Here is a 72,089-nt window from a genome sequence, read left to right on the forward strand (position 1 = left end):
TTAGAGTTTGCCAAACGACTAGAAGCCTTCTAAAAAAGCCTTCACAGTTCTGGAACAACATCCTATGGACAGATGAGACCAAGATCAACTTGTACCAGAGTGATGGGAAGAGAAGAGTATGGAGAAGGAAAGGAACTGCTCATGATCCTAAGCATACCACCTCATCAGTGAAGCATGTTGGTGGTAGTGTCGTGGCGTGGGCATGTATGGCTGCCAATGGAACTGGTTCTCTTGTATTTATTGATGATGTGACTGCTGACAAAAGCAGCAGGATGAATTCTGAAGTGTTTCCGTCAATATTACCTGCTCATATTCAGCCAAATGCTTCAGAACTCATTGGACGGCGCTTCACAGTGCACATGGACAATGACCTAAAGCATACTGCAAAAGCAACCAAAGAGTTTTTTAAGGGAAAGAAGTGGAATGTTATGCAATGGCCAAGTCAATTACCTGACCTGAATCCGATTGAGCATGCATTTCACTTGCTGAAGACAAAACTGAAGGGAAAATTCCCCAAGAACAAGCAGGAACTGAAGACAGTTGCAGTAGAGGCCTGGCAGAGCATCATCAGGGATGAAACCCAGCGTCTGGTGATGTCTATGCGTTCCAGACTTCAGCCTGTAATTGACTGCAAACGATTTGCAACCAAGTATTAAAAAGTGAAAGTTTAATTTATGATTATTATTATGTCCCATTACTTTTGGTCCCTTAACAAGTGGGAGGCACATATGCAAACTGTTGTAATTCAACAGTTTGCAATGTAAATACCCTCAAATTAAAGCTGACAGTCTGCAGTTAAAGCACATCTTGTTTGTTTCATTTCAAATCCGTTGTGGTGGTGTATAAAGCCAAAAATCTTAGAATTGTGTCGATGTCCCAATATTTATGGACCTGACTGTAAGTCTATTTGCGCAGACATACTGGGCGCAGACTACACGTCACCGATACTTCTAGAGAGGGCTCATCGTGGGCTTCGTCCATGACCAACCACATCAGACCCTCCAAGGGACATAATTTGCAGTTTTCTTAATTATGAAGACAAAGAAGCAGTTTTATCTAAATCCCGCAACCTAGCTGAAGTGCTATTTAAGTAAGAAAAAGTCTATATTTACCAAGACCAGGCTCCAACTACTCTTCAAAAACACAGAGCCGTCAAACCTCTCACAGATTGGCTCAAACAGCAGAGTATTGTATCGATGGACTTTTCCATTCGGCCTTTCTTTCTCTTACAATGGCTGTTGCATCACAATCCGAGCTCATACAGACCTTGGACCGGTTTACGATCTACTGGAGATCCCGCCATTGGAAATCTAATATTGGGATCTTATCCGGGACTTATCCTCCCTTCCTGAAGTTCCCAAGAGCACCCCCTTCGAGACCCAGCGGACTTCAAAACTCAACGCCAGTGTCACGGATGTTGTCGGGGAGAACACCAAAAGACAACAAGAAGGAAGGGAAAAGACACTAGGCCTCACCGATAGGGACGGAAAAGGATCACCACATATAAAACCCTGCTCCTGGCCCTAACTCCTATCCGTATGGGCACCTCTCGATGGTAAAGATGCCCATACACAGGAACCTAGAAAACCCTGGTGGCCCTCGGATGCCCTAATAGTAATGACAGGGCAGAGACAACCCGCTCCTTCCCTGGTGAAGGACCCAGCGTCTCGCTGAGGCCTAGTAAATAACAAAGGTGGGGGGGGAATACAAAACACAACAAGCGGAACACTTAACTTCTGAGGCTGATGGATTATGGACGAACAGGACTTCACCACGAACCACACTCCAGCTCTTCCAAAAACCAAATGAAGCTATCCAGAGCAAGGAGTGATGGGTAAAGTCAGACTAAATAGGGGGAGGTGAAGGTCACATGATTCACACCTGAACAGGGGATGTGGACATACCAGCAACACACAGACAAAGTGAAACCAAAAGAGGCTGTCAGATAACTAATGTGCAGATATTCTTTCAGACCTTCTTAAAGAGGACCTTTCACTAGTTTAAAAACTAACTATATCAGTGGGCAGAGCGGCGCCCAGGGGTCCCCCTGCACTTACTAGTAGTGGGAGTCCCAGGCTATGAGCTGTGCGCTACGATTGGCCAGCGCTGCAGCAAGGGACAACCCTAATACAAAAACTCCGCCCAGTACAACAGAGGGAGCTGCAGACACCGGAGCCTATACCGGGCGAACGGAGCGGCGCCCAGACATACTAGTAAGTGCAGGGGGACCCCTGGGCGCCGCTCTGCCCACTGATATAGTTAGTTTTTAGTTTTTAAACTAGTGAAAGGTCCTCTTTAAACCTGTCACCGTTGTGACAGTACCCCTCCTTCTACGGGTGACCTCCGGGCACCCAGGACCGACCTTATCAGGATGAGCTCTGTGGAATGCTCCCACCGGATGGCTAGCATTAACATCGGTCGCTGGAACCCATATCCTCTCCTCTGGTCCGTACCCTCTCCAATGAACAAGATACTGGAGGGATCTCTGGAGAATTCGGGAGTCCACAATCCTGCTTTTCTGAAATTCTAAATTGCCGTCCACCATGACAGGAGCGGGAGGCAAGGAGGACGGTTCAACAGGTTCAACACATTTCTTTAACAACGATTTATGAAATACGTTATGGATTTTCAATGCCTGAGGAAGTTCAAGACGGAAGGCTACAGGGTTAACAATGGCAGTGATCTTATATGGACCAATAAATCTTGGTCCCAACTTCCAAAAAGGTACCTTAAAGGGATACTGTCACCAAGTTTTGGGCTATAGAGCTCCGGACATGCACGGCTAGATCGCCGCTAGCATGTCCGCAATATACCGGTCCTATAGGGCTGTGTGCTTTTATTTTCTTTAAAAAAGGATTTTAGAGATATGTAAATTAGTCTTGTATGTGTCCAAGGGGCTGTATGAACCTTCCTGGAGCCCAGCCACGCCCAAATCTCCTCCTTTCATCAACGATAGATTGCCGTAATCTCGCGATGCGCGAGCTCGCGCATGCGCAGTTCTTTCCCTGAGGCTGATGCCAGCACAGGGAAGGAACACTATACCGGCACTGCGCATGCGCGAGCTCGCGCATCGCGAGATTACAGCAATCTATCGTTGATGAAAGGAGGAGATTCGGAGGACATAGGCGGTGCTGGGCTCCTTCACAGGCGGGCGTGGCTGGGCTCCAGGAAGGTTCGTACAGCCCCTTGGACACATACAAGACTAATTTACATATCTCTAAAATTCTTTTTTAAAGAAAATAAAAGCACACAGCTCTATAGGATCGGTATATTGCGGACATGCTAGCGGCGATCTAGCCGTGCATGTCCGCAGCTCTATAGCCCAAAACTTGGTGACAGAATCCCTTTAAGTTTAATGTTTCTTGTAGACAGCCACACAGAATCACCCACTCTCAGGTCCGGACTACTCATACGTCTCCTGTCAGCCGCACGCTTATACCTGTTGCCCATCTTTTCCAGATTATTTTGGATTTTCCGCCAAATAGAAGACAAAGAAGAGGAAAAATCGTTCCTCCTCAGGAATGCCGTAATTAGGAGCACCAGAAAATGTACCAAACTGTGGATGGAACCCATATGCCCCAAAAAACGGCGACTTATCAGTGGATTCCTGTCTACGGTTATTTATAGCAAACTCAGCTAACGACAAAAATGAAGACCACTGTTCCTGATTCTCTGAAACAAAACATCTCAAGTAAGTCTCCAGATTCTGATTAGTGCGCTCCGTCTGTCCATTCGACTGAGGATGAAAAGCCGAAGAGAAGGACAATTGTACACCCAGACGAGTACAGAACGCTCTCCAGAATCTGTAAACAAACTGAGTCCCTCTATCGGTCACATCAGAGGGAATGCCATGTAGTTTCATGATGTTGTAGACAAACACCTGCGCAAGAGTTTTAGCATTGGGTAGACTAGGTAATGCAATAAAGTGTACCATTTTACTAAAACGATCGACAACCACCAGAATCACGGTCTTTCCCGAACAATTTGGTAAATCCATGATAAAATCCATGGACAAATAGGTCCAAGGTCTGGACGGGATGGGCAATGGAAGCAGAGACCTGGAAGGCCGAGTATGTGTCACCTTAGCACGTGCACAGGCTGACACATAGTCCTCAATACACTTACGCAACCCCGGTCACCAGAATCTGCGAGAGATGAGATCGACAGTTGATCTGCTCCCAGGGTGCCCAGCAAGCACCGTACAGTAATGTTCCTCGAACACCTTGTGACGTAATTCGGAGGGAACAAACAATTTCCCCTAAGGACAAGAGTCCGGAGCATCCTCCTGTGTCTCCAACACCCTGGCCTCAAGATCAGGATAAATAGCGGATATAACTACCCCTTCAGATAAAAATGGGACTAGGGTCATTAGACTTAACCCCCCCCCCCCCTTCCCAGGAATGCTACGTGACAAAGCATCCGCCTTGATGTTCCTAACCGATAAGTGACGATGAATTTAATCTGGTGAAAAACAATGACCATCTGGCCTACCTTGGGTTTAGTCGCTTAGCCGACTCCAAGTAGGCCAGATTTGTGTGATCCGTAATTACCGTAATAGGATGAATTGCTCCTTCCAACCAATGCCGCCATTCCTCGAACACCAACTTAATGGCCAGCAATTCCCTATTCCCCACATCATAATTCCTTTCAGCAGTCGAGAGTTTTTTTAGAAAAAAATGCACATGGGCGCCATTTACTGGGTGAAGGACCCTGCGACAATATTGCTCCTACCCCAACCTCAACAAAAAATGGCTGAGACACGTCCGGTTGCACCAGAATAGGGGCCGAAGAAAAACATTCTTTCACAGCAGAAAAGGCCTGTTATGCCGCATCAGACCAGATAGAAATATCAGCACCCTTCCTAGTCATTTCTGTTAAAGGTTTAACCACCGATGAATAGTTCAAGATAAATTTACGGTAGTAGTTGGTAAACCCCAAAAACCGCATAAGCGCTTTCAGATTTTCGGGTCGATCCCAGTCCAACACGGCACGGACCTTCTCGGGATCCATACGAAAACCTAAGGATGAGAGCAGGTAACCCAGAAATTGCACTTCCTGTACAGCAAATACACACTTTTCCATCTTAGCATACAACTTATTCTCTCTTAGGATCTGTAACACCTGTCTCACATGATCCTTATGAGTCTCCATATTAGGAGAATAAATTAGTATGTCATCAAGGTATACAACGACAAACCTCCCCACTAGATGATGAAAGATGTCAATGACAAAGTGTTGAAAAACCGCAGGAGCATTAGTTAACCCAAAGGGCATGACCAGGTTTTCAAAATGACCCTCAGGGGTATTAAATGCGGTCTTCCACTCATCTCCCTCCTTGATCCTTACCAGATTATATGCCCCCCTCAGATCCAATTTAGAGAACACCTTGGCACCGACAATCTGACAAATCCGGAATCAAAGGAAGGGGGTAAGGATCATGGACAGTAATACGATTGAGCTCGTGGATGTCCAGACATGGTCTCTGGGTACCATCCTTTTTCTTTACAAAGAAAAATCCAGCAGCCACTGGGGACTTGGATGGTCTAATATGTCCCTTTGCCAAACTCTCAGTGATATACTCTCGCATAGCCTTTCTTTCGGGTTCTGAAAGATTATACAACCGAGATTTGGGCAATTTAGCTCCGGGAATAAGATTTACGGGACAGTCATACTCCCGATGCGGAGGCAACTCCTGATTACCACTCTCAGAGAAAACATCAGAAAATTCTGAAATGAACGAGGGTACAGTTTTAGTGGTAACCATAGAGAACGATGCATTAAGACAGTTGTCCATGCAAAAATCACTCCAATCGAGAATCTGTCTTGCTTGTCAATCGATGTTAGGGTTATGTTTGCTTAACCATGGTAAGCCCAACACCAACGGAGCAGGCAGACCCTCCAACACATAACAGGAGATAGATTCCTGATGCAAATCACCCACTCTTAAATGAATGTCATTCACTACCTGCGACAGGCATTTTTGGGCGAGAGGTGCTGAGTCAATTGCAAAGACAGAAATACTATTCTCTAATGCATTAGTAGTCAACCCGTGAATGCGTACAAACTGTCCATCAATCAAGTTAAGGCTACTTTCACACTTGCGTTCAGAGCGGGTCCGTCTGGTGTCTGCACAGACGGATCCGCTCCTATAATGCAGACGTTTGTATCCGTTCAGAACGGATCCGTCTGCATTATGGTTTATAAAAAATTCTAAGTGTGAAAGTTGTTCAGACGGATCCGTCCAGACTTTACATTGAAAGTCAATGGGGGACGGATCCGTTTGAAAATTGAGCCATATTGTGTCAACTTCAAACGGATCCGTCCCCATTGACTTACATTGTAAGTCTGGACGGATCCGTTTGCCTCCGCACGGCCAGGCGGACACCCGAACGCTGCAAGCAGCGTTCGGGTGTCCGCTTGCTGAGCGGACGGCTGAACGCTGCCAGACTGATGCATTCTGAGCGGATCTGCATCCACTCAGAATGCATTAGGGCAGTACGGATGCGTTCGGGCCGCTTGTGAGAGTCTTCAAACGGAGCTCACAAGCGGAGCCCCGAACGCTAGTGTGAAAGTATATAAACCTAAAAAGTCGTTACACAAACAACAATTGAATGCCCAGTATATAAAAGTATATTTTATTTCATAATAGTAAATAATACATAATAATAAAAATATACCAAATAACAAAAGAATAATGAATTTTAGAAAGTCAGTGGAAAAACTCCGGATGCCGCAGTCCCCCGGGCCTGTGTCTCTATAGCCCACCACAAGATGGATCACATGTAGGGCATGTATTGGATACACAATGTGGTGATGGGACAGAAAAGTAGGGAGTAGAAATATACATCCAATACGGTCATCTAGTCTGTAACCATCACCAAAATGTGTGGCCTGAGACGTATGGATCCTAATATGTCACAAATGTAGACATGGACAAAAAATATATAAATATATCATAAATTGCCCATGTAGGGTACTACAAGTAAAAGAGACCCCATGAATAGGATCAACTGAAAAGCTGTAAGCAGAGGGACTCAACCTGAAGTGTAAGATGAAAAAACACAGATCACAACATACCCTGAGACATGGTGGAGGGCAGAGACAGCAGGCACAGGACAGGCAAAGGACCCCGACGCGCGTTTCGCCTCAGCTTCGTCAGGAGACCTCCTGACGAAGCTGAGGCGAAACGCGCGTCGGGGTCCTTTGCCTGTCCTGTGCCTGCTGTCTCTGCCCTCCACCATGTCTCAGGGTATGTTGTGATCTGTGTTTTTTCATCTTACACTTCAGGTTGAGTCCCTCTGCTTACAGCTTTTCAGTTGATCCTATTCATGGGGTCTCTTTTACTTGTAGTACCCTACATGGGCAATTTATGATATATTTATATATTTTTTGTCCATGTCTACATTTGTGACATATTAGGATCCATACGTCTCAGGCCACACATTTTGGTGATGGTTACAGACTAGATGACCGTATTGGATGTATATTTCTACTCCCTACTTTTCTGTCCCATCACCACATTGTGTATCCAATACATGCCCTACATGTGATCCATCTTGTGGTGGGCTATAGAGACACAGGCCCGGGGGACTGCGGCATCCGGAGTTTTTCCACTGACTTTCTAAAATTCATTATTCTTTTGTTATTTGGTATATTTTTATTATTATGTATTATTTACTATTATGAAATAAAATATACTTTTATATACTGGGCATTCAATTGTTGTTTGTGTAACGACTTTTTAGGTTTATATAGTTGGTTTTTTTGTTTGCCCTTGACTATGAACATATAGATGAGGCCTTCTTCTTGTTTGGTTCTATGCTAGTGTGAAAGTAGCCTAACTCCTGCCCCACTGTCGATAAATGTTTCGATTTTCACAGTTTTGGACTCTAGCGCCACCTCGGCAGACAGGAGAAAATTGGTACTACCAGTAAAAGACAAAAGTAGGTTTTCTTGCTCCCCAGCCATACTACCAATAGTAATTTGGGGATTAAAAGTTTTTTTCTTTTTGTTTACACCTTGATGCTGCAAGTACGAACAAATATTCACCAAATATCCCTTCTTGCCACAACAAAAGCAGACTCCTTTCACATGACCCAAGCTTTTGCCAATAGTTCCAGGAGTAGCTCCTCCTAACTGCATAGGCTCATCACAAGGCACAACCACCCGTGTCTCTCCACCATAAGTGTCAAAGGAAGCAGTACCCTTATTGGACAGTACGTCCTGAAGGTGAGGACCCCTAGATCTCTCCCTCCGGCGTCTATCAAGACGTACAGCAAGAGACATAGCTGCTTCCAATGACTCAGGATTTTCATGAAAAGCCAATGCGTCCTGCAGTCTCTCAGAGAGACCCTGGCCAGAATTGGCTACGGAGAGCAGAATTGTTCCACTCTGTATCCGTAGCCCATCTCCTAAATTCTGAGCAATAGGTCTCCGCAGAACGTTCTCCCTGCCGCAAACCCCGTAACTTGGTCTCGGCCTGAGAGATCCGATCCGGGTCATCATAGATAAGACCCAAGGCTCTAAAGAATTCATCTACTGACCGGAGGGACGGTGATCCGGTCGGCAGAGAAAAAGCCCAAGATTGGGCGTCCTCTTTTAGCAATGAAATAATCATACCCATACGTTGACACTCATCCCCAGAAGAGTATGGACGCAGCCTAAAGTATAATTTACATGACTCCCTGAACCGGATGAAATTGTCACTACCCCCGGAAAACCTGTCCGGGAGAGCTACCTTCGGTTCAGGGCAGGCCTGGAACCCACCACCGGAACCAGCAGCCTGTGGACTCTGAATCTGCAAAACCATCGCACGGAGGTCTGCTACCTCCAAAGTCAAATTTTGCAGCTGTTTGACCAGTGCAGTCATAGCATCCATAGCTGCACAGATCAGAACAAAAAATGGCGGTATTGGCTCTGGATAATGTCACGGATGTTGTAGGGGAGAACACCAAAAGACAACAAGAAGGAAGGGAAAATACACTAGGCCTCATCGCTAGGGAAGGAAAAGGGTCACCACCTATAAAACCCTGCTCCTGGCCCTAACTCCTATCCGTATGGGCACCTCTCGATGGTAAAGATGCCCATACACAGGAACCTAGAAAACCCTGGTGGCCCTCAGATGCCCTAATAGTAATGACAGGGCAGAGACAACCCGCTCCTTCCCTGGTGAAGGACCCAGCGTCTCGCTGAGGCCTAGTAAATAACAAAGGTGGGGGGGAATACAAAACACAACAAGCGGAACACTTAACTTCTGAGGCTGATGGATTATGGACGAACAGGACTTCACCACGAACCAGCTATCCAGAGCAAGGAGTGATGGGTAAAGTCAGACTAAATAGGAGGAGGTGAAGGTCACATGATCCACACCTGAACAGGGGGTGTGGACATACCAGCAACACACAGACAAAGTGAAATCAAAAGAGGCTGTCAGATAACTAATGTGCAGATATTCTTTCAGACCTTCTCAAACCTGTCACCGGCGTGACAGCCAGAGGACGAAGGCCTCGTCCTTAACCCCAAGACGCATCGCTATGGATACCTTCTGAAGAGTCTCCCTATGTTATTCATACTTTAGACTCATTCTTCCACCAGAAATACATAATCTAAAGATTATGGGGTATTGGGACTCCTTATTGCCCATTTAAATGTTTACAGTATACAGTCCCCCTCAGATTACATGGAAATAAAGCTTTCCTCACCTACCTGGTGGTTACATCCCTTACTTCCCCATCTTCCCTTGAGTACCTCCATATATATCCCCTCTCCCGTTTCCCCTTCCAACTCACTCCTTCCCCCCCCCGTATATCCTTATCCACATCTTCGGAATACTAAGGCCTCTTTCACACGGGCGAGTTTTCCGCGCGGGTGCAATGCGTGAGTTGAACGCATTGCACCCGCACTGAATCCTGACCGCACTGAATCCTGGGCAAGCAAGTGCGGATGCGGTGCGATTTTCACGCATGGTTGCTAGGTGACGATCGGGCTGGGGACCTTATCTGTATTATTTTCCCTTATAACATGGTTATAAGGGAAAATAATAGCATTCTGAATACAGAATGCAAAGTAAAATAGTGATGGAGGGGTTAAAAAATAATAATAATTACTTACCGAGTCCACTAGATCGCGTAGTTGCGGATCTCTGTCTTCTTCTGTAATGTTGAGCTGACGGCTAAGGACCTGTGGTGACGTCACATCACATGATCCAATCACATGGTCCCTCACCATGGTGATGAACCATGTGATGAGCACAGTGACGTCATCAAAGGTCCTATTCCTGTGCAAAGCAAAGAAGAAGACAGAAGAGATGCCGGCTGCGCGATCAAGTGGATTAAGGTGAGTTAAATTATTATTATTATTTTTTTAACCCCTCCAGCCCTATTGTACTATGCATTCTGTATTCAGAATGCTATTATTTTCCCTTTTAACCATGTTATAAGGGAAAATAATACAATCTACAGAACACCTAACCCAAACCAAACATGGGTACCAAACATGCCGATTTTTCTCAAGCGCGTGCAAAACGCATTACAATGTTTTGCACTCGCACGGAAAAAATCTCGCATTTTCCCGCAACGCACCCGCATCTTATCCGGGTAAAAAACATGACGCCCGTGTGAAAGAGGCCTAAGAGTCTTTCTCTTTATTTAACCACCTCAGCCCCCATAGCTTAAACACCCTTAAAGACCAGGCCACTTTTTACACTTCTGACCTACACTACTTTCACCGTTTATTGCTCGGTCATGCAACTTACCACCTAAATGAATTATACCTCCTTTTCTTCTCACTAATAGAGCTTTCATTTGGTGGTATTTCATTGCTGCTGACATTTTTACTTTTTTTGTTATTAATCGAAATTTAACAATTTTTTTGCAAAAAAATGACATTTTTCACTTTCAGTTGTAAAATTTTGCAAAAAAAACGACATCCATATATAAATTTTTCTCTAAATTTATTGTTCTACATGTCTTTGATAAAAAAAAAAATGGTTTGGGTAAAAGTTATAGCGTTTACAAACTATGGTACAAAAATGTGAATTTCCGCTTTTTGAAGCAGCTCTGACTTTCTGAGCACCTGTCATGTTTCCTGAGGTTCTACAATGGCCAGACAGTACAAACACCCCACAAATGACCCCATTTCGGAAAGTAGACACCCTAAGGTATTCGCTGATGGGCATAGTGAGTTCATAGAACTTTTTATTTTTTGTCACAAGTTAGCGGAAAATGATGATTTTTTTTTATTTATTTTTTTCTTACAAAGTCTCATATTCCACTAACTTGTGACAAAAAATAAAAACTTCCATGAACTCACTATGCCCATCATGAATTATCTTGGGGTGTCTTCTTTCCAAAATGGGGTCACTTGTGGGGTAGTTATACTGCCCTGGCATTTTAGGGGCCCAAATGCGTGCAAAGTAGTTTGGAATTAAAATGTGTAAAAAATGGCCGGTGAAATCTGAAAGGTGCTCTTTGGAATGTGGGCCCCTTTGCCCACCTAGGCTGCAAAAAAGTGTCACACATCTGGTATCTCTGTACTCAGGAGAAGTTGGGCAATGTGTTTTGGGGTGTCATTTTACATATACCCATGCTGGGTGAGCTAAATATCTTGGTCAAATGCCAACTTTGTATAAAAAAATGGGAAAAGTTGTCTTTTGCCAAGATATTTCTCTTACCCAGCATGGGTATATGTAAAAAAGACACCCCAAAACACATTGCCCAACTTCTGCTGAGTACGGGGATACCAGATGTGTGACACTTTTTTGCAGCCTAGGTGGGCAAAGGGGCTCACATTCCAAAGTGCACCTTTCGGATTTCACAGGTCATTTACCTACTTACCACACATTAGGGCCCCTAGAATGCCAGGGCAGTATAACTACCCCACAAGTGACCCCATTTTGGAAAGAAGACACCCCAAGGTATTCCGTGAGGGGCATGGCGAGTTCCTAGAATTTTTTATTTTTTGTCACAAGTTAGCGGAAAATGATGAGTTTATTATTTTTTTTTCTTACAAAGTCTCATATTCCACTAACTTGTGACAAAAAATAAAAACTTCCATGAACTCACTATGCCCATCACGAAATACCTGGGGGTGTCTTCTTTCCAAAATGGGGTCACTTGTGGGGTAGTTATACTGCCCTGGCATTTTAGGGGCCGAATGCGTGAGAAGTAGTTTGAAATCAAAATCTGTAAAAAATGGCCGGTGAAATCTGAAAGGTGCTCTTTGGAATGTGGGCCCCTTTGCCCACCTAGGCTGCAAAAAAGTGTCACACATCTGGTATCCCCGTACTCAGGAGAAGTTGGGCAATGTGTTTTGGGGTGTCTTTTTACATATACCCATGCTGGGTGAGAGAAATATCTTGGCAAAAGACAACTTTTCCCATTTTTTTTATACAAAGTTGGCATTTGACCAAGATATTTAGCTCACCCAGCATAGGTATATGTAAAATGACACCCCAAAACACATTGCCCAACTTCTCCTGAGTACAGAGATACCAGATGTGTGACACTTTTTTGCAGCCTAGGTGGGCAAATGGGCCCACATTCCAAAGAGCACCTTTCGGATTTCACCGGCCATTTTTTACAGATTTTGATTTCAAACTACTTACCACACATTTGGGCCCCTAGAATGCCAGGGCAGTATAACTACCCCACAAGTGACACCATTTTGGAAAGAAGACACCCCCAGGTATTCGCTGATGGGCATAGTGAGTTCATGGAAGTTTTTATTTTTTGTCACAAGTTAGTGGAATATGAGACTTTATAAGAAAAAAGAAAAAATCATCATTTTCCGCTAACTTGTGACAAAAAATATAAAATTCTAGGAACTCTCCATGCACCTCACGGAATACCTTGGGGTGTCTTCTTTCCAAAATGGGGTCACTTGTGGGGTAGTTATACTGCCCTGGCATTTTCCAGGGGCCCTAATGTGTGGTAAGTAGGTAAATGACCTGTGAAATCCTAAAGGTGCTCTTTGGAATGTGGGCCCCTTTGCCCACCTAGGCTGCAAAAAAGTGTCACACATGTGGTATCGCCGTATTCAGGAGAAGTTGGGCAATGTGTTTTGGGGTGTCTTTTTACATATACTCATGCTGGGTGAGAGAAATATCTCGGCAAAAGACAACTTTTCCAATTTTTTTATACAAAGTTGGCATTTGACCAAGATATTTATCTCACCCAGCATGGGTATATGTAAAATGACACCCCAAAACACATTGCCCAACTTCTCCTGAGTACGGCGATACCAGATGTGTGACACTTTTTTGCAGCCTAGATGCGCAAAGGGGCCCACATTCCTTTTATGAGGGCATTTTTAGACATTTGGATCCCAGACTTCTTCTCACGCTTTAGGGCCCCTAGAATGCCAGGGCAGTATAAATACCCCACATGTGACCCCATTTTGGAAAGAAGACACCCCAAGGTATTCAATGAGGGGCATGGCGAGTTCATAGAAATTTATTTTTTTTGGCACAAGTTAGCGGAAATTGATTTTATTTATTTTTTTCTCACAAAGTCTCCCTTTCCGCTAACTTGGGACAAAAATTTCAATCTTTCATGGACTCAATATGCCCCTCACGGAATACCTGGGGGTGTCTTCTTTCCGAAATGGGGTCACATGTGGGGTATTTATACTGCCCTGGCATTCTAGGGGCCCTAAAGCGTGAGAAGAAGTCTGGAATATAAATGTCAAAAAAATTTTACGCATTTGGATTCCGTGAGGGGTATGGTGAGTTCATGTGAGATTTTATTTTTTGACACAAGTTAGTGGAATATGAGACTTTGTAAGAAAAAAAAAAATAATTTCGGCTAACTTGGACCAAAACAATGTCTGAATGGAGCCTGACAGGGGGGTGATCAATGACAGGGGGGTGATCAATGACAGGGGGGTGATCAGGGAGTCTATATGGGGTGATCACCCTCCTGTCATTGATCACCCCCCTATAAGGCTCCATTCAGATGTCCGTATGTGTTTTGCGGATCCGATCCATGTATCCGTGGATCCGTAAAAATCATACGGACATCTGAATGCAGCCTGACAGGGGGGTGATCAATGACAGGGGGGGGGTGATCAATGACAGGGGGGTGATCAGGGAGTCTATATGGGGTGATCACCCCCCCTGGAAGGCTCCAGGGAGACGCCTGTATGTGTTTTGCGGATCCGATCCATCTATCAGTGGATCCGTAAAAATCATGCGGACATCTGAATGGAGCTTTACAGGGGGGTGATCAATGACAGGGGGGTAATCAATGACAGGGGGGTGATCAGGGAGTCTATATGGGGTGATCACCCCCCCTGGAAGGCTCCAGGGAGACGCCTGTATGTGTTTTGCGGATCCGATCCATCTATCAGTGGATCCGTAAAAATCATGCGGACGTCTGAATGGAGCTTTACAGGGGGGTGATCAATGACAGGGGGGTAATCAATGACAGCGGGGTGATCAGGGAGTCTATATGGGGTGATCACCACAGTCATTGATCACGCCCCTGTAAGGCTCCATTCAGACGTCCGTATGCGTTTTGCGGATCCGATCCATCTATCAGTGGATCCGTAAAAATCATGCGGACGTCTGAATGGAGCTTTACAGGGGGGTGATCAATGACAGGGGGGTAATCAATGACAGGGGAGTGATCAGGGAGTCTATATGGGGTGATCACCACAGTCATTGATCACGCCCCTGTAAGGCTCCATTCAGACGTCCGTATGCGTTTTGCGGATCCGATCCATCTATCAGTGGATCCGTAAAAATCATGCGGACGTCTGAATGGAGCTTTACAGGGGGGTGATCAATGACAGGGGGGTAATCAATGACAGGGGGGTGATCAGGGAGTCTATATGGGGTGATCACCACAGTCATTGATCACGCCCCTGTAAGGCTCCATTCAGACGTCCGTATGCGTTTTGCGGATCCGATCCATCTATCAGTGGATCCGTAAAAATCATGCGGACGTCTGAATGGAGCTTTACAAGGGGGTGATCAATGACAGGGGGGTAATCAATGACAGGGGGTGATCAGGGAGTCTATATGGGGTGATCAGGGGCTAATGAGGGGTTAATAAGTGACGGGGGGGGGTGTAGTGTAGTGTAGTGGTGTTTGGTGCTACTTTACTGAGCTACCTGTGTCCTCTGGTGGTCGATCCAAACAAAAGGGACCACCAGAGGACCAGGTAGCAGGTATATTAGACGCTGTTATCAAAACAGCGTCTAATATACCTGTTAGGGGTTAAAAAAAATGACATCTCCAGCCTGCCAGCGAACGATCGCCGCTGGCAGGCTGGAGATCCACTCGCTTACCTTCCGATCCTGTGTGCGCGCGTTCACAGGAAATCTCTCGTCTCGCGAGATGACACATATATGCGTGACTCTGCGCAGGGCTACCGCCTCCGGAACGCGATCCTGCGTTAGGCGGTCCGGAGGCGGTTAAAGGGAGTCTGTCACCACATTTGGGCATATTAGACTGATCAAATAGCGTTATATGTGCCACCCAGAACTTAAAAACGGTACCTTTGTTGTATATAACGGAGTTTTCTTTTAGCCGAAAATGAACTTTTAACATTATGTAAATGAGCCCTCTCAAGTGCCCATGGCGGCGTCTCAATCCTCCGAGCCCCAGGCAGCACCTCCTCAACGGCTCATAACCCCGCCCTCCGTGTGCCTCTGCCTGCCCGTTTACTCCCCTCCTCTGTCCTTTTCCACTGCAGCTGCGCGGTCAAATTCGTAGCGGGCCTACGTTCCTAACCCAGGGCCTAATATCTTGCTTATTCACTAAGTAGAGAAGCAGTCCAATAAGGGTAACACACATATTTTCCCCCTATGCTTGTGCAGTTTCACTGCCTTTATATTTTATTTTTTATTTCTTATGTTTGTTCTGTTGTTTTCAATGTTCAAAGGTTACTCAAGCATCTTCTGGAGCGGGACACAGATGGCAAGGATCGATTCGGACAGTTCCAGCATCTCCGTCTGAAGGATGAGTGCCCTTTTTGGGACATATAATAAGTGTGTTGAATACAACATAATGTAACACCTACTGTCTCTTTTGATAAACCCAATGGCAGATTTTAGGGTAGCCTCCTATAATGTACATGGCTTTAACTCACCCTCCAAGAGACGCCAAATATTTGGGGTTCTGAAGAGAGACAGAGCTAATGTGTTGTTCCTACAAGAAACACATCTAAAACGGAATCATTTCCCTAACCTTACATACTCACATTTTTTGCAGTGGTATCATTGTGGATCTCCTTCCTCTAACACTAAGGCCTCTTTCACACTACCTTTTTTTTTTTTCATTTTGCAGGCCGTTTTTTTTGCGTTCCATATACGGTCCGTATACGGAACCATTCATTTCAATGGTTCCGCAAAAAAAAACGCAATGTACTCCGTATGCATTCCGTTTCCGTTAAAATATAGAACATGTCCTATTATTGCCCGCAAATCACGTTCCATGGCTCCATTCAAGTCAATGGATCCGTATGTCTCCAAGGCCAACAGCTCTACACCTTCATAAACGTATATTCCCCCAACTCAAAACAAATCCTATGGCTAAAAGAGGTCTTGGATGTAGCAGAACCCTTTAGGGAGGGGTAGACGCTTTTTAAGGGGACCTTAACCTGGTAATAAACCCTTTGTTAGACTCCTCATCACGCAGAGTACTTAAAGGGAATCTGTCACCTAGTTTGAGCATATTAAACTGTTAACATAGCAATGTTCAATAAAGTACCTTCATTCCAGCAAGTGTCTTCTTTCTTTTATTCAAGTTTTCATTTTGATCAAAAAGCAATTTTTCAAATATGCTAATTAAGCTTCAAGGTGCCCAGAGTGGTGTTATTCCACTCCTCTAGTGCCCAGTAACGCCCCCCTGCAGTGCCCAGCCGGCCTTTATTTCAAGCCCAGCACGCCTCCTCATAAATTAATTTACTCCCACATCGGAGCCGAACGGCGCCGCCCCCTCCGCTACGTCATGTAATTTATTAACCCCACGATCCTTGCGTCCTCCTTTCTTTCCCCAGAAATCTAGCGCAGCCGCAGTATCGCTGACTGCCTGCGCTTGTACGATACTACGGCTCCTAAGGCAACAGCGCTCTGATTAAGTCACTGGGCTCGGCGCATGCCCAGTGAAACTATGGAGGCTGTTGCCCTCAGGAGCCGGAGTATCGTACAGGCGCAGGCAGTCAGCGATACTGCAGCTGCGCGAGATTTCGGAGGGCAAGAAAGGAGGACGCAAGGATCGTGGGGTGAATAAATTACATGACGTAGCGGAGGGGGCGGCGCCGTTCGGCAAGGATGTGGGAGTAAATTTATTTATGAGGAGGCGTGCTGGGCTTGGAAGAAAGGCGGGCTGGGCACTGCAGGGGGGCGTTACTGGGCACTAGAGAAGAGGAATAACGCCCCTCTGGGCACCTTGAAGCTTAATTAGCTTATCAGAAAAATTGCTTTTTGATCTAAATGAAAACTTGAATAAAAGAAAGAAGACACATGCTGGAATGAAGGTACTTTATTGAACATTGCTATGTTAACAGTTTAATATGCTCAAACTAGGTGACAGATTCCCTTTAATATACTACACTTCGTAAAACGAAAATCTCTGCCCCTGGTCCTTCTCAGCACAGATGCTGAGAAGGCTTTCGATAGAGTTAAGTGGTCTTTTATGAAACAGGTTCTATCAACATTCAAATTTCCAGACCTTTTCATTTTTGCAATTGATGCCATGTATTCCAATGCCTCAGCTTCCATTTCAGTCAACAGTACCATTTCGGATTCTTTTAGAATTAGAAATGGTACCCGTCAGGGCTGCCCACTCTCCCCCTTCCTTTTAGTCTTGACCCTGCAGCCATTGCTGCAAATAATCAGATTAGACGGGGGGATCAGAGGTATAACATTAGGTGACCAAGAAAACAAAACTGCCGCTTTTGCGGATGATTTGCTGATTATGACTAGCAACCCAGACGTAGCCCTACCTAAGATCTACCGTCGTTTAGAGAACTACAGTTTACACTCCAACTTTAAAGTAAACCACAACAAATCTTTGATTATTAGCTCAGGCCTCTCAGTAGCCCACAAACAACGCTTAGAACAATCCTCCCCCTTTAATTGGTCCTCTTCACATCTAACTTATCTAGGGGTAAAGATTAGTGCTGACCCCAATCAACTGTGTTCCTTGAATTATACAAATTAAACATCTCAGACACTCTCACTGATTTGGACCTACCCATTTTATCTTGGTTTAGTAGGAAAAATATCCTCATGTCACTCGTGTTACCTAAATTAACATATTTACAACAAGTACTTCCCATCCCAGTACCGTCCTCCTATTATGCGGCCCTGAGGTCCCTTTTCAGAACATTTATTTGAAATAAGAAGAAAGCTCGTCTTTCCTATAAATCTATAACTTGACCCAAGAGGTTGGGTGGAATTGCCCTCCCAGATCCAGAACTTTACGGGAAAGCAGTACTTTTTTCCAGAGTGGTTGATTGGCTGAGGGCCCCGCCACATAAACCCTGGGTCCCAATGGAGCAATCGTTGCTGGGTTCCACTTTTAGAGCTTTCCTAGTGGAGAGCAGTTCCCCCTGGCCTCTTCACCCCAGTACCTCCCCCTTAATAAAAGCCACTTTCTCCGCTTGTGGCTACAAGGTACCCAATATGCAACCCCCTATCCCTCCCTACTATTACAAACTAGAGATATATTCCAATTAGCTCCTAAAGCTCTTTTCAAAAGTTTACCAACCCACATTAGAAATTCTAATATCCAGCTTTCAGATTTTTTCCAAGACACTCACATACTCACTCTCTCGGATATGAAACTCAGATTGGGAGCTAACCATTTACACTCCACTTCTTTGTTCAACAACACATTAAGCTAGGAGACCTGCATCGACCACAGGTTTGGTTTGAAAGCCTGATTAGCTCCAGTTCGTATCCCACCATAATTATATTACAACTATATAGCAGATTTCAGTATCGGACAGACATCATTCTCATATCCCCTCATAAATCGTCCAGATGTGTGAGATTTCAGGAGAACGGCTACAAAGTAATTACAAGATGGTATAGGACTCCCAACAAAACATGCATGTACTCTGTGTCCGCCTCTGACACATGCTGGAGGTGTAGGAAAGAAAGAGGATCTTACCTCCATATTTGGTGGGATTGTCCTTTACTCCTAAAATGGTGGAAACAAATATTCTAGCTATGTAACCAAATCTGTGGGGCGACGCTACAACCCTCTGTTGGAAGTGGCACTCCTAAACCTTTATCCCTATTCTTGTCGAGTCCCCAATCTAGACATTTCTTTAGGCAACTGATAAATGCGGCTAGATTCCTTATCCCGAAATACTGGTTGTCAACGGAAATTCCCTGAATCGAACAATGGACCATTAAAGTGGATCAGATTTATAGATTTGAGGAAATCTCCTCATGGGAGATGCAGAAGATCCATAGATTTACGAAACTTTGGCAAGCTTGGAGAGTCTACAGAGGACTTGGGGATGAGGTGGGGAATAGAGATTCCAATAACCCAACACTCTCTCATTAATTAACAAAACAGAGGGACGGAACCCGAAGAGTTCATGCAAACTCGTCCTTCTTCCACTCTCCAGTTGACCCGCTCCAGAAGTGACCAAGGACCAATAAGAAATAACCTTGGTTTTAAAAGTGGAGTCATCTTTTCTAATGTGATCTGTGATTTAGACGTGACCATGTTATTGTGTCTTGTTGACTACATACCTTTATGGAGGATTGTGTCACTCCTCCGCTGTTCTGTACTTTACTTTTACTTAATAAAGTGCTTGAAAATGGAAAAAAAATTATAAATAAAGCTCCTTTTATAAAAAAAATTAAAAAAGTACCAAACTAGGTCTCGTCCTTAGGCCTCATACACACAACCGTTTTTCGGGTCCGCATCCAAGCCGCAGTTTTTTCGGCTCAGGTGCGGATCCATTCTCTTCAATGGGGCTGCAAAAGATGTGGACAGCACTCCGTGTGCTGTCCGCATCCTTTGCTCCGTTCCGTGGCCCCGCAAAAAAAAAATAGCATGTCCTATTCTTATCCGTTTTGCGGACAAGAATAGGCATTTCTACAATGGGCAAATTGCGGAAGGCACACGGGCGGCTTCTGTTTTTTGCAGATCCGCAAAAAACTGAACGGTCGTGTGCATGTAGCATTAATAATTAGGCCAGTTTCACATGAGCGTGTTCAGTCCAGGAAACATGCTCCTTGTGATTTCCCGAACCAAAAACTTCTCTGACTAAATTATTGACTTATGATATTGCGATTTTCTCGGATGGTCGTTAAACTGTACTGACTGCATTATGGGAGTACAGTACAGGAGACACCTTTTTGGGCTGGAAACTACAGAGTCTTAAGTCATCAGAGGAGCAGTGTTCAATTTGGGAAATGAGGCCGTCACACCAAGGGTGTCTCCTTGACTGAATATGCTCATATGAAACTGACCATAATGCTCAGTCAGCCAGATTACACAGACCAATAATACTGCCATACAGTAACTATCAGACTATTATCAGGTACCAATTCTATACAAGCAATCTGCAGAGCAGGGCCTGGACTGGAACTACAAAGCAACCCTGGCACACAAATCCCACCGGCCAACATATATCACAGAAAAATAGTGCAGTGCAATGCACACTGCAGCACATTTTGGTTCTCTTTGCGACGCCCTTATGTAAACCATCAGTTCAAGAAATAAAACAAAAGTGGAACACAGAATGCCCAGTCATGTGGTCAGGGACATATGCTACCTCCTCAATAGCTGCTCCTGGAACCAAATCTGAGCTACGGCAGAGGAGACTAATGGAGCTGGTGGGATGTCCGGCTCTGTCAATCATGCAGCAGGTGGGCACTTCTGTGGAGACACCCCCCAGAGGTGAAGAAGTCTGGCTAATAAGACAAATCAATTCAGTGGAATTGATTTGCTTATGTCTAATGCAATTATTTAAAGTGGTTGCCCGAGCTTAACAGAATAGGGAATAAGTGGGGATGCGATCACTAGAACAGGGGTCTTTTGTCCCACCATATGAATGGAGCGTCAGGCAAAAAAGCATGCTGATGCTCCATTCACTGCTGGAGATAGCTGAAAGCTATACTTGACTATCTCTGGCAGTAAGCATTCTTGACAATCGTTCCAATCATACATGGGGACACATAACCACTGTTCTCATAATTGGTGGGGGTCCTATCATTCAGACCCTCACTGAAGGATACTTATCCCAAAGAGGGACATTACTAGGGGCACAAATAGAAGTGTTACCACTTGGAAACGAACCCGAATTTAAGAAATGTTTTTTTTACAGTATAAATCAATTTCTGAAGTTATTATGCAAAGTCTCCCGAGACTTCACAAAGTCATAACTTCGGCTTATCGGAGCTCCTGCTCCTTACAGTATTAGAACGAAGTTTTATGCGAATCGACTTCAGACGTTTCATCCGAAGTCGATTCGCTCATCCCTAGTCACGAACACCTTTGACACACTCAGATCAGGAGAGAATGTGTCTCATAGATTTATGTCCTTCTACATCGCTTAAGAAATGTGCCCCTCAGACCTCTTGGGTTCATCGCATTCATGGACTGGATTTCTATTAGAGGACGATAAAACTTTCACACTCCTTATCTATAATTGCTACAACAATTTACTGCCTCAGCTGTTTACTCCTCCACTCATACTGATCTGCTTTACATCACGTGTCTCATCTACCGCAATATTCATATGTACTTTGGTGTGTAAATATCGGAATTTTCAGATACTGGCTTAAAAGATGTCTGAGGAAGAGTCCTAAGGAGTCTCTAAAGCTTGCAATTGTGTCATCATCTTCTCAGTTAGCCATTATAAGGTATCTACGATTGAGGAATATCGTTTTTTTTATCTTCTATTTACTAGTTAACAGTACAAATACCGTACAGTGAATCACAGTGCCCCCTAACGGCAGAGTCTCAAACACTTGCATCTCCTTATAAATAGATCTATGGTAAGACCTACCTAGAGCACAAGACAACCAGCAGCTCATGGGTTAAAATCATTTGTTAAATGTTTTGTACCCATGTCAAGCCTCAACATGATTTTGAGAAGGGGATTTTCTAATTTTAGGCAAAAAGGTTACAATTTCTGTCACTATGTATTTGATTTTTCAGTAGTTACAAGGCTTCCTTGCTGAGGAGAGAAGGGCTGTAGACATCTGACAGATTCAGCACAGCCGAGGATGGAGCAGTCTACACTGTATTGTGTTATCTCTCTACAAGTGAAACAATAGGAAATATCAATAAAAACAATTGCAAGTCTCATTTGAAAATATACATGCAATAATAATAATAATTAAAAAAATGCTCAAAAGGTTTCTATAACAGTCTTCCAGGACCTATCCTTAGGCTAAGTCCTCAATATCAGATTGGTGGGGGACTGACTTCTGCCAATCAGCTATTTGAAAAGGTTGCAGCGCTTGGACAAGCACACTGCCATACACTGTATAATGGCTGTGCATGGTATTGCACCCTCATTTCATTGGAGCTGCACATAGGCCATGTGACTGTTGAAAATGATGGAAGCGGCCTAAGAAGACGACACACGGGGTGCTGGTAGTTCGACCCTCACTGATCTGATATTGATGACTCATCATGAGGATCGGTCATAGAAGCCATAGTGTTGTGTTTTCATCCGGTAAAAGTAGACCCAGTGGTAAGTGCAACCGTATGAGCAGATCCAAACCAAGAAACATGTTTAATATTAAAGGGGTTCTCCAGGAATTAAGAAAATGAAAATAGGTAAATATTTTTTTTAGTAATATATTCCCAAATACCTTTCATTAGTTATAATGGCTCGTTTTGTCTAGGAAGTAATCATCAGGAGAAATAAAATGGCCACCATCCTATTAGTCCACACTGTCCTAATCTCACAGAAGGACAAGTTACTTCAGGACACTGAGCTAAAGAGCTGCATCATCCTCCTTTCTGAACAGCCTGTCCTGTCTGTCCTCTCTGCACTTCATGTCTCCTCATGGACTCCATTCCTACAGAGATTCAGCTGAAGATTGTATCAGCTGTATTCAGGATCATAATCCCTGAAAGGAGGATGAGGCAGCTCTTTAACTCAGTGTCCTGAAGTAACTTCTCCTGCTGTGTGCTTAGGACAGGTTTGTGTGTACTAAGAGGACGGCAGCCATTTTATTTCTCCTAATGATTGCTCCCTGGACAAAAAGCCATTATAACTAATGAAATGTATTTGAGAACATATTTATAATAAAGTAATATTTAAGTATTTTCATTTTCTTAATTCCCGGAGAACCCCTTTAAAGTACAGTATTTGCACTTTATACCCCACAGATGTGGTCTCCAACCCTACATCCAGGCAGACAATAGATGGAGAAGAGCCTAGGTATGTTTGCAGTTCACTTATATGGGAGTCACAGAAAGAGCTGAGCACACTTGCTTAGCCAACTCCCCCATACAAGTGAATGGAGACAGCACCACTCCATTCATTCTTCACCTGGTTGTGGTGGAAAATGGCAGCCCCACCACCTGGGATAGGAGCGTGTCAGAGGTGAGCCCTACATCTATGGCAGGGGATTGCCAACCTGTGGCTCTCCAGCTGTTGTAAAACTACAACTCCCACCATGCCCTGCTGTAGGCAGTTTGGGAGTTGTAGTTTTGCAACAGCTGGAGAGCTTCAGTTTGGCCAGCCATGATCTATGGCATACCATGTCTAAGGGGCTGTACACATCATGTTTCTGTCCCCCGATTACCATATGTTGAAAGGGGGGGGGGGGGGGAAGAAGCAAAAGCGTAGTGCACTGTGCTTTTTCGTCCATATCTTTATTTATTTTTTTAACAATGGAACCCTATAGTGAAGGAGATCACTGTATGGCATCTGTTTAACATATAAGTCATCTTCATTAACGTGAAAAAATGTGATGTGAACTAAGATGAGAGTACCCTTTGAGAGTTTCTTAAAATACAGAATTATGTCAAATATTCCTAAATAATCTGTGAAGATTCACAGACACTGCTGCCATGATGGCGGAGGATCCACTGCTCTGTCCACATTTTCTTCTGCGCCTGGACAAACAGCTTAATAAATTTTCTTTGACATACTCTACTCAGAACACACGTGAAGAAAAATTGAGGAACAAAACTCTGCACCAACTAGCAACCATCGGCAAAAAACAGACTGCATCCGGATACAATGCCTGTGCGGTCAGGTTTTTTTTCACTAACCAAGTGACATGAATGGACCCAGTTTTGTGGTAAAAATGTATTAAAGACTCATGCAGATGACGGCACTGTGTTTTGCAGTCTGCAAATTACGGATCCGCTAAACATGGATGCTAACCATGTGCGTTCTGCAATATGCGGAACGGATCAGGCCATCCGTAATAGAAAGACAAGAATAGGACATGTTCTATTTTTTCCGCGGCCCCACAGAATGGAGCAATGTCTGCGGACAGCATATAGAGTGCTGTCCCCATCTTTTGCGGCCCTATTGAAAAATGTGGCTCGGATGTAAAACCAAACCATGTGTGCATGAGCCCTAAGGCCAAGTTCATACCACGTTATTGCCCAACGCTTAAAGGGAACCTGTCACCAAAAAAAACGATTACTAAGCTGTTAATAGTACCTTATAGTGCTGCATAGTAGTTTCCTAATGCACTTTTTCATCGTTTAGCCGCATCTAGCCTCCTTGAGAAATCGATGTTTTATTCAGCCGCTGCCCCCTGCTTCAAGTCAGGTTTGAAGTCAAAGGGGCAGCAGCCTAGGCTTCTCCAAGGCTGCTCTCCCCGCCTCCCGCCGCCTTTATTGACACGCCGGATCTCAGTGCCGGGACCAAGCTCCCAGCCCGCATGCGCAGTGAAGGGCTGCTGTAGCGCGATCCCGGCTCGTACACTCAGCCGGCTTCAGTTTCGCTACTGCGCATGCGCCCGCCAGCCTTACATACTAGCATGCGCAGTAGCGAAACTGAAGCCGGCTGAGTGTACGAGCCGGGATCGCGCTACAGCAGCCCTTTACTGCGCATGCGGGCTGGGAGAGCGGTCCCGGCACTGAGATCCGGCGTGTCAATAAAGGCGGCGGGGAGAGCAGCATTGGAGACGCCTAGGCCGCTGCCCCTTTGACTTCAAACCTGACTTGAAGCAGGGGGCAGTGGCTGAATAAAACATCGATTTCTCAAGGAGGCTAGATGCGGCTAAACGATGAAAAAGTGCATTAGGAAACTACTATGCAGCACTATAGGTACTATTAACAGCTAAGTAAGCGTTTTTTTGGTGACAGGTTCCCTTTAATGTATACATTGGGAAAAAAGGAGGCAAACACATTGGCCCTGATTTATCTTACCTTACTCCGGAATTCTGGCGTCAAAGTCGTGAAAAATAGGGCTTTTGCGACTTTTTGCACTCGCATGCGCAAAATTTTGCATTTTTACACGGCACTCACCCTAGTTTTGTAATGTGGGTGGAAAGGTGTGTGTGGTTACCCATGTTAATGAGTTACAAAAAAAAAAAAAAAAAATCACAATCTCACTCCAGGAGGACGGCAGAAGGAAAACCGGAGGAGCTTCTCTAGACAAAAGTGCTAGGTTTAAGGATAAGACAAATTTATCAAACATCATGAGACATTTGATAAATGTGGCATAAAATACTCCAACGCAGACAAACAAAACAGACTTAAAATTTTCTCCTCATGATAAATTTCCCCCCATAGTACACTAGCGATATGCCCCCATGGTCTGATATAAAAACCCTTTAATTCCAGTGTCCTACTCCACCCCCCTGAAGTCCAGCATCATCATTCGGGTAGAGTGTTCCTTTACCCCTTGTCTCATATTAACAGAATGGAGATATCCCCCCTGTAGGAAGACAAAAGCACAACTGCAATGGAACAACACTAGCGGAAACTTTCTAATATGATTTTTACCTTGGCGCTCTACCCCACCAATACGGCAGCCATCGCGCTGAGATGAGTGCAACCGTGACGCAACCAATGAGATGCCGGACCATTTAATGAAATTACAACACTCGCAATCTGCCACATCCAGCATTTATTAGAGACGACACAAAGGAGGGGAGGGGATGACCCAAGTTAGCACGCATTCTCATTAGTAGTCCATGAAACCCAGTCTAAAAACTGGACACAAAAAGAATAAAGCAGAAAAAAAAAAAAATCTGAAATGAGGAAACAAATCGACGCCTCGATGGACTTGAACTAAATGTCTATAGCGAGGAAAAGAAAATTGTAAAAAATAAACTGCAGCAATAACGTGATTGTGTGATACAGGCTTCACAGTCAGATAATGTGCCACGCTGCTCGCAAACAGGAAGAATTTAAATAGATTTTTTTTTTTCTCGACACTGGAACGTTGACAATGCAGACAGGATTATTGTTATAGCACAAACTTAGATTTCTGTTTCGAAAATGAGGGAAGGGGAAAAAAAAAATATTAGTATAATTTACAGCATCTCAAGATAAACTGGCATTATCTCGGGAAAACTTCCAGTACGTCTGAGGTCTACAAGATGTATCTAGAAAATTTACTACTGTGGAAAATGACGAGAGCATAAATTCCTTTTAAATTGGGCATGAACAATTTTCTCTTTTCTCGTTTTTTGTTTTGCTTTTTCCAATTTTTTTTTTTTGTTTTGTTTCTTAATTGCTGTAACATTGTCCTTCAGGGGGCTGCGGAAGTTTCATATTTTCTTTGGACATCATTAGACGCCGCAGTTCTTGCAGGACGACTTTGATGCTATAGGAATTCTGCCATTTTGCTAGAACAGATATGGCTCTGGGATCCACCTATTCAAAGAAAAGGAGAGAAAAAAACACAAGGGCAGAGGTCAGAACTTGAAATTCAGTCTCTTCATGCTGAGGCTTAACACCAAGGATATTTCGATTCTCTTCCGATTCCCACCGACCCCAAGCTCCAATTATGAAGAAAGAAAGAGAAATACCTGTCCGTCAGGCTGCCCTCTAGTGGTCGCTGCCACAAGCATTTTTCTTTTTTCTTTTATTTTACTCTGTATTTATTGTGCTCAGTTTTATTAGACCTAATTTACTAGTCACATACTATGGTATTTGTAGCTATTGGGTAGACAAGTTTTATGTCCAATGTACGTACACTTCTTATTTAAATACTTTCCTGTATACGGTACTTGCCAACATAAAATCTATCTATTTTATAATTATAATTTGGCTTGATTGTTGAACATATGATTAATCTCTCCTTATAAATACTAATATGACAAGAATACAATTCAAACCAGATCCAGTCCAGGTTTTGGGATATACAGCCGATCCAGTATGGGCTCTCTTTGAACTTGGGGTGTGTGTTATGAAATGTAATGTCAGGGAAAAATAAATGTGATATTAGTACTGAGAAAAGAGGGGTAATGACTACAGGATCATATTAATGATTATCCTGGCAGTATCTCGCTTGGACCTCATCACCTACAAACAAGGTGTAAACACTATCCAAGTATTCTGTGAACAAGACAGGTGTAAAGGAAAACTGGCCTAGTTGCCCATAGCAACTTTCATTTTTCAAAACTACTTTGGAAAATAAAAGTTGGAATCTGATTGGTTGCTATGGGCAACTAAGCCAGTTTTCCTTTATACCAGTTTTGATGAATCTCCCCCACTGACTGAAAGACCAGCATCATTTACTAACAAAGCCATTCAAGCAAGAGGTCCTGGCAGAACTTCACCAGTAAGGTGGGCTTGATATCTCAGTCAGACCATTCATTCTGCCCAGAGAGCCACCTGTAGTGACTCAATTAGAGCATCACACTAATCCATGCAATGCCCTTCTGTGGGATCCTTATCAAGAGAATAGAGCTGTAGTACAGTTAACCCAATTCTACAGCTACTATTATCTTGAGGATTACACTTCAGATAACACCATCCCCTCACAGCAGCAGTAAGCTGACAATAGATTGCCTATCTATACAGGAGGGCTTATCAGAAGGACAATATCTTGTATTTAATGTTCAATGACTTTACTGCCGAAATGAAAAGCAAAACATTCTAAAAAAAAAATAACAGTCAGCAGTATCTGATTGGTGGGGGTTCGATACCTGTGACTCCCACCAATCAGCTGTTTGAGAAGGCATCGACAGTAGTGCCGTGGCCTTCCCCCCTACTTACCTAGCACAGTGCCATCCATTTTACAGAAGCTTTGCTTGGTATCACTGCTCAGCCCCATTCAATTCAATGGGGATGAGCTCAGACTTGGCAATGTGACCAATGAACGTGACGTCACATGGCCTAGGGAAAGCTGACAGAAGGCCGCAGCGCCACTGTGTGCGCCAGTGCCTTCTCAAACAGCTGATCGGCAGGGATCCGGAACCCCCACCAATCAGATGCTGATGACCTGTCCAGAGGATAGGTCATCAGTAGTAAAGCCTCAGAAAACCCCTTTAAGTTTAAAAAAACATATTTCAAATCCTTGCAGGGTGGCACTTCAGTAGCCAAGGGTGTATCTCATATGTCTTTGCTACTGAGGGCTGAATCTCGGGCTGTGTCGCAGCTAGAATACAAGCCAAGCTGTTCTAAAGCCAACAATCTAAGCCAGGGATCAGCAACCTTCAGCACTCCAGCTGCTGTGAAACTACAACTCCCAGCATGCAAACTTACTCGGCTCTTTTTGTAACACCCACAGAAGTGAAAGGAGGATTCTGGGAGGTGTAGTTTCAGAACATCTGGAGTGCCTGGACGTTGCTGATCCCTGATCTAAGCACCAAAACGTGATCTACCAGTCAGGTGAATGTCAAAAAAATAAAATAAATAAATACACCCATGGCATCAGTGGGGGGGGCCGCCCTATAAGGTAATACCATAATTAGCCTATGTCAAAACTAATAAAAGGTCCTCTTTAAGTGAAATAAAATGTAAGTTTTCATTTCATGTTCCAATTAAAAAAATAAAAATAAATTCTACGAAACACTTGTGGGGTCAAACCAATCATTATACCCCTAAGTGAATTCTTAGGCTACTTTCACACTGGCGTTTCTGGGTCCGCTTGTGAGATCTGTTTCAGGGCTCTCACAATCGGCCCAAAACGGATCAGTTAAGCCCCAATGCATTCTGAATGGATAAGGATCTGTTCAGAATGCATCAATTTGGCTGCGTTTGGTGTCCGTTAATTTTTTTTAGACGGTCACTAAAACGCAGCTTGCAGCGGAGCCAAACGGAAATGTAAGTCAATGGGGACGGATCAGTTTTTCACTGACACAATATGGTGCAATTGAAAACGGATCCGTCCCCCATTGACTTTCAATGTAAGTCAAGACGGATCCGTTTTGACTTAGACTTTTTTTTAAATGAATAATGCAAACGGATCCGTTATTAACGGATACAAGCGTTTGTATTATTCATGCGGATCCGTCTGTGCGTATACAAAACGGATCTGCACAAAACGCAAGAGTGAAAGTAGCCTTAGAAGGGTTTCGTTTCCAAAATGGAGTAACTTTTTTGGGTTTTACACTGTACTGGTACTTCAGAGGCTCTGCAAATGTGAAGAAACCGAGAACCATTCCAATGAAATCTACCCTCTGAAAGCCAAATAGTGCTCCTTCCCTTTTGAACCCTACAGTATGTCAATACAGCAATTTACAACCACAAAGGGGGTGATGCTGTATTCAGGAAAAATGCATAAATTGTGGGGTGCTTTTTCTCTTTTTATCCCTTTATTTGGGGCTAAAGCAATATTTTATTGGAAGAAATTAAATTTTTATTTTCACAGCCAAGTATTCCTAAATTCTATGAAACATCTGTGGGGACAAAGCACTCACTACACTCCTTGAGGCATGTAGTTTCCAAACTGGGGGCGTGGGGGTCGGGGTTCACTGTAGGGGTACCTCAGGGTCTCCTAAAATGCGACATGGTGCCCAAAAAGTATTCCAGCAAAATCTGCCCTCCAAAAACCAATACTGTTTTTCTTCTGAGCTCTGCTGTGTGCCCATACAGCAGTTTACAACCACATACTGTATGGGGGAGCGTTTCTGTAAATTGCAGAATAAGGTTACAGGAAAAAATGGAAAATCTGCAAAAAAAAAAGTAATTTTCAAATTACCATTTTGCTTCAAGTCCTGTGGAACACCTAAAAGGGTTAACAATACACTCACCAAAAGAATTATTAGGAACACCATACTAATACGGTGTTGGACCCCCTTTTGCCTTCAGAACTGCCTTAATTCTACGTGGCATTGATTCAACAAGGTGCTGATAGCATTCTTTAGAAATGTTGGCCCATATTGATAGGATAGCATCTTGCAGTTGATGGAGATTTGAGGGATGCACATCCAGGGCACGAAGCTCCCGTTCCACCACATCCCAAAGATGCTCTATTGGGTTGAGATCTGGTGACTGTGGGGGCCATTTTAGTACAGTGAACTCATTGTCATGTTCAAGAAACCAATTTGAAATGATTGGAGCTTTGTGACATGGTGCATTATCCTGCTGGAAGTAGCCATCAGAGGATGGATACATGTTCTCATTCTGTTTACGCCAAATTCGGACTCTACCATTTGAATGTCTCAACAGAAATCGAGACTCATCAGACCAGGCAACATTTTTCCAGTCTTCAACAGTCCAATTTTGGTGAGCTCGTGCAAATTGTAGCCTCTTTTTCCTATTTGTAGTGGAGATGAGTGATACCCGGTGAGGTCTTCTGCTGTTGTAGCCCATCCGCCTCAAGGTTGTGCGTGTTGTGGCTTCACAAATACTTTGCTGCATACCTCGGTTGTAACGAGTGGTTATTTCAGTCAACGTTGCTCTTCTATCAGCTTGAATCAGTCGGCCCATTCTCCTCTGACCTCTAGCATCCACAAGGCATTTTCGCCCACAGGACTGCCGCATACTGGATGTTTTTCCCTTTTCACACCATTCTTTGTAAACCCTAGAAATGGTTGTGCGTGAAAATCCCAGTAACTGAGCAGATTGTGAAATACTCAGACCGGCCCGTCTGGCACCAACAACCATGCCACGCTCAAAATTGCTTAAATCACCTTTCTTTCCCATTCTGACATTCAGTTTGGAGTTCAGGAGATTGTCTTGACCAGGACCACACCCCTAAATGCATTGAAGCAACTGCCATGTGATTGGTTGACTAGATAATTGCATTAATGAGAAATAGAACAGGTGTTCCTAATAATTCTTTAGGTGAGTGTATATCTAAAAATCAGTTCTGAATAATTTTAAGGGTGACATTTCTAAAATAGAGTCAGATATGGGTGGTTTCTAATATACAAGTCCCTAAAAGTCACTTCAGAACTGCATTGGTCCTTAAAGTCAATTTGGGAACCTTTCTTGAACAATTGTTTCTAAACTTCTAAGGCCTCATGCACACGGCCGTTGTTTTGGTCCGCATCCAAGCCGCCATTTTGGCGGCTCGGATGCGGACCCATTCACTTCAATGGGGCCGCAAAAGATGCAGACAGCACTCCGTGTGCTGTCCGCATCCGTTGCTCCGTTCCGTGGCCCCGCTAAAAAAATATAACATGTCCTATTCTTGTCTGCGCTTTGCGGACAAGAATAGACATTTATATTAAAGGCTGTCAGTGCCGTTCCGCAAATTGCGGAACGCGCACGGACGCCATCCGTGTTTTGCGGACCGCAAAACACACCACGGTCGTGTGCATGAGGTTTAAGTCCTACAAAATAAAATGACATTTAGAAAATGATGCCAACATGAAGTATGTGGTAAAGTATATGGAGACTGTTAGTAACTATTTTGTGAGGTTTCACTATCTGTCTTAGGCTAGGCATATGGCCAGCATAGACTTCTATTATGACGGAATGCGATATGGAATGCCTCTTATAGGCTTCCGTGATGCATTCTGTCATAGAATTCATTACGGAATTCTTAGATAACCCGACCGCCGAACTTGCAAATAGCAAGTTCGTTCCACACTATTCCTGAACTATGACTGTTCCATAACAGTCTGGTGGCTTGTACAGGGCAGGAAGGAGTTAATATATGTCTGTATACATTGGTACACTTTCTCAACTGGAGGAGAGGGATTCCCATGTGCTTTGTATTTATTTTCTTATTGTTTTTATTTTATCTCTTGGGGGATCAAACAATACTTAAGGTGCATTTACATTGGGCGAGAAACCAACTGTCGGGAAGGTAGCGGTTCATCCTGACAGTCGGCACCTTGTTAAGTGGAAATGAAGCGTTGCATTTACATGCAGCGATCACCTCCACTGTATGAGGACGAGCAATCGCTAGATACTATCGCTCGTAACTATACAAACTCATTGCTCCTGGGCAGCAGATCGCTATTTAGGGCTCATTCAGACGGCCGTATGCTGTCCGCAAAAATGTGGATCCGTTTTTTTGGGGACAGTTCAGCATGTCTGCAAAAAAACGGATTGCCTTCCGTTTTTTTGCTGATTCATAGACTAAAATAGGGCCATGTCCTGATTTTCACTGACAAGTATAGGACATGTTCCATTTTTTTGCTGAGCTGTGCAATTGAAGAAAAGGGCCCCATAGAACTGAATGGGACAGCATCTAATCCGCAAAAAAAAAAAAAGAGATCCGTATTTTTGAGCACAGCATACGGCCCTCTGAATGAGCCCTTAGACAGCACAATCTGCTGCCCGGGAACGATGATTGAGGTGTCCGCACCAGCGAACATCTCAGCCGATGAACAAGCTGTGATTTGCAGCACCTTTAGACGGGCAGAGTATCGGGAACGACCGTCCGTAAGAAGGTTCGCTCCCAATAATTGGCCAGATATTTGGGCTGTGTAAATCTAGCTTAATTCTTGTCATTTACTATTACAGCAGAGTGACTAGCGCAGGAAGCCGCCATTAACAATGTTTGAAATCTGCCTTTGACGACAATGAGGCAGCGGATCAATATAAGGGAGGAACGCTGCTGCTTATGAGCAGAACCAGTGACACAGGCACAGATAACCAGAGACAGACAATTAGATTTATGCTGCACCTACGACTTCCTGTCTCTACAGAAATCATTAGTGTAAAGGAGTGTGAGCATTATTCAATGTAATATAAGCTTAGTATTGCAAGTCGTTTCCTTGGTATGATGTCCATTTCCACCACTGAGGGGCCCTATTCACATACGGTTCCTCTGCTTTGATGACAAAGGTTTCTGGTCAGGGCTCTCTTCTCATTTGGTGCTACAGTTCATATATCACACGGATCCACACACTGACAGCAGGGCATGTTGTCACAAGAACAATGGAGCAGAGAAATTGTAATCAGGGAGTAGATCCTCTAAATTCTCCTCTATAAAACGAACAATGCCCATATGTGATAAAGCAGAAGTGAAATGTACTACTCACCACACCATTAGAATTATTCACGCCATTCATATTAATTTTTGTTACAAATTTGACGAACGGAGGAGATTCTGGGTATTTAGGGCCACACTCTACTTTAAGGCTGTATATCCTGTTTTCATAAATTGTCTGGAGAAAAAAAAAAAGAAGCAAAAAAACAAAACTAAGTCACAAGAAGCATGACAGAACACTGGTTAAAAAAAAAAAAAAAAAAAAAAAAAACTTATGCAAGACATCAAAAGAGGGCGGAGGAGTCCGCATATTTACAGCACATTGCAAACTCCTTTATACTTTGCGACCCTGACAGAGGACTTAGCAGACAAGGTTCACACCATGTCCTCCAAAAATACATGGATGCAACTGTGCAGCAACTATATGATTACAAATCAGGGTATACCCTTGGCATCCCGGATAGGTCATCAATATCATATCAGCGGGGGTCCGACTCTTGTTTTAAGAGGCCGCTGCAGTCTCTTCACAGCGCGTACATTGCATCTGAACCTCATTCACTTCAATGGCACTGAGCTGCGCCTAGACCATGTGACCAATGTACAGGGACATCATTGGCCTATAAAGAGGCCTAAGTGCTCACACAGCGCTGCAGCCTCTTCGACCAGCTGATCAGCGGTGGTCCCGGGAGTAGGACTTCTGCTGATCTGGTACTGAGGATAGGCCATCAATATTACATTTCCAGAAAATCTCTTTAACTTAAAGAGGACCTTTGATTGATTTTTTATTTTTTATTTAATTAAGTACCTTTCTTTGCTGGGAGCTGATGCTGCCACCCTGCCTGTGTTTTTCAAATATCGCTCCTACGCCCCACTGTGCCCCCACCCAGTATGTTAATACTGAGCATCAGTACAGGGAGGAGGAGACGCCAGGGCGTACAAGCGATATAAAAAAAATAAAAAAATAAAAATAAAAAAAAAACAACAACAACACAGGCATCAGCATCAGCTCCCAGCAAAGAAAGGTATTTAATTGAACTTAAAAAATATATATAAAAAAATAAATAAAAAAAATCAATGAAAGGTCCTCTTTAAAGGGCTTGAGCAGCGGCATACTATTAAAGGGGTTTTACTCCTTTTTATTACTGATAATCTATCCTTTGGATAGATCATCAACATCTGATCGGTGGGGGTCAGAAACCCCCTTCTATCAGCTATCTGAGAAGCCAGCGGCGCTCGCAGCAGTACTGCGTCCTTCTCGCTGTTTCCCGCAGGCCCAGTGATGTCATGGCTATAATCACTGGCCTAGGCGCAGCTCAGCCCAGTTCACGTCAATGGGTCTGTGCCGCACCCAGGCGATTGATAATAGTCCTGATGTCACTGGCCTGCGGCAGGGGTTCTGGGTGTTGGACCCCTGCTAATCAGTAATACAAATGTGTAGATCCCCTTTAATAACCTTGCCTCAGTACTTTAATCATCCTGTACTGATGCACAGTTCCCTAACCCTGTGTTATCCAGAGCCGCCGTCACAATTACGCTGGTTATGCAATGTGAGCAGAGCACTTTAGGAGCTCAGAGGACAGCCACAGAAATAAGGCAATAGGTCATATAACTGACAGCAGACTGGAAATATCCTGCTGTCTGTTTCCAAGAGTAACCAGCGGAGGTAAACATATAGATCAGAAAAAAGTTCTCAAGATAATAACCTGTAAATCCAGTTTACACACGCAATGTTTAGCTACGGTTCTGTTCACTGCAGGTTTGTCTATACATCAGACACACAGAGCCTTCAGAAAGTATTCAGACCCTTTAACTTTTTTCACATTTTATTATCTGCACTCAATACCCAATTTTGAGAAAGTGAAAAAAATTATATATGTAATAATAATAAAATTTTAGCCAATTTATTAAAAAGGAATTCTGACCCTTTGCTATGACACTTGTAATTTCTCTTCATCATCGTTGAGATGTTTCTACTTCCTGATTGGAGTCACATGTGGTAAACTCAGTGGATTGGACGCGATTTGGAAAGACACAGCCCTGTCTATATAAGGTCTCATAAGTGACGACTCAGATCATAGCAAAAACTAAGCCATGAGGAGGAAAGGACTGCCTGTAGAGCCCAGAGTCAGGATTATGTGGAAGCACATTTCTGCTGCACTGACAGTTCCCAAGAGCTCAGGGGCCTCTATAATTATTAAATGGTAGATGTTTGGAACAACCAGCTGGCTGCCTCACTATACTAAGTAATCGGGGGAGATGGGCCTTGGTAAGAGGTGACCAAGAAAGCAATGGTCACTCTGGCTGAGCTCCAAAGATCCTGTTTGCAGATGGGTGAAACTTCTAGAAAGTCAATCACCACTGCAGCACTCCACCAATCTGGGCTTTGTGGCAGAGTGGCCAGAAGGAAGCCTCTCCTCAGTAAAAGGGCTCATGTACACGACCGTAAGTATTTTGCGGTCCTCAAATAATACGGATGACATCCGTGTGCATTCCGTATTTTGCGGGAACGGAACAGCTGGCCCTTCATAGAACAGTACTATTCTTGTCCGTAATGCGGATAATAATACGACATGTTCTATTTTTTTGCGGAACAGAAATACAGACATACGGAAACGGAATGCACACGGAGTAACTTCCATTATTTTTTGCGGACCCACTGAAGTGAATGGTTCCGCATAAAGGTCTGCAAAAAAAAAAAAAAAAAACGGAATGGACACGGAAAGAAAATACGTTCGTGTGTTTGAGCCCAAAGACACATGAAAGTTTGCAAAAACTCAAACCGGGAGGAACAAGAGTCTCTGGTCTGATCAAACCAAGATTGTGCTTTTTATCATCAATTTAAGCATCACGTTTGGAGGAAACGAGACAATGCTCAAAACCATTCCTACAGTGAAGTATGGTGGTGACAGCATCATGATGTGGGGGTATTTTTCTGTAGCTGGGACAAGGAGACCGGTCAGAGTTGAGCGAAAGCTTAATGGAACAAAGTATGGAGATATTCTTAATGAAAACCTGATCCAGAGTGCTCTGGACCTCAGACCGGGTCAAAAGTTCACCTGACCCTGAGGGACATATCTTGAACTCGACTTGAGCCCAATTGAACCTCTCTGGAGAAACCTGTTAACAGCTGTCCACTGATGGCCCCATCAAACCTGAAAGAGCTTGAGAAGATCTGCAGAGATTCCCCAAATCGAGGTGTGCAAAAGTTGTGGCATCATACCCAAGAAGACTGGAGGCTGTACCCTCTGCCAAAGGGGCTTCAACTAAGTCCTGGGTAAAGGGTGTGAATACTTTTGTCAATGCAAGATTATAGTTTTTCCTTTTCAATAAATTAGCAAATATTTTGAACACTCTGTTTTCACTTTGTCATTATGGGGTATTGAGTGCAGAATGATGGGGGAAAAACTTGAACTTTGTTTATTTTAGCACAAGGTCGCAACATAAAATGTGAAAAAAAGAGAGAGGAGCTGAAGACTTTCCAAATGTACTGTATAACATACCGATAGGCTGATGAATGGTGTCAGACGTGAACTTTCTGAGAAGATGAAGCTGTGTAATGGTATAGTGCTGCACAGTATGTGAGGGGGGAGGCATTTATCAAGATGTTCCATACACCAATCTAGTTTGCCCTGGAGCAAGATGTGCCTAATTTAGTAAGAGGAACATGCCTCTCGATAAATTAGGCACATCTGTGGACCTCCATATGCCTGAAAGTCTAATCTATGCCAGCTATAATGTGGACTCTCTTCTGGTGTACATTACAGTGAATCTGACGAGCCGCAGGAGGGCCATGCCTCCTTCTGTAAATCTGCGCCCACTTTTGAAAATTGGCGAGTGTGATGTAAAATCCCAAAAAGACACAATTTTATTGCACAAATGATGCTCATGCAAAAACGTGTGCCTTTTGATGCCACATTTCAGGGATGACAGACTGAAAAATATGTTGGGCTCTATCCAGAGCCCAGCACACTGATGCATTACGGTACTGTACATGCTCCACGTTGTCATACAGCACCCATAAACTTCCATTAAGCCACTTTGTACATGTGCATTACATATTATAGAGCTAGTCTTCCCTAAAAACACTGCCAAGAGGGAACATGTGCCGTTATACATCAGAGGCGACCATCACAGCACATATGACAGGGGGAAGCTGTAATACTTACTCTAGGTGGTCCAATAATCATACCAGTCCATCTTGTGAGTGTCATGTCTTCATCATCTACCAGACCCCAGCTAACCGTCCCATCACCAACTCCTTTCTGACCTTCTTCAAGTTCTTCCAAAAGCCGAAAATTACGAGGAACTTTGACGCCTAAAATGAGAAACAAGAGATGAGAATGCCGTCCTCTGGTCACTGACCTGATCTCTGCCACTTTACAGTCAAAGTATGTGCATGTTATGAGAACAGGGGGGTCAAGTACTATATGATGGCTCATGTAATATCCATGATATTCTGCTGGAGGAATCACTGTGTACATACATTATTTCACCTGTACTGATCCTGAGTTACATCCTGTTTATACTCCAGAGCTGCACTCACTATTCTGCTGGTGATGTCACTGTGTACATACATTACTCATTCTGTAAAGATTCTGAGTTATATCCGGTTTTAGAACCAGGCGCTGAAATCTACCAGCATTCTCTGCACAGAGCTCCCTAAGGTGATCTGCATTCTGGGAAGTGTGGTCTTTACACCTGGAACCGTACAGTCATCATGAAAATGAACTCCTCTCCCCAGCATTATAGGAGCTCAGCTATGCTGTGAGGGGAGGGGTATCTTTCCACAAGCTTGGTAACCATTTCAAATAACCAGAAGAATTGTGATTGCAGCTATAGAGTATAATACAGTATATAATTTAGAATTAGTACAGGATAGGCCAGTGGTGGCGAACCTATGGCACGGGTGCCAGAGGTGGCACTCAGAGCCCTCCCTGTGGGCACCCACATACTGGAATAAGTCTATGGTGTACCAATATGCCTTAGACTTTTCCTGCCATTCATCAGCGCAGGGCGCACTATGAACAGCGCAGGCAGCGCACTGAATGTAGGCAGGGTATTATAGCTAAACGATAAAGTACATGGAAGATACACTTTACTGGACTGTAGTATTCAGGGTGAATTACTGAGTCGGCACTTTGCGATAAATAAGTGGGTTTTGGGTTGCAGTTTGGGCACTCGGTCTGTAAAAGGTTCGCCATCACTGGGATAGGCAATGTATGTACACAGTGACTCCACCAGCAGAATAGTGAGTGCTGCTCTGGAGTATAATACATGATGTAACTCAGAATTAGTACAGGATAAGTAGTGCATGTACACAGGGTCTCTACAAGCAGAATAGTGAGTGAAGCTCTGGAGTATAATACAGGATGTAGCGTAATATGGCAAGTTACGGATGGGGGTGCATACTGACATGTGCCACCAGAACTTCTACACTTGGGCAGAGTGGAGAAAGAGTAGCTGCCAGTCCAAAGAGTATTGATTGCTAAGCCAGTGGTTCATATTTGGGGACTGTCAGGACATGTCTCTTGGCCGATGTATTCTGACGGTCTGGTATGAAGAAATTTCAAAAACTGAGGAAGCTGCAGAACTTGCAAATCCCTAATATTATAAGAAATAAGTACCTGCCGGTTCTATTCCTTCATTCTGCAGGGCCGGTAACAGACCTCGTAGAGGATGAAATCTACACGTATAACATCATATCAATGTAATGGAACCTCATAGGGAAGGAAGAGACAAACCACAAAATGCGGAAGTGAAACAAGAATAACTGAAGTAGAAAGTGATAACGGAGTAAGAGGAGGTGTCTGCACAGGGTCAGGTATGATGCCCCGGGAGCTTCATGGCGAGCAGATCTCATGCCCCCCCCCCTCTACAGCACAATCAGTATATCCGCCCCTGAACTGATTACCAGGATACAGAATGTAGAAGCAGAATTTAAAGGAGCTCTAAGGGTTAACGCACACTTTCAGGATTTATGTGCGGACAATTCGCACTGAAATCTGCAGGGAATTTACATGCGGATTTGGTGCAGATTTTCCACGTGCAGATTTTACTTTCCCCATTGAAGTGAATGGAGAAAATCCAGTCAGGAAAGATTAAATAAATTGACACGCACCATAGGTCAAAATCCGCATCTTGTGCAGGACAATTTAAAATTCTCATAGAATACAATCTACATGATCTACGGTGTGGATTTTCCGCACGCAATCCTGATCGTGTGCATTTAGCCTGAAGCTTATCAGTACAGCTGCTCATCCGCTTCATAAAACAAATCTGTTACTATTTCTATTCTGAATCATTTTCCAACTTCTGGCATGCAGCCTGCAGTGTAAAGAATGGTGGATTTCATGGCTAAAACTTCATCCATGCACCTTATGTGTATATCAGGATGTCTGGTATACAGATGAGTGTACAAATCACTGAAACACCCTACATAATGTCTAACTGCAGAGATATCCTACGCTTACATGCAGCCCGGTCAGGAATGTTGTATGTTTGCAATTCACTTTCCACATCAAGGTCCACACATCACGGCTGTGACGTAAGACATTGATGGCAATCTGACAAAGAGCCGAGCACAGCCGGAAGTGGTGTGATGGAGACTTATGGACTAAAGTCGGTGGAGGGACTGGTGAAGATTGCGATAAGCTGAAGCACCCCACCTACTTTTAGTATACCATAGATAGCCCGACTGTAAGGAACTTCCACCACTATGGGGCACGTGCAAGGAACCCCAGGGACTACAGCACTGAACCTGCAAGAAAACCTGCACTGCCTTATGGACAATAACCGTCCCCAAGAAATGGAAGCACGGAGCAAAGTTCTGAATCCCTCACCTACAAGATTCCCCCTGTGCTCGGTACTGCCCCCTAAAGAAGCAGGGGAAGGGTAGCGACAACTGCTCAGATCATAGTGGTTGTCAGGCTACTTTCACATCTGTGTTTTTAATTCAGGTTTTGAGACTTGGCGGAGGATCTCAGAACCTGAATGGTACAGATCAGTTTTGTCCCTATTCATTGTCAATGGGGACAAAACTGATCAGGGAGCATCGGTTCGGATGCTTGCGTTTTGGAGACTGACACAAAACCACTGCAAGCAGCATTTGTGTGTCCGGTTTGCAAAACTGAACAAACCTGACCAGGCATGAAAATCAATGTAAGTCAACGGTGCCTGATTCGTTTTTAATTTTTTTATTACAGAAAAAAACTGATCAGACGCCCATTGACTCACAATGATTTGTTCAGTTTTGATTTAAGGGTACTTTCACACTTGCAGCAGAAGATTCCGACAGGCAGTTCCGTCACCAGAACTGCCTGCCGGATACGGACGCAAACGGATGGCATTTGTCAGATGGATCCGGATCCGTCTGACAAATGCATTGAAATACCGGATCCGTCTCTCTGGTGTCATCCGGAAAAACGGATGCGGTATTTTTTCCCCCCACAGATTTAAAGGTCTGCGCATGCACGGACTGGAAGAACGGATCCGTCAATGAGGCACTAATACATTTCAATGGAAATTAATGCTGGATCCGGCATGCTGCGGTATTTTCTCCAGCCAAAAAACGTAAGAGGGACTGAACTGATGCCCGAACGGATTTCTCTCCATTCAGAATGCATTAGGATAAAACTTAAGACTGGGCAGCAGAGCAGGACATACAGGGTGCGGAGACGGCAGCGGATAATCAGCCATTAGTCACCAGTAAACTGGTCCATTCCCTTCCAGCCAACACGACTGCCTCAGCCCAGCCCCCCATACACAGAGGGATTCAATCCTCCGACATCGCTGGAAACCATGAAGTAAGTGAACCCACGTGGCACCTAACTCTTTGTGAGACTTGCGAAAGCTATTGTTGGCCACTGAACAGTCAAGCCGGGTCCATGTCCCCTCCAGAGATCAGAGACTGCAAAGTACCATAACGGCAGATAATGTCCCCCCCCGTCCCCCCCACCAACTGTCCTCCAAAAATACAGTGCGACTGCCATAGAAGCTATCTGTATCCAGGGGTCTACTCTACATATATCTATACACACACGTACATATACAAGCGCCTAAGACGAGCAGGAAACGACTGTCATTTATCAGGTGTGGGCGGCAGATGCTGGGGGGTGGAGGAGAGGAATTAAATTAAAGCTGACGTCGTTCACTTCTTGGATTTCCACATAAACTCCTTGAGAAAGGACTGAATCCACAAGCTGCTGAATGAATACAGGCCAGTTCCCCGCAGGGTCTCCGCTCTCCTACATGGAGACACTGTGCCTAATCTGAAGGATTGCCTATTATATTCTGTGATATGACTCATTGGGAGGTAAATGTCTCGGAGTCGTCATCCACATCGGAGTCACAAAACAGAACCAGTGGCACCGGATCCACGACATTCCTTACCCTGAGAACATGGCACCCATACAGAGTATCACCTTCCAGATCTCAGTATGGACGACCAGTTGTAGGGGACATAAGTGGATCATACCTGTACATGGCTGGGGGAACGGAGCACCGGGGAGTATGATTTTTTTTTTCCAGCAGGTACAACCCGCTGCTGACCACAGTTAAAAATGTCTGAAAGTTGAATAAGGCCAGTTTCACACTAGCGCTAAAATGATCAGAGGAACCACCTGCATCCGGCATAGACAGAAAAGGCTGGAGCACCGCCAGGCCCCACTGACAATAATGTGACCCGGCCTGTTTCCGGCATTAGTGCCGAGATTCGGGCGGACGAATACCACTGGGAGCAGCGGTTGTTGTCTGGCCAGATCCCCGCGTGTCCCATTATTGTCCACAGCCTGCGGGACCATTTTAGTGCTAGTGCGGGACATATCAGCGCTGAGGACCAGCGAAGAGGGAATAAAGCGGTGGGGAGCAGGCGAGTAGAATTATTTACAACAAACACTGATGCCCAGAGTCAAAAATGTTCCAAAGCTTGATAACCCCTTTAAAAAGGTTTAACCACTTTATTTCAGGAAGTCTTACAGTTTGATACTATGGTTCACCTTTGTTAAAAATTTGGGCACTGTATTCATGATAAACAAAGCCATGTCCAAGGCCACCATACTGTCCTTCTACTAGTGCTCGGGTCCCTCTCCAGATGGAGGGCCAATATCAGTAATGGTGAACCTTTTAGAGACCGAGTGCCCAGGTTCGCCACCACTGGCCAAGATGTCTGAAACATCTTATGGTGGTGCCTGAAGATGGCAGTAAACTGGCCAAACTCAGGAGAAGTTTTCCTGTCTTAAAGGGGTTCTGCACTTTGTTTTAACTGATGATCTATCCTCTGGATAGATCATCAGCTTCTGATCGGCGGGGGTCCGACACCCGAGACCCCCGCAGCCTTCTCACTGTTTACCACTGGCCCAGTGACGTCACGACTAGTATCAACTAGCGTGGGCGGGGCTAAGCTCCATTCAAGTAAACAGAGCTTAGCCCCGCCCACGCTAGTTGATACTAGTCATGACGTCACTGGGCCTGTGGTAAACAGTGAGAAGGCCGAGGCGCCGCTGGAGCGCCGCTGCCTTCTCAAACAGCTGATCGGCGGGGGTCCCAGGTGTCGGACCCCCGCCGATCAGAAGCCGATGATCTATCCAGAGGATAGATCATCAGTTAAAACAAAGTGCAGAACCCCTTTAAATTAACATGAAAAAAAGCCCCAAAGTTGTAACAAAGATGAAGGAGTAAGTATCTCATCTTCCACCGCAAGATTCCCTGGTTTAGTTTAAATAAAGTGGTCGAGCCCTGGAGTCTCACTCACAGTTTGAGAGCCCAGTCTTAGGGCTCATGCACACGACCATATGCCCTCCGAGACATACAGTCCGTGAGTGGGCCATATGTCCCAGAGCAGCATACATAGTGCGCACAGCATCATAATATCATAGGAGTGCGGGTAATCTATGATGCTGTGCGCTACCTTGCGCACGATGTATGCCACTCCGGGACATATAGCCCGCTCACGGACCGTATGTCTCAGAGGGCACACAGTCGTGTGCATGAGCTCTTAGGGCTATATTCACACAGATGAGATTCCATATACAATGGTCCCTCAACATACAATGGTCTCAGGATACAATATTTTTAACATACAATGGTTTTTCCTGGGCCACTGTAAAATTCCTTTTACACGGGCCAATTTTGCAGGTGATTGTTAGGAAGTAAATGTTCATCCCAACAATCACCTGCTCGTCAGTGGAGGAGAGTGCTCCATTTACATGCATCTCCTCCACAGTATGGGGAGGTGGGATTGCTAATGCCATTGCTCGTCCCCATACAGAATCGCTGTTTTGGGGCAGGAGAGCGTGTTTAGATTCTCGGCCGTGTAAAGGGCCCTTAAGCTGAAACTAGACTTATCAGACACTGCCTCAGACTATCAACTTGTCCAGTACAGTGTGGTACTACGTGTCCTCTACTGCCCTCTGTACCACAATGAGTTGGTCCTGTGGACAACAGGCGAGGGCCGCTCCATTGTATTTTTCTGGTACACTGTGTGCTAAGCAGGACCCTAAGAACCTCCTGTCCTCACCATAGATATAAACATAATAATATACATATATATATTTATAATGTCAACATATTCCGCATCGCTTTGCCATCCGGGGGTTTACCGCTGAAAGTGATTTACCTCTTCCAGCAGCTATTCCTGACTTATCTATAAGGACTTGCTTTATCGCTCTTAGGCCTCATGCACACGACCGTATGTATTTTGCGAGCTGCAAAAAATACAGATGACGTCCGTGTGCATTTACGGAACAGCTGGCCCCTAGTAGAACAGTACTATCCTTGTCCGTAATGCGGCCAATAATAGGACATGTTCTATTTTTTTGCGGAACAGAAATACGGACATACGGAAACGGAATGCACACACAGAGTACCTTCCGTTTTTTTTGCAGACCCATTGAAATAAATGGTTCCGTATACGGTCCGCAAAAAAAAACCAGAACGGACACGGAAAGAAAATATGTTTGTGTTCATGAGGCCTTCGAATAATTTTTCCACAGAGTTATGAGATCAAGTTACAATGGTTTCATCTTACAAGGGCCATCCCAGACCCAACTGCGGGGCCACGGTACAGGAATGTGGTACTATTTGTAGCTTGTGCATGTAAACCGATGACACCTTCAATAATCTGCAGTGTGAATATACTCCAGGACGGCGGCCTCTCCATGCAGTAATACATAAGATCAGGGGCAGAATCTGCACAGGAGGAGACTGAGGCCTCATCACCGGGTGCAGCGTCCAGGGCAGTGTATGAGCCTGTAAGACAAACTCTGTCTTTGTTGCTAAGCGCAGTTTCATAAATCTGCCCCAATGTATGTACCTATAGGTTTTCAATGGGAAATCCGCCTTTATACAAATCAGATTTTTTCAGGCCGTGGTTTAGAAAACAGTGCCACGGCAAATCTGCTGCAGAAATCTGACGACCACCCTCGCATTTCTGCAGCAGATTTTTTCGCTGTGTATTTTGTCATGTTAGGAGGCATGGCTTGGATGTCTATTACACAGCACCGGATGTACCGACTCCACGTGCTATGGCCTGTGCACCCCCCACTACTATACAGAGTAAGGCCTCATGCACACGACAGTTGTTTTTCTCGGCCTCCGTTCTGTTTTTTTTGCGGATAGGACGTGGACCCATTCATTTCAATGGGTCAGCAAAAAAATGCTGATAGTTCATCCATTTGTGTTCCGCGTCCGTTGTCCGCGTTTCCCTTCAGCAAAAAAATAGTGCACGTCCTACTTTTTTCACATTTGCAGACAAGGATAGGCATTTATTACAAGGGATCTGTGGGGAAAAAAAACGGATCCTCCAAAAAAAACGGATCCTCCAAAAAAAACAGATGCCGCATCCGGTTTTTGGGCGGACGCAAAAAACAACTGTCGTGTGCATGAGGCCTAAGGGTATGTTCACATGTGGAGTCACGCAGCAGACATTCCAGAAAATCTGCAGCATATTGCAGTACCAGTAAAGTCTAATGCAGAAAAAAAAAACTGCAGCGGAAATTGACCAGCAGTCTGTTTTTTACATTGGCAGTATGTCACTTTATGCCGCAGATTTCCACTGCGCATTTCACCGTTAATGCTAAATCTGCCGGTTGTGCCCACACCCTACCGGGAAAGTGGGTCCCTACTAGTTAGGAGTGAATCGAGTCGTCTTATCAAGCAGAAATCTGCACCTATGATGGGCGGTCCCTAATGAGGACACTCCCCCACCACTTGAATAAAACGGCTGGACGTCTCGGTGGACCCTGACAATATTGCGGCTGTGCCGCTGCTCCAAGTAGCCGTGCAAGCGCAGAGCCTCTGCTTCTGTTACTGGAGCAGCGACTGTGCTGGCGCCATACACTTCGGATAGCGGTGCATGAACAGCTGCTGCAGCAGAGCTTCTGAACTTGCACCGCTGCCGAGATGTCCAGCCCTTTCAATCAAGAGGTGGGGAGAGCGTCCTCCTTTCAGGGACACTCCGTCACGGGTGCAGAACTCTGATTGATGAGACAAATCAATTGGCTGCTCTCTAGTCCTTATAACTTACCTGCTTCCTAGCACCCGTGTCACTCCGGGTCCCTGCATGGCCCCTGCTGCATCTCCCCGTCACTTGGATCAAAACATCCAGCGACAAAGGGGAACAGCCAAGAGCAGGCCGTGAAGCTGACCAGCATCAAGGGGGCTCGTTCCTGTCGCGGCCTGTTAACGGCTACTCTCCCCGTTGCCAGATGCAGTGGTGGCTGTGCAGGGATCCGGAGTGATGCGAGTGTCGGAGAGCAGGTAAGTAGAATTCATACAAGGGGCCAGTGTATTGGGGAGGGGGGGACGTATTTTAGATATCGGATAACCCCTTTAAAGAAGCCTGTCACCTCTCCTGACAAGTCTGTTTAGAAACTACTTACACCCCCCCCCCCATGTAATAATTCCTGAGCATCTATTCTTATCACTCTAGTATATGTTATTCTCTTATTATTCCTGCTAAAAATATGACTGAATTAGGCCTCATGCACACGGCCGTGACGTTTTTTGCGGTCCGCAAACCGCGTATCCACAAAAAACGGAAGCCGCCCGTGTTGCCTTACGCAATTTGCGGAACGTAACAGGCGCCGGCAATATAAATGCCTATTCTTGTCCGCAAAGCGCAGACAAGAATAGGACATGTTCTATTTTATTTTTAACGGGGCCACGGATGCGGACAGCACACGGAGTGCTGTCCGCATCTTTTGTGGCCCCTTTGAAGTGAATGGGTCCGCATCCGAGCCGCCAAAACGGCGGCTCGGATGCGGACCCAAACAGCGGCCGTGTGCATGAGGCCTTAGTAGCAGTCTGCAGTGAAGGTCCAGATGGTTGTTACAAGTTGGCGATGTGTCTCTGTACAGACCGACACTATCCAATCATCGCTGACAGTGTCAGACTGCGCAGGAACACTCCCCCAACTGGTAATACTCAGCTGGACCTTCATTGTAAACTAACTTCTAGTAGGGATAATAAATGAATGGCACAACAATCATATAAATAGATGTTCCAGACAGAGGTCGCAATAACGCCTGCACATGCGTCATAGATGCGTGTTCAGGCGATTTTACTCCTTAAAAAAAGTCTAAGGGTCCATTCACACGTCCTCAAAATGGGTGCAGACGCATTCATTTTCAATGGGGCCGCAAAAGATGCGGACAGCACACTGTGTGCTGTCCTCATCCGCACTTCCGTTCCGTGGCCCCGCAAAAAAATAGAACATGTCCTATTCTTGTCCGCGGCCACAGACGTGTGAATGGACCCTTAGGCGTAGCAATACTCCTTAAACCAGGCATCCTCAAACTGCGGCCCTCCAGCTGTTGCAAAACTACAACTCCCAGCATGCCTGAACAGCCTACAGGTATCAGCCTACAGCAGGGCAATGTGGGAGTTGTAGTTTTACAACAGATGGAGGGCCACAGTTTTAGGATACCTGCCTTAGACTTTTACCTACCTTTCATCAGTTGCAGTGAATGGCGCGGGCAGCGCAGCAATGCTGCCTGTGCCTGAAATGACCAATAACAAAGCTCCTTACATCAAGGCACTTTGTTATTGGTTGGTTTGAGTGGGCAGCCGGACCATTCAGCACACCGCTCTGAAGTGAGGAGATAGAGTCCTGCAGCAGCGCAAAATTCTCACCGGGTGTCGCCTGGCGGGGCGAGTGATCTTGGGCTGTGGGTCACGTGGTCATGGCCTCCTCTCCAGTGAAGAACATGTGCCCAAACTCCATAGTAATCAGATAACAGACTCCCCCCAGGGCACTATATGCCTGAGCATGCTTGCCCTGGTCGGATGAATAAAATTATTGGGTCCGTGCTAGGCCAAGTTGACATGGAGATTGGGGGGGGGGTATGAGTTTGGGGGCATATTCTTCACTGGAGAGGACACTGTGAGCACATGGACAAAGTGACCCGCAGCCCGACCGTCCAGAACTTCATGCAGTGGATGTGACTATTGGACGAGCAGCTTGTCATCACATGGAAGACTTCTGATTGGTGAGCACAATATGCGATTGGTGCAATGTTCTATGTGTCCTGCTGGGATCTAAGAGGGAGACTCCAGAAAAACCAAGGAGGGTTGGCAAACAGGCAATAGATTGTCCCACATATAGGGGCAGCCATTTTGCCCCCATTAGGTCTCATGTACACGACTGTATCCATTTTAAGGTCTGCAAATCGCGGATCCACAAAATATGGACATTCGTGTGCTGTCCGCATCTCCATGCTGCAAAAGATAGAGCGTGTCCTGTTCTGGCGGCCCCACTGAAGTCAACGGGTCCGTGAGAAAATGCGGATTGCACACGGACCGCATCCGTGATTTGCGTACCGCCAAACGGATACAGTCGTGTGCTTGAGACCTTATAGTGAAAGCCACAGTGCTCACAGATATGAAGTACACTATACTATATAGAGTATAAGACTGTCCTACGTGCGCCTCCTGTGCATTCGGCCCAGACCCAACCACAACGACCAGGCGCCCCTACCGCTCCGATCCCTACGTGACAGATTTGGTGCTTGAAGAAACGTAGGGATTCAGTCTTCTGACAGACATTTAAAATGGTCAAAATTTGCTATTTCTGCATGGAAGACATTATTCCGGAAAAAACGGAGCGCGACTTCTGGTTCGAAAATTATTACAAGGGGAGGCAGATAGTTACTAACAGGCATGTTACAGGTCCTCTTTAAAGGGTCATTCTCTTCTATGCAGAGCATGCGTCTCCATGGTAACAGACTACAAACAAGCCCTGTCGTCTGCCATCAGCCGCCTCCTCTTGAGACTCTTCGGACAGGAGTAACACGACATCGGGATCAGACTAGGCTGGGTTTGTTTTGTAAGCTGTTACCATGGAGACAAAAGTTTGCATAGGAGCTGCGTACACAAAACTGGAGGAGATCCAGAATAACCAGCATTGACTTGCCCTCTTCAATGGGTAGTGATGGCTTATCTAGATGATACAACAAGTGCCAGCTGGGGGGGAGGCCAGTTAACCATTTCCTGGCTGTAGGCAAGCACTGTATGACGCTTGCCGCTAATGCCATCGATTTCTGTGGGGGTGGGGGCAATGGACCTCTGTTCTCTAGATAGAGGGGGGTCCTAGAGGTCAGACCTGCACCTTTATATCGAGGGATGAGAGAATTTCATATTTTGAAGTTCGTGTTGTGGCATTTACTGAATGGCGTTATGGATTCCGTTACCACGGTCCATGACGGAAATGCATAAAGGAAAGTCTATGGCCTGCATAACGGATACGCCCCTGGTTTCCGTTATGCAGGGGAGTCCTCTGCTGCAGAATGGAAATGAGGAGTATCCGTTATGCAGGCCTCAGACTTCTATTATGCATTCCGTCATGGACCGTGGTAACGGAATCCATAACGCCATTCAGTAAATGCCACAACACGAACTTCAAAATATGAAATTCGCTCATCCCTAGACATATCCTGTGGCTACACAGTCATTGTGCAGGAGATTCGTCGTAGATGTAGCAGAGCTGAGCTTCTTACTGAGGGGTTTCTATTATGCATCTAATACTGCAGTGGCTGCAGATCTACTTAAAGGGAACCTGTCACCGGGATTTTGGGTATAGAGCTGAGGACATGAGTTGCTAGATGGCCGCTAGCACATCCGCAATACCCAGTCCCCATAGCTCTGTGTGCTTTTGTGTATAAAAGCTGATTTGATACATATGTAAATTAACCTGAGATGTGTCCTGTACATGAGATGAGTCAGAGCTTGAAAATATGACTCTTCTCTGGTCACACAAGTAAGGCTACTCTCACACTTGCGGCAGGACGGATCCGTCCTTCTGCTATTTCGCCGTGCCGCCGCTTCGTCCCCATTGACTATGATGGGGACGTGGGCGGAGCTCCGGCGCAGCACGGCGAGAGCCGCCGGACTAAAAAGTCGGACATGCAGGACTTTTTAGCGGAGCTCCGGCGCAGCACGGCGAGAGCCGCCCCCATCCCCATTATAGTCAATGGGGACGGAGCGGCGGTCCGGCGAAATAGCGGAAGGACGGATCCGACATAGTGAACAGCCTGTCGGATCAGTCCTGCCGCAAGTGTGAAAGTAGCCTAAGATATGACTCTTATGTTCATTTGCATATGTATCAAATCGGGTTTTTTACACAATAAAAGCACACAGAGCTATAGGGACTGGGTATTGCGGATGTGCTAGCGGCCATCTAGCAACCCCTGTCCTCAGCTCTATACACAAAATTACGGGGACAGGTTCCCTTTAAAGGGGTTTTCACAGTTTCTGATATTGATGACCTATCCTCTGCAGTGGTCCAACACCCGGGACCCCCACCAATCAGACTGTGGTGCTCCTGTGAGCGCTGCAGCCCCCGCACAGCACCATCCATTGGAAGGTGGCCATGCTTGGTATCACAGCTCAGCCCCATTCACCTGAACAGGAGCGATGTGACATCACTGGGAAGAGGTGACGGGTGCTGGGAGTCACTGATGACCCATCCAAATCTCAGAAAAACCCTTTAACACAGGGGGTTACAGCCTCAGCTCTGCTACATCTAATCCAGGACACAGGCTTCTTTGTCTTCACTGTATTCCCTCCAGCCACAGGGATGGACATTACACTGCACCTGGGGCCCCATGACATGACACCAGGGCAACATACAGACGTGTGGTCCCTGGGGGCCCCACCTCCAGCGTAACAGAAAGAACCCCTCCCCCTGTAAGGCCTGTGCTGGCCCCTGGAGCACCCGTAGGCCAGGAGGGCCCCCAGAGCACTCACAGGGGTTGAACCAGGAAGGATGGCCGCAGACAGGGAGCAGCGTAGGAGCCACAGCTGGATGTGTGGCCCCCAAGGACCCCTCTGCTTCCATAGGTGTGGAGCAGCGCCGTCAGCCGGCCAGAGAGCGGCCTCCGGGCCCGGCCGGGGTGTGAGCGCTCCTGACAGAGCACAATCATGCGTTGTGAGGAGAGGAGGCCTCGGGCCTTACCGAGCCCCCAGACAGCGCCCCAGCGCGGCCGAGCCGGCCCCATCCTCCGCCGGCGGCAGCCGCTCTCTCAGGGGCCACTTCCCCTCCTCACACGCCTCTTCCTCCCCGCTTCCCCCCTTTACCCGACTCACTTGAGCCCGTGGTGGCCGCCATCTTGCGTTAGCTGTGCTCCGGAGCCGGCCTCTCGGTGACGTCACGGAGGGCGGGCTCCTCACAGCCGGCTGTCACAGGGGAACGCTGGGAGGAGCTGGGGTCAGCATAGAGAGCAGCGACGAGAATAGATTGCCGCCATATTGGATGAGGGCATGGCAGTGGCTAAATCCCATGCGCCCTAAGGACCTTCTGACGTCACAGGGCTATGCTCAGACGTTTCCTGCTGTTTTAGAACTATCGGGTTCCTGCGTGCACTGCGACATTTCACCTAGTGAAAGTCCAGGAGTTGCTTATTCAGGGTGGGTGAGGGAACAGTTCACACAGTAAATACTCAGTAGCGTCTAATGGTGCGATACCGCTGGTCACGACCTGTAATGTCTGGTATGGGCTATTGGGCTTCGTGGGGATGCTGAGACAGGTAGTGAGAAGTATCTAAAAAGTGCTGCTGTTTCCAGGGCTGTAGGTTTAGTTCAGAATGCGTTTTGTGTGTGATGGTTCCACGCCAAAGACCGCCGCCCGTTGTCCATACTGCAGCGGAGTATTTCCTTGCGGCTTTCCAGAGTAACTCCCTTCTTGGCACCAGGAGGGTCAGCACTGTGTGAACATACCCTAACTGCTGTGAAGGCCCTGCATGAAATGTAACGGCAGAGAAGCCGCAGCATTTACGTGACGTGCTCCTGTACCTTTAACCACCTCAGCCCCCAGTGCTTAAACCCCCTCAATGACAGACCACTTTTTACACTTCTGACCTACACTACATTCACGGTTTATTGCTCGGTCATGCAACTTACCACCCAAATGAATTTTACCTCCTTTTCTTCTCACTAATAGAGCTTTCATTTGGTGGTATTTCATTGCTGCTGAGATTTTTACTTTTTTTGATATTAATCGAAATTTACCGAAATTTTTGCAAAAAAATTACATTTTTCACTTTCGGTTGTAAAATTTTCAAATAAAACTACATTTCTATATAAATTTTTCTCTAAATGTATTGTTCTACATGTCTTTGATTAAAAAAAAAATGCAATAAGTGTATATTTATTGGTTTGGGTAAAAGTTCTAGCGTTTACAGACTATGGTACAAAAATGTGAATTTCCGCTTTTTGAAGCAGCTCTGACTTTCTGAGCACCTGTCATGTTTCCTGAGGTTCTACAATGCCCAGACAGTACAAACACCCCACAAATGACCCCATTTCGGAAAGTAGACACCCTGAGGTATTCGCTGATGGGCATAGTGAGTTCATAGAAGTTTTTATTTTTTGTCACAAGTTAGCGGAAAATTATGACTTTTTTATTTTATTTATTTTTTCTTACAAAGTCTGTGGTCAGGACACAATGAGCGGCCATGTCCATTCAACTACCAGGGTTGAAGATTATGCACTTAGCTGGAAAATTAAGCCACAGGCTCACAGTGTCAGGCAGCTTGAGGACCACAGCCACCCTCACTGCCTCAGTCACCGCTCCTACCCTCTCCTCTCTCCTCACCTAGTGCCTTATCTATGAGCCAGGGGGCTGAACATCAACTTTATCATGACACAAGTTCCTTTTTGATAAATTTGTAATCTCTGAAAAGCTTGTCATCTCTGTTCCATCCTCTTGCTGCACAGGTTTAAAAACGCACCACTGGAAATCTGGCTTTGTTGCTATGCAATATTTAATGAACGCTCACTCCGAAGCAATACCACCCAAACCAAAGATTATGAAAGAAGTGTACAAAACACTTAATTTGGGTGTAAAATAGAGAGAATTTATTTAACATCAAATGACTGTATTTTTATTCAGTGCCTCAAATTTATTCTCAGGCCAATCGCTATGAATAGGGCACTGAACATGGCACAACCCCGACTCACGAAGAGTCACCCCCCCCGCACTCAGGAGAGGAAAACCCCCTGTGGGGGAAACCTCTAGGGAACCATGGCTGGAGGGTTGCCCTTCCCTTGGGCTTAGAAGGTTAATGCCAAAATGGAACAAGATATTTTATCAGAAGGTGTACATTTTCAATGAGACATGATAGAAATTTATTAAAGATATGACAGAAAGGACATCAAATAGTCATACATGTTAAAGAGTTAAAGAAACAGAGTTATTTCTTTCCTTTCACATTTTCCCCTCTTTTGATCATTTCATTATCACTCATATATGCATTTCTCATTGATTTGTTAGCTAACTATCTGTCCTAGCTGTCTAAAAAAGGCCCCTCAAACTGCATGTCAGTATTTAGGTAAGCTGTATACATCATGGGATGTTAGATATCCCTTCCTGACCACCTCATAGAAGCCATTTCATCTGAACATTCTGCTTCTTTATGGGGTTATTGACAGCACTCACTTGATTATCTACCTAAAAGGATGACGACAGCCAGCCAGAGGTGCATCCCAACACAAGGACCACCCTGGAGTAATCCCCGGTGAAATCACGCTTTTAGGGCATTGACTCTTCTTGTAAGAGTGGTGCTCAAACTGCTAGGGTGCATCTGTGGGACCCTCTTTCAGAGATGATGTCCTCCACCCAACTCTCAAAGCGCTGAGGGGTCTTCAGGAGAGGTGGGTAGTCGAGCTGGGCTATCAGACGGTCAACTCTGTAGCTGTGATGTCATCCTTCCTACAAAATGGACATGTCCACGCCCTTAACTAGGAATATAACATATTAATCATTTCCAGGAAATTATTGAATGTTATATCAATAGAGGAGAAGCATGAAAGTGGAATGAAACCAGACATGAGCCAAAACCCTGATAATGATTGATACAATAAATCAGAGTTATTTCTTTCCTTTCACATTTTCTCCTCTTTTGATCATTACATTATCACTCATATATGCATTTCTCATTGTTTTGTTAGCTAACTATCTGTCCTAGCTGTCTAAAAAAAGGCCCCTTAAACTGCATGTACTGCATGAAGTATTTAGGTAAGCTGTATACATCATGGGATGTTAGATATCCCTTCCTGACAACCTCATAGAAGCCATTTCATCTGAACATTCTGCTTCTTTATGGGGTTATTGACAGCACTCACTTGATTATCTACCTAAAAGGATGACGACAGCCAGCCAGAGGTGCATCCCAACACAAGGACCACCCTGGAGTAATCCCCGGTGAAATCACGCTTTTAGGGCATTGACTCTTCTTGTAAGAGTGGTGCTCAAACTGCTAGGGTGCATCTGTGGGACCCTCTTTCAGAGATGATGTCCTCCACCCAACTCTCAAAGCGCTGAGGGGTCTTCAGGAGAGGTGGGTAGTCGAGCTGGGCTATCAGACGGTCAACTCTGTAGCTGTGATGTCATCCTTCCTACAAAATGGACATGTCCACGCCCTTAACTAGGAATATAACATATTAATAATTTCCAGGAAATTATTGAATGTTATATCAATAGAGGAGAAGCATGAAAGTGGAATGAAACCAGACATGAGCCAAAACCCTGATAATGATTGATACAATAAATCAGAGTTATTTCTTTCCTTTCACATTTTCTCCTCTTTTGATCATTACATTATCACTCATATATGCATTTCTCATTGTTGTGTTAGCTAACTATCTGTCCTAGCTGTCTAAAAAAGGCCCCTTAAACTGCATGTACTGCATGAAGTATTTAGGTAAGCTGTATACATCATGGGATGTTAGATATCCCTTCCTGACCACCTCATAGAAGCCATTTCATCTGAACATTCTGCTTCTTTATGGGGTTATTGACAGCACTCACTTGATTATCTACCTAAAAGGATGACGACAGCCAGCCAGAGGTGCATCCCAACACAAGGACCACCCTGGAGTAATCCCCGGTGAAATCACGCTTTTAGGGCATTGACTCTTCTTGTAAGAGTGGTGCTCAAACTGCTAGGGTGCATCTGTGGGACCCTCTTTCAGAGATGATGTCCTCCACCCAACTCTCAAAGCGCTGAGGGGTCTTCAGGAGAGGTGGGTAGTCGAGCTGGGCTATCAGACGGTCAACTCTGTAGCTGTGATGTCATCCTTCCTACAAAATGGACATGTCCACGCCCTTAACTAGGAATATAACATATTAATAATTTCCAGGAAATTATTGAATGTTATATCAATAGAGGAGAAGCATGAAAGTGGAATGAAACCAGACATGAGCCAAAACCCTGATAATGATTGATACAATAAATCAGAGTTATTTCTTTCCTTTCACATTTTCTCCTCTTTTGATCATTACATTATCACTCATATATGCATTTCTCATTGTTTTGTTAGCTAACTATCTGTCCTAGCTGTCTAAAAAAGGCCCCTTAAACTGCATGTACTGCATGAAGTATTTAGGTAAGCTGTATACATCATGGGATGTTAGATATCCCTTCCTGACCACCTCATAGAAGCCATTTCATCTGAACATTCTGCTTCTTTATGAGGTTATTGACAGCACTCACTTGATTATCTACCTAAAAGGATGACGACAGCCAGCCAGAGGTGCATCCCAACACAAGGACCACCCTGGAGTAATCCCCGGTGAAATCACGCTTTTAGGGCATTGACTCTTCTTGTAAGAGTGGTGCTCAAACTGCTAGGGTGCATCTGTGGGACCCTCTTTCAGAGATGATGTCCTCCACCCAACTCTCAAAACGCTGAGGGGTCTTCAGGAGAGGTGGGCAGTCGAGCTGGGCTATCAGACGGTCAACTCTGTAGCTGTGATGTCATCCTTCCTACAAAATGGACATGTCCAGGCAATAATTTAATGTTATATCAATATAGGAGAAGCAGGAAAGTAGAAAGAAACCAGACATGAACCAAAACTCTGATAATGATTGATACAAGAAATCAGAGTTAATTCTTTCCTGCCACATTTTCTCCTCTTTTGATCATTACATTATCACTCATATATGAATTTATCATTTGTTAGCTAACTATCTTTCCTACCTGTCCATAAATGGCCACCTAGACTTCCCGTACTGCATGAAGTATCCAGATAAGCTGCATAGATCATGGGATTTTAGACATTAATTCCTGGTTGTCTGATAGTAGCCATTTCATCTAAACATTCACAAATCTGTATGGGGTTACTGACAGCACACACCTACATCATTATCTTATAGAATGATGATAGTCAGCCAGAGGTGCATCCCAACACAAGTACCACCCTGGAGTATTTCCCCAGTGAAATCACTCAGGGCATGGACTCTTGTAGGAGTGGTGGTCAAACTGCTAGGATGCATCTGTGGGACCCTCTTTCAGAGATTATGTCCTCCACTTGACTGAGGGGTCTTCAGGAGAGGTGGGCAGTCGAGCTAGGCTATCAGACAGTCAACTCTGTAGCTGTGATGTCATCCTTCCTTCAAAATGGACATATGCACACCTGCAAGGAAGAATACAACATATAAATCATTTTCAGGCAATTGTGGAGGCAATAGGAGGAGAAATATAAAATTTGATGTAAACTAGAAATAAACCAAAACCCTGATAACAATTGATACAAGAAATTATTTCAACTTTAAGAACAATGGTCTCCAACCTCTGGCTCAGCAAGTGCTGCTGTAGAAATACAACTCCCATCATCCCATAATAGCCAGCAACTGTCAGAACATGTTTGGAGTTGTTTTCCACTCACCAAACATCTCAGGGGAAATTTATCAAGAGCAGAGGGGATGCATTTAATTTATCATGAAGTTCATGCCTGGTTAAAAATTAAGTGCATCCTCTGACAGTCTATTCGCCCTGAATTAATTCTTGGCCAGCTCACAGCTGCCATAGATTTTGGTCATCATTTACAGCAGAAAACTGGCATACATTAAGTAAATCTTCTGGGACTGATGTCCAAGCCCACCCCTTTCAAAAAATGGAGAGGCTGGCAGTAAAACGCCATTTACAAACATTTTAAACAGAATTTGCAACTTTTGTTTATCAGTTTTCTGGTGTACAAGAATGATAAATCTCTCCTTGTGCTGTGGACTACCAAAAGCAGTGGACATAATAATTAGGCTACTTTCACACTCGCGTTTGGTGCGGATCCGTCATGGATCTGCACAATGGTTCCGTTCAGATAATACAACCGTCTGCATCCGTATCTTTAACATAGCCAAGACGGATCCGTCTTGAACACCATTGAAAGTCAATGGAGGACGGATCCGTTTTCTATTGTGCCAGATTGTGTCATAGAAAACGGATCCGTCCCCATTGACTTACATTGTGGCTCAGTTTCGTTAGACGGACACCAAAGCGGAATGGAGACGGAACGAAGGCAAACTGAGGCTTACTGATGCATTCTGATCGGATCCTTTTCCATTCAGAATGCATTAGGGCAAAACTGATCAGTTTTGGACCGCTTATGAGAGCCATGAACAGATCTCACAAACGGAAAGCCAAAACACCAGTTTGAAAGTAGCCTTAATCATCGCCTCTCCTTATCTTGGTGTTATCATGGTTGCTGTTGTTTGTGTGACCAGTGACAGTGACCAGTGAAATAGGGGGAACATTGGCCAGTAAGATAGAGCAGCATCCAGGAAGAGAGAGGAGATAGTAAGCAGTAAGATAGGACAAAGACCAGTAAGATAGGATGAATAATAACCAGTATGATAGGGTAATGACCAGTAAGACAGGACAGTGGAAATGTCAGACTATTAAGACCACTGATACATACGATAATGGGCGATACACTAATTAATAATGGGTAAGTTGTGAGAGTCACCCACAATAAATATCATCCATAACCCCAATTGTAGTATCACAAAACTGATTTTACTGATTCATGACCATACCCAAAAACAGGACATTAAGATAACCCATAATTCCCAACATATCTTCTTTGGTGTTCTATATCATCAATCTCAGTGAATTGTAGATAGGACAGTTAGCAGTAAAATAGGGCAGATAGAGACCAGTAAGGTAGGGTAATAACCAGTAAGTTAGGACAGTGACCAGTAATATATGGAAGTGAATTGTAAGATAAGACAGTGATCTGTAAATTAGGGTGGGAAGTGACCAGTATGATGAAGGGGGCAGTAAATAGATAAACCAAAGGCACTGGAACCTTATTGGCTGCTATGAACAGCTCCACTCGTCTTATGCAGAGGTTTAGATGAACCTCTTCATCCACATAAATCATCCCATACAGTTCCCTGGTCCAGTAATGCCTGACTGAGAACTTACCATGATCTAAAGAGGGGTTGCAGACTTCACTACAGACACACGGATGCTTATCTCTTGCAGACAGAGGGGGTGATGCAGCAGAGCTGGGAGACATCTTCCTCCTCCTGCAGCCGGCAACCAGGAATGACAGTTGGTAACAGCAATTATCAGTCATGTTTCTGAGGGGAAGTGCTGATTGGTTGATCAGATTCTAATCCACCAATCAGCAGCTCTCTGTTCTCTACAGCCTGGGACTGGAGGAGCACACAACAGCCCGAGCTCTGAGTGCAGCACAACCGATGTGTGCGACTGCGAGGTGGACTGCATTTTCTTGATTCAAGGACCAATTATTACCCCCATAGCAAAGTGTTGGTAGGGTTGATGCAAATTACATTTCCCATTAGTGTCCATACTTTTGCTCTTTTTCCCCTGAAATACCTCAACTTTTTTGTTTATAGCAAGGTACATATGGTTAAAAGAAAACATTTTTTTTTATTTCACTATGCCGTAAATAAGCATTATTATTAATCCCACTAGATGGATTTTATCCTGTTCCTGTTATTTTTCACCTTCCTGACAGAGCCTAGTTTTAAAAATCTGTAACTTTGGGATGCTTTAACCACCTCAGCCCGCCTAGCTTAAACACCCTTAATGACCAGGCCACTTTTTACACTTCTGCACTACACTACTTTCACGGTTTATTGCTCGGTCATGCAACTTACCACCCAAATGAATTTTACCTCCTTTTCTTCTCACTAATAGAGCTTTCATTTGGTGGTATTTCATTGCTGCTGACATTTTTCCTTTTTTTTGTTATTAATCGAAATTTAATGATTTTTTGCAAAAAAATGACATTTTTCACTTTCAGTTGTAAAATTTTTCAAATAAAACTACATTTCTATTTAAATTTTTCTCTAAATTTATTGTTCTACATGTCTTTGATAAAAAAAAAAAATGTTTGGGTAAAAAAAAATATGGTTTGGGTAAAAGTTATAGCGTTTACAAACTATGGTACAAAAATGTGAATTTCCGCTTTTTGAAGCAGCTCTGACTTTCTGAGCACCTGTCATGTTTCCTGAGGTTCTACAATGGCCAGACAGTAAAAACACCCCACAAATGACCCCACAAAGTTGGCATTTGACCAAGATATTTATCTCACCCAGCATGGGTATATGTAAAATGACACCCCAAAACACATTGCCCAACTTCTCCTGAGTACGGCGATACCAGACGTGTGACACTTTTTTGCAGCCTAGATGCGCAAAGGGGCCCAAATTCCTTTTATGAGGGCATTTTTAGACATTTGGATCCCAGACTTCTTCTCACGCTTTAGGGCCCCTAAAATGCCAGGGCAGTAAAAATACCCCACATGTGACCCCATTTTGGAAAGAAGACACCCCAAGGTATTCAATGAGGGGCATGGCGAGTTCATAGAATTTTTTTTTTTTTGGCACAAGTTAGCGGAAAATTTTTTATATATTTTTTTCTCACAAAGTCTCCCTTTCCGCTAACTTGGGACAAAAATTTAAATCTTTCATGGACTCAATATGCCCCTCACGGAATACCTTGGGGTGTCTTCTTTCCGAAATGGGGTCACATGTGGGGTATTTATACTGCCCTGGCATTTTAGGGGCCCTAAAGCGTGAAAAGAAGTCTGGAATATAAATGTCTAAAAATTTTTACGCATTTGGATTCCGTGAGGGGTATGGTGAGTTCAGGTGAAATTTTATTTTTTGACACAAGTTAGTGGAATATGAGACTTTGTAAGAAAAGAAAAAAAATATATATATAATTTCCGCTAACTTGGCCAAAAAAATGTCTGAATGGAGCCTTACAGGGGGGTGATCAATGACAGGGGGGTGATCAGGGAGTGTATATGGGGTTATCACCCCCCTGTCATTGATCACCCCCCTGTAAGGCTCCATTCAGACGTCCGTATGTGTTTTGCGGATCCGCGGTGTCCGTGTTTTGCGGATCCACGGATCCGCAAAACACATACGGACGTCTAAATGGAGCCTTACAGGGGGGTGATCAATGACAGGGGGTGATCACCCCCCTGTAAGGCTCCATTCAGACGTCTGTATGTGTTTTGCGGATCCGATCCATGTATCCGTGGATCCGTAAAAAACATACGGACGTCTGAATGGAGCCTTACAGGGGGGTGATCAATGACAGGGGAGTGATCAGGGAGTTTATATGGGGTGATAACCCCCCTGTCATTGATCACCCCCCTGTAAGGCTCCATTCAGACGTCCGTATGTGTTTTGCGGATCCGATCCATGTATCCGTGGATCTGTAAATAACATACGGACGTCTGAATGGAGCCTTACAGGGGGGTGATCAATGACAGGGGGGTGATCAATGACAGGGAGGTGATCAGGGAGTCTATATGGGGTGATCAGGGGTTAATAAGTGACGGGGGGGGGTGTAGTGTAGTGGTGTTTGGTGCTACATATTACTGAGCTGCCTGTGTCCTCTGGTGGTCGATCCAAGCAAAAGGGACCACCAGAGGACCAGGTAGCAGGTATATTAAACGCTGTTATCAAAACAGCGTCTAATATACCTGTTAGGGGTTAAAAAAATCGCATCTCCAGCCTGCCAGCGAACGATCTCCGCTGGCAGGCTGGAGATCCACTCGCTTACCTTCCGATCCTGTGAACGCGCGCGCCTGCGTGCGCGCGTTCACAGGAAATCTCACGTCTCGCGAGATGACGCAAGGATGCGTCCAGGAGGAATGAATCGACCGCCTCCAGGACGCATCCGTGCGTTAGGCGGTCCGGAGGCGGTTAATGAAGCAACCAATGATGTTAGTTTTCCCCTCCCCGAAATTTGGAGAGGTGGGTTTGTGATACATTTAAATTCTTGTGCTTCATTATGTTACGTTGTTACGACTAAGGACTTTGTTCTGAAACGCGTTAACAAATCTTGTATACCAGGTGGATGTGTCTGCTGTAAGCATTATATGTGAATAAAGAAGAAGTTTTTAGAGGACCTCTATAAGAATCCGGAGCCGTTCTTTTGTATTCAGTGATGACTATGATGTCTATTTTTTTATTATATATTTTAATTTGGGGCAAAAGGGGTGATTTGGATTTTTATATATTTTTACAAACTTTTTTTTAACTTTTTTGGGCCCCCCAACATGCAATCATTAGATTGCAATTTGTATAAAGTAATGAAATCTTATCCATTACAATATACAAAGATCTGTATGTTAAAATACACTACTGCCACTTGCACTGATCTCAGCCCGGGGGAGCCATTCCTGCCTGGGAAGCACACATTTCTGTTTTTTTTGCCTTTCAGATGGGTTGTTCACATTTGAACACGCCATCTAAGGCCTCTTTCACACGGGCGAGTTTTCCGCGCGGGTGCGATGCGTGAGGTGAACGCATTGCACCCGCACTGAATCCGGACCCATTCATTTCTATGGGGCTGTGCACATGAGCGGTGATTTTCACGCATCACTTGTGCGTTGCGTGAAAATCGCAGCATGCTCTATATTGTGCGTTTTCCGCGCAGCTCAGGCCCCATAGAAGTGAATGGGGCTGCATGAAAATCGCAAGCATCCGCAAGCAAGTGCGGATGCGGTGCGATTTTCACGCATGGTTGCTAAGATGAAAGTCTATTCACCGTATTATTTTCCCTTATAACATGGGTATAAGGGAAAATAATAGCATTCTTTAATACAGAATGCTTAGTAGAAGGTCAATTGAGGGTAAAAACATAACAAAAATTAACTCACCTCCTCCTCTTGATCGCGTAGCAGCCGGTCTATTTTTACTTCTTTAATCATGAGCTGCCGGCTAAAGGATCTGTGGTGACGTCACATCACATGATCCATCACCGTGGTGATGGACCATGTGATAAGCTCAGTGACGTCACCACAGGTCCTTTGACAGGTCCTGAAGAAAGAACCGGAGACCGGCAGCTACGCGATCAATTGGAGGAGGTGAGTTAATTTTTTTAAATTTTTTTAACCCTCAATTGACCTTGTACTAAGCATTCTGTATTAAAGAATGCTATTATTTTCCCTTATAACCATGTTATAAGGGAAAATAATTACATCTACACAACACCGAACCCAAACCTGAACTTCAGTGAAGAAGTTCGGGTCTGGGTACCACATTCAGTTTTTTATCACGCGCGTGCAAAACGCATTGCACCCACGCGATAAAAACTTAACAACGGAACACAATCGCAGTCAAAACTGGTTGCGGGTTTGCCGCAATGCACCCAGGACGCATCCGGACATGCTCGTGTTAAAGGGGCCTAAGTGGTTAAAGGTCAGTGATCTGCCGATTGGCAGACATTAGCCGCGGGTATCTGCTGTGTTTAACACTTGCTGCGCTTTGGAGCGGGTGCTATCTTTAAAGATCAGACATCCACCGTACAGGTTAAGATATGGCTCTTGGTTGCAAAGTCTTTAGTGTCACTATATCCCTAAACCTTTTGCATTGGTAGCTCTCAGGTGTACTATCATGGAGACAACTAGGGGAAAAGAGATATTAGTCTCACCGCTAATCCGGTTTCCTGGAGGTTTCCGTGACAGCACCCAGGCAATCCTACCCTTGGATATTTTGTTGCACCTAAATAAATGGGAATTTTGCCTTAGGGCTCATGTACACAAACGGATTTTCTTTCCGTGTCTGTCCCTTTTTTTTTTTTTTGCGGACCGTATGCGTAACCATTCATTTTAATGGGTCCGCAAAAAAAACAGAAGTTACTCTGTGTGCATTCAGTTTCTGTATGTCCGTTCCGCAAAAAAACAAAACACGTCCTATTGTCTGCATTACAGACAAGGAAAGGACTGTTCTATTAAGGGCCAGCTGTTCCGTTACGCAAAATACGGAATGCACACGGACGTCATCCGTATTTTTTATCCGTTTTTTGCGGACCGTAAAATACATACGATCGTGTGCATGAGCCCTTAGTCTGACCAGTAATCTAATTTCCTGAAAGTCTCCATGACAGCACACCAGAGATTGCCTTCCCCTAATAGTGCAGTGTCCCACTACGTGACCGTAGGCAGCGCAAACGTGTTTTTATTATGTTTTAATGTCATGTAATATGCCTGCATTTTGTACTTCATCTCCTGTCATATTCTCCCATGTCACAATGTGATTCTACATGCAAGATCCTTTACACAGGCCTAGTTAGGGTGCACTACACTTGTTTCTGCTGTGTGTAAAGGGGGAATATTAATCACCAATATTTATGCAAATATCGATAATTAATATTCATAAATAGGAGGAGCCATCTATTGATGACCCTGCCTATTTATACCTTTATATAATACAATACTTTGCCTTTACTTTACGCTAATCACTAAACTAGCTGCATGCGCCTTACTGAACTATCGCCAATAAGCACACGTTACACAGATAGTTACAAGTAAAACAGGATATTTATTAATATCTAGCACACTACGCACGCAATACACTAACAATACAGCACTATAAATACAGTACTAAACTACACGGTTCCCAAATTCCACCCACAAAGCTATCTAATACAGTACACACACACATATATAAACAGCCCAACCCACCTGGTACTAATCCTATCCCTAAGGGAACAACGAGGGTTAACGTTGGCACAGCAGGGGTGACCGCAGGCCACAGACAGAAATACAGTCTGGGGAAATGGGGAGCAGGGATGCTCCTGCAGGCAATGTAAGGGTTAATACCTTGCAAGAGTATAATGGAATAGGGGTGGATAGTGGGGGTTAGGATCAGGGAGAGGGATGGTGGTGAGGGTGAGTGGTAATGGGCAAGGGGTTATAGGGGGTAAGTGAGGGGTAGGTAGGGGCTAGACAGGTAGATACTTAGTCCTTCTCCAAGTGCACGTCATGGAGCTGCTCTCTCCCATGTCTCTCCTTGTAGTCCAGTTGCAAGAAGGCCCCTCTTCCTGGCTTGAGGCTCCTATATCGGCCTCAGAAACAGCCCACCTCCCCCCTCCTCAGGCATGTCACATCATAGTGTGCCTTCCTCAAATCCCAAGAGTCCCCCCCCCCCCAGTCCCAAAAATGCTGGGAGTAGGGGCATGAAGTTTAGCCATGGGGCAGAGGTGTGGAAAACAGGTTTATGATGTCTCTGGTTAGAAAGCCCCTGACAAAAGGTACCAGAGATTCTCATTGTTTGAGGCCTGAACAAAAGAGGACTAGATACTAATCAGCTGTTATCCTACAGGCTATCCGCACAAGTTTTTCTCTAAACATGGGGGATGAACTGTTGATAAGAGTTGGGAATTGAATGTAGGGAATATTTAATACACTTCCCTCTACATATATACATAGTACATAATACATCTATATATCCACAGATGCTTGGGGCACATCTATAAACACATACACATACAAAACCGGGGGTATGAATGGGCAGCAATAAGCCCACATACATACTGTCATGCTGACATAAGTGTATATACATAGACACGTGTGCAAATACATACACACATATCCATATATACACCCACACTCGCATATACCTGGGGCATCACATACAGGGGACATACATATGTCCCCACTTTAAGGGGACACATATTTCCCACAGGGGCTACCAAGGGCAGATGTGCGCAGATGCAGGGCACATCTGCGCACATCATCCTATGATGTGGCAGTCAATGCATGCATATGTTATACATGCATGCACGTGTTTGCATGCATATATGGACATATATGCATACGTCTCAACCCTTCCTCAACACTGTGTTACAGTATATATAGCTTAGCTCAGACCTAGTTAGGCAGTTCAGTTCAGAGTTCATTTTAGAACAGACCAGTTCTCTCATGAGCTTAGTCAGAAAGCAGCACCTAGAGGTGAGCAATCCACTCCTATAGATCGCTCCTCCGGGGTGACCAATGTCCAAGCTGCATTCAGCCGAGTATCCAAGGGATTACTACATTTTATTCAGGACAAAGGATCAGCAAGACAGCCATTACTTGAGGGCTTACTATGCACCTTTGTACCAGGTGTAGGAGACAGCGTCAGGCATCCACACCACCAGTTCAATTTCTGAGGACAATTTAGGCCAACTGTCAGAACAGCATTGGAATACAAGTTCAAGGATTTAGAAAAGCACCTTCAACCAAGGTTAGAATAAACGCAAAATACAAATGCAATAGCACTCTGCAACCAGCATTCTGCCCTGCCTCTATGCTGGATGAGGCATTGGTGTACATTTTGGCCAAAGCGTAATAAGCCACTCACCACGTCAAGGTCGCCTTTACGGAGTGGTCCCTAAGACTAGTTCCTACCTGTTTATGGACCATGACAGCCACACAAAGTCCAGGGAATGCAGGTGCAGCATGCACGCCAAGCACACTCTGCTTTTAACCCCGTCCGGTGCCATTACAGCTTTCATCGGATCCAGGGATGCAAGTACCAGCATGCATGCTGAGCCCACTATATACTTCTCCTGGAGCCAAATGGCTACTGGTAGGTGCTAAATAAGCAGACTCAGTTTTATACTGACTTTAAAACCAGCCTCCAGGACAGAATGACTGGTCAGGTGTGCATGACTGCATGGAGATCGCCACGAGACCTGGATCCGATGAAAGCTGTAATGGCACCGGACGGGGTTAAAAGCAGAGTGTGCTTGGCGTGCATGCTGCACCTGCATTCCCTGGACTTTGTGTGGCTGTCATGGCCCATAACAGGTAGGAACTAGTGTTAGGGACCACTCCATAGAGGCGACCTTGACGTGGTGAGTGGCTTATTACGCTTTGGCCAAAATGTACACCAATGCCTCATCCAGCATAGAGGCAGGGCAGAATGCTGGTTGCAGAGTGCTATTGCATTTGTATTTTGCGTTTGTATATGTATTTCGCCATAGCGATGTGCACCTGCATACAGGGTTGTGCTGACTGAATCACCCACAATGTTAGAATAAGTTTTTACCAGTGTAAGGCCCCTTTCACACGGGTGAGTTTTCCGCACGGGTGCAATGCGTGAGGTGAACGCATTGCACCCGCACTGAATCCGTACCCATTAATTTCTATGGGGCTGTGCACATGAGCGGTTATTTTCACACATCACTTGTGCGTTACGTGAAAATCGCAACATGCTCTATTTTGTGCATTTTTCACGCAACGCAGGCCCCATAGAAGTGAATGGGGCTGCGTGAAAATCGCAAGCATCCGCAAGCAAGTGCGGATGCGGTGCGATTTCCACGCACGGTTGCTAGGAGACGATCGGGATGGGGACCCGATCATTATTATTTTGCCTTATAACATGGTTATAAGAGAAAATAATAGCATTCTTAACCACTTACCGCTACGCTAACGCCGAAAGGCGTCATTGCTGCGGCGCTCCCAGGCTACACTAACGCCGATTGGCATCATCTCGCGTGAGCCGAGATTTCCTGTGAACGCGCGCACACAGGCGCGCGCGCTCACAGGATCGGAAGGTAAGCGAGTGGATCTCCAGCCTGCCAGCGGCGATCGTTCACTGGCAGGCTGGAAATGCAATTTTTTTAACCCCTAACAGGTATATTAGACGCTGTTTTGATAACAGCGTCTAATATACCTGCTACCTGGTCCTCTGGTGGTCCCTTTTGTTTGGATCGACCACCAGAGGACACAGGCAGCTCAGTAATAAGTAGCACCAAACACCACTACACTACCCCCCCCCCCCCCCCGTCACTTATTAACCCCTTATCACCCTATATAGACTCCCTGATCACCCCCTGTCATTGATCACCCCCTTGTAAGGCTCCATTTAGACGTCCGTATGATTTTTACGGATCCACGGATACATGGATCGGGTCCGCAAAACACATACGGATGTCTGAATGGAGCCTACAGGCGGGTGATCACCCCATATAGACTCCCTGATCACCCCACTGTCATTGATCACCCCCCTGTAAGGCTCCATTCAGACGTCCGTATGATTTTTACAGATCCACGGATACATGGATCGGATTTGCAAAACACATACAGACTTCTGAATGGAGCCTTAAAGGGGGGTGATCACCCCATATAGACTCCCTGATCACCCCCCTGTCATTGATCACCCCCCTGTAAGGCTCCATTCAAACGTCCGTATGTTTTTTACGGATCCACGGATACATGGATCGGATCCGCAAAACACATACGGACGTCTGAATGGAGCCTTACAGGGGGGTGATCAATGACGGGTGTGATCACCCCATATAGACTCCCTGATCACCCCCCTGTCATTGATCACCCCCCTGTCATTGATCACCCCCCTGTAAGGCTCCATTCAGACGTCCGTATGATTTTTACGGATCCACGGATACATGGATCGGATCCGCAAAACACATACAGACTTCTGAATGGAGCCTTACAGGGGGGTGATCACCCCATATAGACTCCCTGATCACCCCCCTGTCATTGATCACCCCCCTGTAAGGCTCCATTCAAACGTCCGTATGTTTTTTACGGATCCACGGATACATGGATCGGATCCGCAAAACACATACGGACATCTGAATGGAGCCTTATAGGGGGGTGATCAATGACAGGGGGGTGATTACCCCATATAGACTCCCTGATCACCCCCCTGTCATTGATCACCCCCTTATCATTGATCACCCCCCTGTACGGCTCCATTTAGACATTTTTTTGGCCCAAGTTAGCGGAATATTTTTTTTTTCTTCTTACAAAGTCTCATATTCCACTAACTTGTGTAAAAAAATAAAATCTCACATGAACTCACCATACCCCTCACGGAATCCAACTGCGTAAATTTTTTTTGACATTTATATTCCAGACTTCTTCTCACGCTTTAGGGCCCCTAAAATGCCAGGGCAGTATAAATACCCCACATGTGACCCCATTTCGGAAAGAAGACACCCAAAGGTATTCCGTGAGGGGCATATTGAGTCCATGAAAGATTGAAATTTTTGTCTCAAGTTAGCAGAAAGGGAGACTTTGTGAGAAAAAAAAAAAAAATATCAATTTCCGCTAACTTGTGCCAAAAAAAATAAATTTCTATGAACTCGCCATGCCCCTCATTGAATACCTTGGGGTGTCTTCTTTCCAAAATGGGGTCACATGTGGGGTATTTATACTGCCCTGGCATTTTAGGGGCCCTAAAGCGTGAGAAGAAGTCTGGGATCCAAATGTCTAAAAATGCCCTCATAAAAGGAATGTGGGCCCCTTTGCGCATCTAGGCTGCAAAAAAGTGTCACACATCTGGTATCGCCGTACTCAGGAGAAGTTGGGCAATTTGCTTTGGGGTGTCATTTTACATATACCCATGCTGGGTGAGATAAATATCTTGGTCAAATGCCAACTTTGTATAAAAAAATGGGAAAAGTTGTCTTTTGCCGAGATATTTCTCTCACCCAGCATGAGTATATGTAAAAAGACACCCCAAAACACATTGCCCAACTTCTCCTGAGTACGGAGATACCACATGTGTAACACTTTTTTGCAGCCTAGGTGGGCAAAGGGGCCCAGATTCCAAAGAGCACCTTTAGGATTTCACAGGTCATTTTTTACACATTTTTATTTCAAACTACTTACCACACATTAGGGCCCCTAGAATGCCAGGGCAGTATAACTACCCCACAAGTGACCCCATTTTGGAAAGAAGACACCCCAAGGTATACCGTGAGGGGCATGGTGACTTCCTAGAATTTTTTATTTTTTGTCACAAGTTAGCGGAAAATTATGATTTTTTTTTTTTTTTTTCTTACAAAGTCTCATATTCCATAGTGAGTTCATGGAAGTTTTTATTTTTTGTCACAAGTTAGTGGAATATGAGACTTTGTAAGAAAAAAAAATAAAAAAATCATCATTTTCCGCTAACTTGTGACAAAAAATAAAAAGTTCTATGAACTCACTATGCCCATCAGCGAATACCTTAGGGTGTCTACTTTCCGAAATGGGGTTATTTGTGGGTTTTTTCTACTGTCTGGCCATTGTAGAACCTCAGGAAACATGACAGGTGCTCAGAAAGTCAGAGCTGCTTCAAAAAGCGGAAATTCACATTTTTGTACCATAGTTTGTAAACGCTATAACTTTTACCCAAACCATTTTTTTTTACCCAAACATTTTTTTTTTTATCAAAGACATGTAGAACAATAAATTTAGAGAAAAATTTATATATAGATGTCGTTTTTTTGCAAAATTTTACAACTGAAAGTGAAAATTTTCATTTTTTTGCAAAAAAAAAATAAATAAAAAAAAAAATCGGTAAATTTCGATTAATAACAAAAAAAAGTAAAAATGTCAGCAGCAATGAAATACCACCAAATGAAAGCTCTATTAGTGAGAAGAAAAGGAGGTAAAATTCATTTGGGTGGTAAGTTGCATGACCGAGCTATAAACCGCTAAAGTTGTGGAGTGCCGATTTGTAAAAAAGGGCCTGGTCTTTAGGGGGGTATAAACCTGTGGTCCTTAATTGGTTAATACAGAATGCATAGTACAATAGGGCTGGAGGGGTTAAAAAATAAATAAAATAATTCAACTAACCTTAATCCACTTGTTCGTGCAGCCGGCTTCTCTTCTGTCTTCATCTTTGCTGCGCAGTAGGAAAAGGACCTGTGGTGACGTCACTGCGCTCATCACAGAAGACAGAAGAGAAGCCAGCTGCACGAACAAGTGGATTAAGGTGAGTTAAAAAAATTTTTTTAACCCCTCCAGCCCTATTGTACTATGCATTCTGTATTAAGAATGCTATTATTTTCCCTTATAACCATGTTATAAGGGAAAATAATAAAATTTACACAACACCTAACCCAAACCTGAACTTCTGTGAAGAAGTTTGGGTTTGGGTACCAAACATGCCGATTTTTCTCACGCGTGTGCAAAACGCATTAAAATGTTTTGCACTTGCGCGGAAATATTGTGCATTTTCCCTCGACGCACCCGCATCTTATCCGGGCCAAAAACATGACGCCCGTGTGAAAGAGGCCTAAGACTTTCATACTTCATAAGCCTAGTCTGAAGCAGTAGCTTTCATATACATTACAAAGAGCCTGTTTCCACTAAGGACTTGTATTCTCCTTTCCCCCATATGCATGGGAGACTGTACTTAATGTCTGCCTGTACTAAGAGACTGTTATTACTTGGATGTACTGTTACCAGGATTTATCTTCAGTAAAGTTCTACCCTGGATTTCATCCTTCTTGTCTCAGTCTCAAGTTCCTCAATTAACACTACAGTAAATGGTTGTACCACCACAAAAGGTACTGGTGTCACGACTACAAGGGACCTTGCCATAGGCACATAAATACAGACCATCAAGGGCACCTCGAACCACCATCTGGCCAGTGTCCCTTACACAAGAGTGTGCCTGTCACCGCCAGTTCTGTGAGAAGGTCTAACAGACGTTCTTCTCTACCTCTTGTATGACGTTCTTTGTTTTGGTTTCACTTTGTCATCTCCTTTCCTTCTGCCAGGTGTCACTTATTTAGACTAATCGTCTTCCTTTATATTCCCTCCCATACTGCCTCACTTTGCGGTTTATACTAGTTCCTGGATGAAGTGTTCACTGCTGGAGGCTGCTGCTGCTGTTTGCTCAGATAAGTCTTTTCCTTTATTGTGTTTCCTTGCTGGCTTGATTCTAGGTGACCCTGACTCCGTCCGTATTAAGTGCAGGGAGCCGGTAGTCGTGTCCCTTCACTATTATAGGGTTTTCAGGTGTCACACAGTCTTAGGTACGTGGCGTGGGCATGCAATCGTCTACCATTGAGACCCTTGCATGTGCATAGCAGTCAGGGAGAGCTCTTAGGGTTTTAACCGCCTCACGTCCGCCCATAGGATATAAACGTCCTATGGGTGGACGTCTATTTCTGACAGCACGTTTTAAAACGTCCTGTCAGAAATAGCAGCTGCACGCTAATCGTGCAGCTGCTGATCGGGTTGCCCGCTGTCAGTGACAGCAGGGCAACCCTAAGACAAGGCAGGGACAGTGCCCAGGTGTCCCTGCCTTCACGATCGCTGCAGACACAGCGCTGTGCGCTTCCTGTTCCGGCCCAGGGGTCATGTGACCGCCGTGACCGGAGTGTGCAGGAGCTGTGTGAGGTCTCTCAGAGACCTCGATCAGCCCTGCTCTGAGGCTGTACAGCGCAGGATTGCTGCTGTACAGCCTCTATAGGGGTGCATTTGTCCTGTAACTGGGGCTACTATCTCAGCCCCAGTTACAGGAGAAATCAACTGTGAAAAAAAAAAGAAAAAGTGAAGCAAATGTCCCCCAGAGGTCTTGTATGACCTTATGGGGGACGAAAAGTGTAAAAAAATAAAATAAAAAAAATAAAGGGTTGAAAAAATAAAATAAAATAAAGTTTCACATGTAAAAAAAAAAAAAGTTCCCAAGTTAGGAATAAAAAAAAAAAAATTAAAATAGAAAAAATAAAGTAAAATAGACATATTTAGTATTGCCGCGTCCGTAAAAACCAGCTCTATAAAAATATCACATGACCTAACCCCTCGGGTGAACACCGTAAAAAAAAAACAAAAAAAAAAACTGTGTCAAAACAAGCAATTTTTGTCACCTTGCATCACAAAAGGTGCAACACCAAGTGATCAAAAACGCGTATGTCCCACAAAATGGTACCAATAAAACCGTCACCTCATCCCGCAAAAAATGAGCCCCTACATAAGAAAATCTCTCAAAAAATAAAAAAACTATAGCTCTCAGAACATGGACACATTAAAACATAATTTTTTGGTTTCAAAAATGCTATTATTGTGTAAAACTTTAATAAATGAGAAAAAGTATACATATTAGGTATCGCCACGTCCGTAACAATCTGCTCTATAAAAATGTCACTTGACTGAACCCCTAAGGTGAACGCTGTAAAAATAAATAAATAGAAACTGTGCTAAAACAACCAATTTTTTGGTCACCTTGCCCCATAAAGTGTTATATTGAATGATCAAAAAATCATATGTACCCAAAAATAGTACTAATAAAACTGGCACCTTATCCCCTAGTTTCCAAAATGGGGTCACTTCTTGGGAGTTTCTACTGTAAGGGTGCATCAGGGGGCTTCAAATGGGACATGGCATCTAAAAACCATGTGGAGTTCCTTTCCTTCTGCGCCCTGCCGTGTGCCCATACAGCAGTTTACGACCACATGTGGGGTGTTTCTGTAAACCGCAGAATCTGGGTAATAAATATTGAGTTTTGTTTGGCTGTTAACCATCGATGTGTTAGAGAAAAAAATTGATTAAAATGGAAAATCTGCCAAAAAAGTGAA

General features: G+C 44.6%; 1 protein-coding gene across 1 annotated transcript; it reads right to left on the reverse strand.

The window, feature by feature from the left end:
• Positions 1-26,007: 26,007 nt before the first annotated feature.
• On the reverse strand, positions 26,008-50,959 carry UBE2V1 (ubiquitin conjugating enzyme E2 V1). The gene is made up of 4 exons (XM_040438623.1): positions 50,817-50,959; positions 37,406-37,554; positions 33,292-33,417; positions 26,008-26,776 (listed from the first exon to the last, which is right to left on the reverse strand). Exons 1-4 carry the CDS (start codon positions 50,836-50,838, stop codon positions 26,630-26,632), a joined length of 444 nt encoding a protein of 147 aa, XP_040294557.1. The 5' UTR covers positions 50,839-50,959; the 3' UTR covers positions 26,008-26,629.
• Positions 50,960-72,089: the final 21,130 nt, after the last annotated feature.

Source organism: Bufo bufo, chromosome 6, assembly GCF_905171765.1.
Source record: "Bufo bufo chromosome 6, aBufBuf1.1, whole genome shotgun sequence".
Taxonomy (NCBI): Eukaryota; Metazoa; Chordata; class Amphibia; order Anura; family Bufonidae; genus Bufo; species Bufo bufo.

Coding starts and splice junctions, on each gene's coding strand:
- UBE2V1 (XM_040438623.1), bottom strand. CDS start 50,838: ATGGCGGCCACCACGGGCTCAA. Junction 33,418..37,405: donor TGATTATTGGACCACCTAGA/GTAAGTATTACA, acceptor TTTTTTCTCCAG/ACAATTTATGAAAACAGGAT. Junction 26,777..33,291: donor TGAATAATTCTAATGGTGTG/GTGAGTAGTACA, acceptor TTCTTTGAATAG/GTGGATCCCAGAGCCATATC.